The sequence below is a fragment of the Triticum urartu genome, chromosome 5 (genome assembly GCF_003073215.2).
Source record: "Triticum urartu cultivar G1812 chromosome 5, Tu2.1, whole genome shotgun sequence".
Classification (NCBI taxonomy): domain Eukaryota; kingdom Viridiplantae; phylum Streptophyta; class Magnoliopsida; order Poales; family Poaceae; genus Triticum; species Triticum urartu.
Window position 1 is genome coordinate 545,109,432 of NC_053026.1, and position 66,997 is coordinate 545,176,428.

At 44.2% G+C, this 66,997-nt stretch overlaps 1 protein-coding gene and 1 non-coding gene across 2 annotated transcripts; one reads left to right on the forward strand and one right to left on the reverse strand.

Moving 5' to 3' along the window:
* Positions 1 to 36,582: 36,582 nt before the first annotated feature.
* Positions 36,583 to 36,654, forward strand: TRNAK-UUU. Its single transcript has one exon. It is a non-coding gene; the product is annotated as a tRNA-Lys (tRNA).
* A 410-nt stretch (positions 36,655 to 37,064) lies between these two features.
* LOC125510548 (protein NAR1-like) lies at positions 37,065 to 41,718 on the reverse strand. The gene is made up of 11 exons (XM_048675765.1): positions 41,470 to 41,718; positions 40,322 to 40,404; positions 40,076 to 40,229; positions 39,726 to 39,912; positions 39,468 to 39,594; positions 38,918 to 39,068; positions 38,792 to 38,841; positions 38,391 to 38,562; positions 38,166 to 38,292; positions 37,973 to 38,064; positions 37,065 to 37,543 (listed from the first exon to the last, which is right to left on the reverse strand). The coding sequence occupies exons 1-11, from the start codon at positions 41,584 to 41,586 to the stop codon at positions 37,391 to 37,393; spliced, it is 1,413 nt and encodes a 470-aa protein (XP_048531722.1). The 5' UTR covers positions 41,587 to 41,718; the 3' UTR covers positions 37,065 to 37,390.
* Between the last annotated feature and the right edge of the window lie 25,279 nt (positions 41,719 to 66,997).

Sequence of the window (66,997 nt, forward strand, 5' to 3'; positions counted from 1 at the left end):
TGGGCTAGGCCCATGTAGAAAACCGAATTGGACCGGGCTGAATCTTGTGCCACGTCAGATTGCCACGCTGGATGCCTACGTGGCCTGGGGAGGTTGCTAGTGACCAAAATGCCACAGTAGACATATTTTGGTCATAAACGTCTACGACCATTTCAGAAGAAAGATCGCTATAGTCAGTTTACGACGGCCAGCTTTTGACCTTATGTTTTTGGTCACAAAAATGTCACAAATGGAAATTTGTGACCATTCAGTGACCAATAGTGGTGGTCACAAGTTGACATATTTCTTGTAGTGATATTGAAATTGCCACGACAAGAAAACTAACGAATGCCAATATGCAATAAAACAGTCACAAACACGATTCCCCAAGTAATACTATCTGATAATAATTCAACAAAATGGTACCAACACGCACCTCCAGCATCAACGATATTACTAGAACAAAAACAAAGGGCTATGCATAACCCTGTGGACGATGTTTTGGGGCGAGGACGCATGGGGTGATCTCCAGCACGACCCTATGGACGTGCAGCCTGATGTTGTAGTCATGGTCTAGGAGCTCGAACACACACACGTCCCACTTCTCCATGTTGTTCTCCATGGCGAACGCGCCCCACCCAATGTTGAACGCCGAGCGAGGACACTCGTTGCCGATGTACTCGTACAACACCTTCCACGGCTTTGCCTATGGGTCCCACAGCGTCATCTTCCTGCTGTCCTTCGGGATGAAATTTTCCACGAACATGTCTGGGATGATCTGCGGTATCCCAAGTCGATCAGTAAGCGAGCAATGCAGTTTAAGAATATGTGTATGCACAGAAGAATTTGATCAATTACCATGAAGTACGAGGCATAGACATGGGTTTGCTTCATTTCCTTGATCGCGAAGGGCCTCTTGGATTGGAACCTCCACGCCCTGTTCATGGCATCTTCCTTGTCCCTTTTGGTTACTCGACGTATCTATGGCTTTAATTACGGCCTTCTCTGAACCTTGATGACAACTAAGTATAAAATAAGATGCAAATTATGAGGATAGTCCCGTTCAAATTTTGTTCTATTCACTAATCAGTGGTATAGTGTGATACAAGCACGCCCTTACAGGAGGGAAGAAAGAATATTTACCTGTGCCATGTTGGGTCTCACCATTGCTCCTGTTGAACATCAGGAATTGACTCTGCAGCGCATGCTTGTTACCAAAAGATTTGTGCAACGTGGTTAAGTCCATGCAGATGGATTCTGGTGGAAATTGTTAGAAGTAATCTTGAGTTTGTAAACATGAGTCATGGATGTGCACGTGTGGAGCAAGTAGTAAAAGTCCGGCTAGGAGTTTACTTGGCTGCCTAGGCGTGTTGTGTCTGTGTTAGTTTGACCAGGTAGTAGTGCTAGGTTGTTTAGGATTTGTAGAGTCCGGTTACAACTCTTGAGTCATTGTACGAATAGGTTTAGGTTAGCTGGGTCGGCTGCGTTGGTGTGTATATATACACAGGAGGCTACGTGGGTTTTGTAACATCGCAGAGAAGAAAAGGAGAAAATAAAAAGAGAAAAAAAAGAGGCACGACACGTGCCTTTGGCAAAAGTTTTATCGTGTGCGTGTTCATCGTGATTTGATGTGATCGATCCTGTGGGCGAATTCCAACAATTGGTATCTAGAGCAAGGTCGATTTGAAGGTGTGCTTGCCCCGGGGTCGCGACCCGACTAGCGCCTCGGGGCGGGCGATATGGTCGCTGGGTGGTGCAGCGACGAGGAAGAGCAGGCCATGAAGTCGCAGGATGATGCGGCGAAGAGAGGTTCAAGCGATCGTCGTTCGTCGGAGCGGCACGGAGCGAGGCGATGGGCTGTCGTCGGCAAGGCGGCGGATGGAGATCGTTGACGGGAGCGGTGGTGCGGTGATGCGGTGCCGAAAAGTAGTCAAGATCGTCATCCGGGAGTTAGAGTCAAGAGTCGTTCGGGTTTGCACGATCGGTCGTGTCAGTCGTCGTCGTCATGTCCAAGTGCTCGTCTCTGTGAGGAGGTGTTGAAGATGAAGCGCATCCAGGTCGTCTATGTGTCTCGACGAGAGGATTAAGTTCAAGTATGCGGGGGCGGTAAACCAGTGAAGGTGAGTCTCTTCAATGAGGCCATGTCTCTACATGAGGCTGGAGTACATGGTGTAGTGCACAGGGTGGTGTGATCCACAAAGATCCGGCATGTATCTCGCTAGGATGGATGGTGCAGTCCACCGGGTGGTGTGTTCCACAGGTTACTAGCGAGCCTGGGTAGTCCAAGGCATATTTGACGTGGTCTGTAAATTCGCCAAGTCAAGATTGGGAAGAGATTGTTGCGAGTAATCAAGACCGGCAATTTGACTTGTCGTGATGCGAGCAGATGAGTCGACAAGGGCAGATCTACAACGATCTAAGTTCAGAACAAGTACGAGGAGATGATAAGTCAACATTAGGAGGAGATTGTTAGAAGTAATCTTGAGTTTGTAAACATGAGTCATGGATGTGCACGTGTGGAGCAAGTAGTAAAGGTCCGGAAAGGTCCGGCTAGGAGTTTACTTGGCTGCCTAGGCGTGTTGTGTCCGTGTTAGTTTGACCAGGTAGTACTGCTAGGTCGTTTAGGATTTGTAGAGTCCGGTTACAACTCTTGAGTCATTGTACGAATAGGTTTAGGTTAGCTGGGTCGGCTGCGTTGGTGTGTATATATACACAGGAGGCTACGTGGGTTTTGTAACATCGCAGAGAAGAAAAGGAGAAAATAAAAAGAGAAAAAAGAGAGGCACGACACGTGCCTTTGGCAAAAGTTTTATCGTGTGCGTGTTCATCGTGATTTGATGTGATCGATCCTGTGGGCGAATTCCAACAGAAATATACCTGTAGGAACTACATATATGCGTGCAAGTTAGCTCGATGACAAGAGCATACATAGGAATCATTTTACAGTGTAAAATACATTACTATCTTTTTTATTAAAAAGGAGGAGGAGTCCCGGCCTCTGCATCTGGACGATGCATACGGTCATTTTATTAATTATTCTCACAAGACCTTACAAAATCATACAACAGTAAGACTAAAATCACCGTCTAAGTAACAACTGTCGCTACTCCTATCCAATTGATGAAGGGGCACTGATAGTCTGGGCCTAATACCAAATAGACATCGCAGCCAAACCTAAACATCTAAAACCTGAGGTCCCAATCAGGACGCCTGCCAGGTATGGGGCACCTACCAGTCCGGCGCACTCCTTAACTAGGACGCCTGCCGGGTATGAGGCCGCCGCAGCCACCTGCCACCAATCCATCTTCAGTGTTGTACTGCTGCACCACCTTGCCCAGCCTCTCTGCCATCGACGCCACCACGACGCCTGATAACGTCACCCTCCTGCGCGAGTCCTTCGCCACACATCGGGCACCGAGCTTCCACTGCGCCACGCCGCCGAAAAACGCCACCATTAATGTGCAGGATGAAACACCGCTCCACCAATTATTCCGTCCACTGGTCCATCGAGCCCGTGTACACCTCCAGGAATAACGCCACAACAGGGAAACGACACAATAATGCCGCCGTCATCCGATCTACTGATCTAGGGTTTCCCCGGAGGTAGCAGAGAGTGGCCTGAAACTTCTCACCAGCGATGCCTTCAACAAGGGAACGACACCGAATAGTGTCGCCATCACCGGCCTCGGCAGCAGCTGCGAGCAGGTCTTCACCCAGATCTGTTCCAATGGCTTCCATCAAGCGTCTTGTGCACGGATCGTTCACCATCGCGGCCGCTGCCGCTGCCTGACCGGCCATGGCACCACCATGATACCTACAACCGGTGCCACCACCAGCCCGCGTGCTGAGCCGCAGCACCGCGCCATACCAGATCCGGCGAACGGCACACCGCCCGAGCCCGAATCTCGCCCCCACCATCCGCGCCAGCCGCGGCCTGCGAGGACCCAGATCGGGCCCGCACGGGCGGCCAAGACCGCGACCGCATGCCCACGACGGAGCTTCCATCATGGCGACACCGCGCTGCGCGCCAGCGACCACCGCTGCCACGACCGAGGACACCGCTGTGAAGACGAGCTCTGAACAGTCACCAGCCACCTGAAATCTCCCCATCAAAACAGCAGCCGACGAGGAGCACGAGGGGAGGCTCCGGTTCTTCCTCCAGTCGATGTGCAAGCATGTACATGTTAGCTTGATAATAAGACCATATAAATTCCGGTAAAAAAGAGCATATACATTCTGGTAAAAAAAGAGCATATAAATCATTTTACAACATCAAGCCATCAGAATAGTTAGTTTGAAATCGATGGATCGAAGGGTTGATCTTAATTAATTACCTTTCTGTTGACGCCAGATTTTGGCATGGTCAAAAACACAATTAAAATGGCCTCAAATAAAAAGTGTTCAAAATGAGCATGTTCTGTATCTTCAAAAGGAGAAACTTTGATCTTTAGGCCATAGCCATCTGATCTCATCTCTAAGGCCAAAGTTGTGTTCAAAGTACTGAGATTTTGTGTTCAGAACACTATTCGGCTGATTATACACCCAAGACGGCCTCATATGGAAAAATTATCTACACGAATTGTCTTCGTCTCGTCGAAACGATTGATTTTTATATAAACATTGTCCCAATCCGAGTTCGTATGCAAAAGTTAGAGGCAATACTTCACAGGCTGACCCTAAGTGAAAAAGTGACGCGAGGGATCAGACTCACCTAGCAAGTGTCTGATGGGTCGCGTGAGTTATTTGGCCTTTGTCAGATGAATGAAAACCTTGCCGGGATGAAAACCTTGCCAGGGTAAAAACCTTGCCGGTGTGAGAGCTTGCTGGGGTAGAGAGCTTGCCGGGGTCAACCCGACCGAAAGTTGGAGATGGGCTCGAAAGGTTATTCAGATGATCTCGGATAGAAAAGTGTTCTACACGGAAGTTGTGCGTATCGCCGAAACGGTCAACTTTGATTTTTGAGTCATCATCATCTAAGATAGTATACAGCCTGTAGAGTTGCTGAAAGACTCAGACAGCCAAGAAAACTGCATGACCAAATCCGACTGGAAGTTAAAGATGACCTCGTAAAGTATTGAAGATGAACTTATTTGGAAAAATGATCAATAGGAGAGTTGTTCGTCTCGTCGAGGCGCATAAATTTGGTATTTTGATATTCTCAATCAGAGGTCATATGCAAATTACACGACCTGTACAAGGAGTAAGACAGAAGTTTGGGCCAGATTCGGGTTGAATCCGAGTTGGATTGGAATTAGAACTGGAGGACGTGAATTGATGTAATTTTCTTGTATGGAAAGCCTAGATGAATCATTTTCTTGTATGGGAAGTCTAGCCGCCTCTTATATATGTTGGGGGTGACGGCCGATTGAAACAACACACAATCGAACAAATCAATATACTATTTTTTCAGTCTACGTTGTATCTCCCCACCGTTTTTCTCTCTCGTTCTTTGTTGTTCTTCGTGTTTGAAAGCTGCGAATACCGAGGCTCTAGGGGCGAGCGAATCGACCTAGGGCTGCCCATAGCTGCTGCAATCCCTGACGGGGTCCCTCCCGGGTGCGCGGGGTTTCGGGTTTGAAAAAGCGCCCGCCGACTGTCTTGCGTATCGCGCTGTTGGTCGGGTCTCCTTCGACGTGAGCTGCGGTGCATCACCCCCGGCGTCGACGGTACACGTGACATGTTCGTGTGTCAACACACTTTTTGGTGACTCCTCTGGGGATGAGGATCAATCATCATCATCCACCATGTCCGATCTTCCCAAGCCATCGGAGGTAGACGCCGATAACATCATTAAGCCCAGTCTTGATGAGATATCGGCCTATCATCGCCAAGTCTATGAGGAGTACAAGAAGGCGCGCGAGGAGAAGGACCTGCAGGAGTTCCTTGCAAAATTCAAGAAGGATCGCCAAGGCAACATCAATCCGATTGAAGAAATCAAGTTCCCTCCTCTCCAAGCCGAGCAGGTTAAACCCTCTGTAAGTACTGCCTTTTCTCCTGATCGAGCAGTGGGTTGAGATTGAGGGTCGTATTGTTGATGGTAACAATCTAGTCTATCAAAATTTCATAGAAAATACTAATGCTCAGAAGAATATATCTCAATCATCTAGTGGTAATGATGGTATAGCTGCTAGTGTGCAAAACCCTAATCTGACTTTACCTATTTCATCGGCGCCTCCCGTGCCGATGACTTATTATCCTACTCAAACAAATCAGATTGTGGCTGCACCCATTAGTCCTATCATGAGTATGCCAGATTTGGTGGCAACGTCGAACCAAACCCTACCTACAGCTACAACCACTCGGCCATTACCGAACTATGGTTCGGCATACATGCCATAGTTCCAACCTACAGCTAGTAGTCCTACTCCTCCTATGCCGCTGCCACAAATTTCATCATCCACTGTGGATGATGGTTTAGCTAATCTTAGAGAGGAGATGGCTAAGATGCTCCGAGAGAATTTTGGAGTTGAGTTACGTCGGAATCGGATTTACCAAAAGTCGTACCCCGAGTACTTTGATGCCATCCAATGCCCTCCAGGATATAAAATTCCAGATTTTGTTAAGTTTAATGTAGAAGGCACAAAAACCACATGGGAGCATGTTAGTCAATATTTAGCACAATTAGGTGAGGCAGGCTCATTAAATGAATTAAAAGTGCGTTTATTTCCTTTATCATTAACTGGTACCACATTTTCATGGTTTTCTTCTTTACCACATGGTTCCATTCGAGTTTGGTCGCAGCTAGAGCAAAAATTTCATGATCACTTTTATAGCGGCGACAATGAACTCAAGTTGTCACATCTAACATCGGTTAAACAGAAGCATGATGAATCGGTCTCCGATTATGTCAAGAGATTCAGAGAAACAAAAAACCGGTGTTTTAGTTTGGTGATAACCGAGAGGGACTTGGCGAACCTAGTGCTGAGTGGTTTGAGAACTCCCATTAGAGAAAAGCTAGAAGGCTATGAGTTCTTAAATATCAACCAAGTCTTACAAATGGCTTTGGCTCAGGAAAGCCGAAGCAAAGATCTCAAAGAAGTACATAGATACAAAGCTAATCGTCCTAAGATGAATATGGGTGAATATGATAGTGATCACTCGGGCGATGAGGGTGATGTTTTTGCTACTGAATTTGTTTGGCCATCCAAGGCCAAACCCTTTACTTGCAATGATCTGAAACCGATTCATAAGAATCGTGATGAAGAGATGAAGTTTACTTTTAACATTGCTAAGTGTGATAGAATATTTGATGTTTTGCTGCAGGCTAAGATTATTAGAATATCTCATACTTTACCGCCGTTTGAAGAGCCGAAACGGCGCGCTTATTGCAAGTATCATAATTCTTTTTCTCATGATACTAATGATTGCAATGTTTTTCGACGACTGATACAATCGGCCATTAATGACGGACGATTGAACTTTTCTGAGATGCAAGTTGACAAACAGCCTTTTCCAATGAATACCATGGATTTGGAGGGGAAGAAGCTACCCATTCGAACGGAGGTAGCCAAATCTGCTAATAAAGCTAATGTCATTGTTGGTGAGCCAAGGAAAGACAAGGAGGGCAGCAAGGTCTTGGGGAGACATGTTGTGCTTGATAAGCAGCCCGATGGCAAGGAAGTGATCAAAATCACCATCAAGAATCCTACACTCGGGGGGCAACCGCAAGTGCAAGAAAATACTCGAGTTAAATTTGTCAAACCCAAGAGTCCAGAAGTTGGCAAGTGGAAGAGGAATGAAGCTAAAGTGCAGCGCAAAAAAATCAAGCCAACCTTTGATATGTTGTTGTCCAAGTATGCCAATCATGCAGCCAGTTCTAGCTCTAACCGGTCATCAAATTTGAAGCGCTCGAGGTCACCTCCTCGGGAAGAATTTCAGCATCATGCAAGGCCATATGGGTCGTGGGCGCCGGGACCATGGATACCGCCACCCTCCTATGTGCCATACTACATGGGAGACTTCAATGGAGGACGGTGGCAGCCCCCAATGGCCCCTTATGCTTTTCATCTGGGTTGGGCAGAACCAAGGAGGCCCGTTCATGAGAGACTTTCTTATTCCACACAAGGCCATTTGAACAATGGTTTCAATCGGCCAGTGCAAGATAATCAAAAAAGGGTCGGCAAGCAAGAATGGCGTGTTAAGTTGCCAAGTGTTGCAGCAGTTGAGTCGGGAAAAGGCAAGGAGAAAATGGATGCCGACTCACTCATCTTGGGCACCGAAACATTCACCATAGAGCAGCCGATTATGCATAGCAATCCGACTGAGCCGATACTTGCTATCGCGCCAAAGCACTCGGCTAATGACCATGAAGCAAGCATTAGCCAAGTAAAGACGAGAGATCCTAAATACACTCAGCCAAAGTGGTGTCCTCCAGGGCTAACAAAGACGCAAAATAGGAAACTCCAGAGGTTAAGGAGTCAAGAGATGACAGAACAAGAGGCCGAGAAGCAAAGGGATAAGTTGTTCAATGACATTCGGCCCATGGTGCCTACAAAACAAGTGTGGAGGCCTAAAAAAATATAAGATGCAGTGGCTTCTACACCTATCACAGCAGCACCCACACCACCAAAAGAGGACGATGTAATCATTGCATCGTCTGCGTTACCTATTGCTTCCTCCTCGCTCGAACAAATTTTAGAATTGGTGGATACACTAGGGAAGAGGAGGATATGCTAGATTATGAGTCTACACCGGTTCTTGAATATATGGATATTAATATGGTGTATTACTTACCCGTTGAGTTTTGTGCTGTAGATGAGGAAGGGGAGGTGGTTCAGCTGGATTTTGGCCCTAAAACGCAATATTCGAGAAGCCAAAAGACCCAGTAACGCATCTGAAACCGTTATATCTCAGAGGTCATATCAATGGGTCACCGCTCACTCGGATGCTTGTTGATGGTGGTGCTGTGGTGAATCTTATGTCGTATTCGGTCTTCAAGAAATTGGGGCTGCATGATGAAGAGTTGATAAAGACCAATATGGTGCTCAATGGATTTGAAGGCAAAGAGAAAACGGAAGCCAAAGGTGTGATGTATGTGGAGCTTACAGTCGGAAGTAAAACTTTGGCTACCGCATTCTTTGTCGCTGAGGTGCAAGGTAACTACAACGTCATACTAGGCCGTGATTGGGTTCATGCAAACCAGTGCGTGCCATCCACTATGCACCAATTTTTGATTCAGTGGGTTGATGATGAAGTGGAAGTCATTCATGCGGATAACTCAGCCTGTGTTGCTTTGGCCGAGGCATCGGTGGATTGGCAACACCCAAATGCTACTTGCTTGACGGGACGTGACTTGTCAGAGTTCGATTTTCTCAGCGCGACCAAGAATGGTTTCATGCCCGTCTCTTTAAATCTGACTGAATGCAATCGGCTCCAAGGTATGATATGTTTAAATGGATCCTAACTCAGAGTGGTTACAAAAGCGACTTGTAGAATATCGGTCCAATGAGAATGATATGTATGAGTCCATAGAAGAGTTAGATGATATGGATAAATTAGGACAAGGTTTTACATCTGCCGATCCATTAGAAGAGATAGATATAGGAGATGGTTCAATTTCTAAGCCAACGTTTGTAAACAAAAATTTGAAAGTCGATTGTAAAGCTAAGTTAATCGAGCTATTGAAAGAATATGTTTGTTGCTTTGCATGGGATTATCATGAGATGCCAGGTTTAAGCCGAGAGCTAGTGGAGCATCGGTTACCTATAAAGGCTGGTTTTAGACCATATAAACAATCGGCTAGAAAGTTTAATCCAAAAACATATGACTGGATCAAGGAAGAGATCGGTCGTTTGCTTAAAGCTAATTTTATTAGACCATGCAGGTATGTCGAGTGGATTTCTAACATTGTCCCAGTGGAGAAGGAAGGATCAGGCAAGTTGAGGGTGTGCATTGACTTCAGAGATTTGAATAGGGCCACACCCAAAGATGAGTATCCCATGCCAATAGCCGATATGCTTATTAATGATGCTTCTGGACATAAGGTTATTAGCTTTCTAGATGGTAATGCTGGATACAATCAAATTTTTATGGCCGAAGAGGACATGTCCAAGATAGCTTTTCATTGCCCTTGTTTTTTCTTGGTTTATTCGAGTGGACAGTGATGACATTCGGATTAAAAAATGTTGGCGCCACATATCAAAGGGCTATGAATTTGATTTTTCGTGATTTACTCGGTGTCATACTTGAAGTTTATATTGATGATATTGTTGTCAAATCGGATGCTTTTGAGTCTCACTTGGCCGATTTGCGTTTAGCTTTCGAAAGAATGAAAAAGTATGGACTGAAGATGAACCCTTTGAAATGTGCATTCGGCGTGTAAGCTGGCAAGTTTTGGGGTTTCATTATCCATGAAGATGGCATAGTGATTGATCCCAAAAAGATGGAGGCCATACAGAAAGTGGAGGCTCCAACATGCAAGAGAGATATGCAAAAGTTCCTTGGCAAGCTTAATTACTTGAGGAGGTTCATAGCTAATCTGTCAGGAAAGGTTGATGCGTTTACTCCTATCCTTCGGTTGAAGAATGATGCTGATTTCACTTGAGGGGCAAAACAGCAAGAAGCATTTGATATGATCAAGAATTATTTGTGCACTCCTCCGGTGATGAAAGCACCCAAGCATAGGGAACCCTTCAGGCTTTACATTGCAGCAGAGGAAGGAGTTATTTGTGTTGTTCTGACTCAATAAACCGAAGGAAAAGAGTATGCCATCACTTATTTGAGCCGCCGCTTATTGGACGCCGAGACAATGTATACATTTATTGAAAAATTATGTCTATGTTTATATTATGCTTGCACAAAATTGAGACATTATTTAGTGCCGAGTGCTTGCATAGTAGCTTGTCAGACCGATGTCATTAAATACATGTTGCATAGACCAATTCTTAGTGGTAGAATTGGCAAGTGGGCCTATGCTTTGATTGAATATGATTTGGCTTATGAATCTCTAAAATCCATGAAAGGACAAATCGTTGCTAATTTTATTGTTGAACATCGGATTGATGACAAGCATGATGTTGATATAAACCTTGTCTCACTAGTACCGTGGAGATTATATTTTGATGGTTCAGTTTGTAGCAATGTCCAAGGTGTTGGTATTGTTTACATATCTCCTCATGGTGCTGTTTTTGAAGCCTCATGCCTCTTAGAATATTTTTGTACAAACAATCAAGCCAAATATGAAGCATTGTTATTCGGCCTAGAGATGTTGCTTGCTATAGGTGTTACACATATTGAGGCTTATGGTGATTCATTATTAGTAGTGCAACAAATATCCAAAGTCTTTCAATGTTTTGACAAATCACTTAATGTTTATCTTGATAAATGTCTAGATATAATTTCTACTTTGGATTATTTTAGCATTCTCATATATCTAGACATGACAATTGGAAAGCAAATGAGTTGGCACAACAAGCATCCGGCTATCATGTTGATCATGGCATGTTTCATATTTCTGAAAAGCCGATGTCTAGTCTTGCCAACATAGGGGAAGGCCGAACCGGAGCCCACTATTTTAGCCACTAATGAAATATTCAATGCAGGAGAAAATCAAGACTGGAGGAAGTAGTTGATGATGTTCTTTTAAAGTGCTTGGACGAGGACCAAGCGAGAATTGCTATGGGAGAGGTCTGTGAAGGTATTTGTGGCACTCATGAGTCGGCCCCCAAGCTGAAATGGTTACTATGACGTGCTGGGTTTTATTGGCCGACTATGATTAATGATTGCTTCAGATATTATAAAGGGTGTGAAGCTTGTCAAAAATTTGGCGATATTCAGTTGGCTCCTACTGCTATGTTACATCCCATTATCATGCCGTGGCCTTTCAGAGGATGGGGTTTAGACTTTATTGGACAAATTCATCCGTCTTCCTCAAAGGGGCATCGGTTCGTATTGGTAGCAACCGATTATTTCACTAAATGGTCTGAAGCAGTACCTCTCAAGAACATGACACATACAGAGGTAATTAAATTCATAACCGAGCACATTATTCATAGATTCGGCATTCCTCAAATGTTGACTATAGATCAAGGCTCATCTTTCATGTCACACCAAGTCAGAGAATTTGCCGAATCTTATAACATAAAGTTTCTCAATTCCTCTCCATATTATGCCCAAGCCAATGGACAAGCTGAGTCTAGCAATAAAATTTTAATCAAACTCATCAAGAAGAAGATTGATACGTCTCCAATGTATCTATAATTTTTGATTGCTCCATGCTATATTATCTACTGTTTTGGACATTATTGGGCTTTATTATCCACTTTTATATTATTTTTGGGACTAACCTATTAACCGGAGGCCCAACCCAGAATTGCTGTTTTTTGCCTATTTCAGGGTTTCGAAGAAAAGGAATATCAAACGGAGTCCAAACGGAATGAAACCTTCGGGAACGTGATTTTCTCACCGAACACGATCCAGGAGACTTGGACCCTACGTCAAGAAACAAAGCAGGAGGCCACAAGGGGGGGGCGCCCTCCACCCTCGTGGGCCCCCTGTTGCTCCACCAACGTACTCCTTCCTCCTATATATACCTACGTACCCCCAAACAATCAGATACGGAGCCAAAACCCTAATTCCACCGCTGCAACTTTCTGTATCCACGAGATCCCATCTTGGGGCCTGTTCCGGAGCTCCGCTGGAGGGGGTATCCATCACGGAGGGCTTCTACATCAACACCATAGACCCTACGATGAAGTGTGAGTAGTTCACCTCAGACCTACGGGTCCATAGTTATTAGCTAGATGGCTTCTTTTCTCTTTTTGGATCTCAATACAATGTTCTCCCCCTCTCTTGTGGAGATCTATTCGATGTAATCTTCTTTTTGCGGTGTGTTTGTTGAGACCGATGAATTGTGGGTTTATGATCAAGTCTACCTATGAACAATATTTGAATCTTCTCTGAATTCTTTTATGTATGATTGGTTATCTTTGCAAGTTTCTTCGAATTATCAGTTTGGTTTGGCCTACTAGATTGATCTTTCTTGCAATGGGAGAAGTGCTTAGCTTTGGGTTCAATCTTGCGGTGTCCTTTCCCAGTGACAGTAGGGCCAGTAAGGCATGTATTGTATTGTTTCCATCGAGGATAACAAGATGGGGTTTTCATCATATTGCATGAGTTTATCCCTCTACATCATGTCATCTTGCTTAAGGCGTTACTCTGTTTTCATGAACTTAATACTCTAGATGCATGCTGGATAGCGGTCGATGAGTGGAGTAATAGTAGTAGATGCAGGCAGGAGTCGGTCTACTTGTCTCGGACGTGATGCCTATATACATGATCATACCTAGATATTCTCATAGCTATGCTCAATTATGTCAATTGCTCAGTAGTAATTCATTCACCCACCGTAAATTACCTATGCTCTTGAGAGAAGCCACTAGTGAAACCTATGGCCCCCGGGTCTATCTCCATCATATTAATCTTCCTATACTTAGTTATTTCCTTTGCTTTTTACTTTGCTTTTATTTTACTTTGCATCTTTATCATAAAAATACCAAAAATATCATCTTATCATATCTATCAGATCTCACTCTCGTAAGTGACCGTGAAGGGATTGACAACCCCTTATCACGTTAGTTGCTAGGAGCTATTTGCTTTGTGCAGGTACGAGGGACTCATGCATAGCCTCCTACTAGATTGATACCTTGGTTCTCAAAAACTGAGGGAAATGCTTATGCTACTTTGCTGCATCATCCCTTCCTCTTCGGGGAAAACCAACGTAGTGCTCAAGAGGTAGCAAGAAGGATTTCTGGCGCCGTTGCCGGGGACTCTACGCAAAAGTCAATATACCAAGTACCCATCACAACCCTTATCTCCTGCATTACATTATTTGCCATTTGCCTCTCGTTTTCCTCTCCCCCACTTCACCCTTGCCGTTTTAATCGCCCTCTCTTTTCTGTTCGCTCTTTTTCCGTTTGCTTTAATGTCTTACTTGGCTCGTTTGCTTGTTTGGTTGGAATAGTTATATATTTATTGCTAAACAGAGAACCTAAGATCTATGGATCCTCATCCGCTTGCTAATATTTTTAAGAGATCCAATTATGATGAACCAATTGCTAGTGAGTTTTGTGCACTAGATTATCTTTATGAGGTTTTGCTTGAAATTCGTGAATCTGAAAAGTGTGATGAATTACCTTATGAAGCGATTCACGATAGATCTTTGAATAAAAAGCATGATTGCAATTATTTTATTATAAATTCTATTTATGTAAATTGTGCTAATAATATGCAAAACCCTAAGTTGGGGATGCTAGTTTTGCTATGCCCTCTACTTGTTGCAATGATCATGATTGGGGTGATTCTTCTTTTGATCTTGAAAATTTATTTACTCCCCATGATGATTATGAGATTGATAATAGTGTTTGCAATAATACTGAAAGTGGGTTTGGAAGAGTGTCAACTTTAGATCCCACATATTTGGATAATGTTCAATCTTATGAAGTTTTTGATAAAAGTGGGTTTGAAGAGGTCATGACTTTAGTTAATGTTAATCCCACTATGTTGGAAGAGTGTCAACTTTGCATGCATGTGGATCGTGTTGAAAATATTTTATGTGATAGCTATTTTATGGAATTTTCTTATGATCCTACATATAATTATTTCGAGAGAGGAAAATATGGTGGTAGAAATTTTCATGCTACTAAATTACCTCTCGTTATGTTGAGATTGCTATTGTTTCTTTCCGCTTCCTTGCATATGCTAGTTTTTGCTTGCCTTGATAATTTGTTTGCCTATAAGATGCCTATGCATAGGAAGTATGTTAGACTTAGATGTGTTTGTCACGTGTTTTATGATGCTCTCTTTGTGTGCTTCAATTCTTGTCTTTAATGTGAGCATCATTGAAATAGTATGCCTAGCTATAAGGCTTTAAAGAAAAGCGCTTGTTGGGAGACAACCCAATATTTTTCCTTGCTGTTATTCAATAAATAATTTATCTAGACTCTGTTTAGGTTGTGTTTTTTGTGTTTAATTAGTGTTTGTGCCAAGTAGAACCATTGGGAAGACTTGGGGAAAGTCTTTTTAACCTTGCTGTAAAAAACAGAAACTTTAGCGCTCACGAGAACTGCTGCCATTTTTATTTCGAAAGTGATATTTCGTTAATTATTTTTGCAGATGATTAATAGATAAATTACTCACGTCCAGAAATTTATTTTAGAATTTTTGGGGTTCCAGATCTTGCGCTAGCTACAGATTACTACAGACTGTTCTGTTTTTGACAGATTCTGTTTTTCGTGTGTTGTTTGCTTATTTTGATGAATCTATGGCTAGTAAAATAGTTTATAAACCATAGAGAAGTTGGAATACAGTAGGTTTAACACCAATATAAATAAAGAATGATTTCATTACAGTACCTTGAGGTGATCTTTTGTTTTATTTCGCTAACGGAGCTCACGAGATTTTCTACTTTATGTTTTGTGTTGTGAAGTTTTCAAGTTTTGGGTAAAGATTTGATGGATTATGGAACAAGGAGTGTCAAGAGCCTAATATTGGGGATGCCCATGGCACCCCCAAGATAATCTAAGGACACCTAAAAGCCAAAGCTTGGGGATGCCCCGGAAGGCATCCCCTCTTTTCGTCTACTTCTATCGGTAACTTTACTTGGAGCTATATTTTTATTCACCACATGATGTGTGTTTTGCTTGGAGCATCTTGTATGATTTGATTCTTTTATTTTTAGTTTACCACAATCATCCTTGCTGTACACACCTTTTGATAGAGCCATACATGATTTGGAATTTGTTAGAATACTCTATGTGCTTCACTTATATCTTTTTGAATTATATAGTTTTGCTCTAGTACTTCACTTATATCTTTTAGAGCACGGTGGTGGATTTGTTTTATAGAAACTATTGATATCTCATGCTTCACTTAGATTATTTTGAGAGTCTTAAATAGCATGGTAATTTGCTTAAATAATCCTAATATGCTAGGTATTCAAGATGAATAATTTTTTTTCTTATGAGTGTTTTGAATACTAAGAGAAGTTTGATGCTTGATGATTGTTTTGAGATATGGAGGTAATAATATCAAAGTCGTGCTAGTTGAGTAGTTGTGAATTTGAGAAATGCGTGTGTTGAAGTTTGCAAGTCCCGTAGCATGCACGTATGGTAAACGTTATGTAACAAATTTGAAACAGGAGGTGTTATTTGATTGTCCTCCTTATGAGTGGCGGTCGGGGACGAGCGATGGTCTTTTCCTACAAATCTATCCCCCTAGGAGCATGGGCGTAGTGCTTGGTTTTTGATGACTTGTAGATTTTTGCAATAAGTATGTGAGTTCTTTATGACTAATGTTGAGTCCATGGATTATACGCGCTCTCACCCTTCCATCATTGCTAGCCTCTTCGGTACTGTGCATTGCCCTTTCTCACATTGAGAGTTGGTGCGAACTTCGCCGGTGCATCCAAACCCCGTGATATGATACACTCTTTCACACATAAACCTCCTTATATCTTCCTCAAAACAGCCACCATTCCTACCTATTATGGCATTTCCATAGCCATTCCGAGATATATTGCCATGCAACTTTCCACCATTCCGTTTATCATGACACATTCATCATTGTCATATTGCTTAGCATGATCATGTAGTTGACATAGTATTTGTGGCAAAGCCACCATTCATAATTCTTTCATACATGTCACTCTTGGTTCATTACATATCCCGGTACACCGTCGGAGGCATTCATATAGAGTCATATCTTGTTCTAAGTATCGAGTTGTAATTCTTGAGTTGTAAATAAATAGAAGTGTGATGACCATCATTCATAGAGCATTGTCCTAAAAAAAGAGAAAGGCCAAATAAAAAAAGGAAGGCCAAATATATATATATATATATATAAGGGACAATGCAACTATCCTTTGCCACACTTGTGCTTCAAAGTAGCACCATGATCTTCATGATAGAGAGTATCTTGTTTTGTCACTTTCATATACTAGTGGGAATTTTTCATTATAGAACTTGGCTTGTATATTCCAACAATGAGCCTCCTCAAGTGCCCTAGGTCTTCGTGAGCAAGCAAGTTGGATGCACACCCACTTAGTTTTTTTTTGTTGAGCTTTCATACATTTATAGCTCTAGTGCATCCGTTGCATGGCAATCCCTACTCCTTGCATTAACATCAATCGATGGGCATCTCCATAGCCCATTGATTAGCCTCATTGATGTGAGACTTTCTCCTTTTTTGTCTTCTCCACATAACCCCCTCATTATATTCTATTCCACCCATAGTGCTATATCCATGGCTCGCGCTCATATATTGCGTGAAAGTTTATAGGTTTGAGATTACTTAAGTATGAAAAAATTGTTTGGCTTGTCATCGGGGTTGTGCATGATGAGAGCATTCTTGTGTGACGAAAATGGAGCATGACTAAACTATATGATTTTGTAGGGATGAACTTTCTTTGGCCATGTTATTTTGACAAGACATAATTGCTTAGTTAGTATGCTTGAAGTATTATTATTTTTATGTCAATATGAACTTTTATCTTGAATCTTTCGGATCTGAATATTCATACCACAATTAAGAATTACATTAAAATTATGCCAAGTAGCACTCCGCATCAAAAATTCTATTTTTATCATTTACCTACTCGAGGACGAGCAAGAATTAAGCTTGGGGATGCTTGATACGTCTCCAACGTATCTATAATTTTTGATTGCTCCATGCTATATTATCTACTGTTTTGGACATTATTGGGCTTTATTATCCACTTTTATATTATTTTTGGGACTAACCTATTAACCAGAGGCCTAGCCTAGAATTGTTGTTTTTGCCTATTTTAGGGTTTCGAAGAAAAGGAATATCAAACGGAGTCCAAACGGAATGAAACCTTCGGGAACGTGATTTTCTCACCGAACATGATCCAGGAGACTTGGACCCTACGTCAAGAAACAAAGCAGGAGGCCACGAGGTAGGGGGCGCGCCTACCCCCCCAGGCGCGCCCTCCACCCTCGTGGGCCCCCTGTTGCTCCACCGACGTACTACCTCCTCCTATATATACCTACGTACCCCCAAACAATCAGATACAGAGCCAAAACCCTAATTCCACCATCGCAACTTTCTATATCCACGAGATCCCATCTTGGGGCCTGTTCCGGAGCTCCGCCGGAGGGGGTATCCATCACGGAGGGCTTCTACATCAACACCATAGCCCCTCCGATGAAGTGTGAGTAGTTCACCAGACCTACGGGTCCATAGTTATTAGCTAGATGGCTTCTTTTCTCTTTTTGGATCTCAATACAATGCTCTCCCCCTCTCTTGTGGAGATCTATTCGAAGTAATCTTCTTTTTGCGGTGTGTTCGTTGAGATCGATGAATTGTGGGTTTATGATCAAGTCTATCTATGAACAATATTTGAATCTTCTCTGAATTCTTTTATGTATGATTGGTTATCTTTGCAAGTCTCTTTGAATTATCAGTTTGGTTTGGCCTACTAGATTGATCTTTCTTGCAATGGGAGAAGTGCTTAGCTTTGGGTTCAATCTTGCGGTGTCCTTTCCCAGTGACAGTAGGGGCAGCAAGGCACGTATTGTATTGTTGCCATCGAGGATAACAAGATGGGGTTTTCATCATATTGCATGAGTTTATCCCTCTACATCATGTCATCTTGCTTAAGGTGTTACTCTGTTTTCATGAACTTAATACTCTATATGCATGCTGGATAGCGGTCGATGAGTGGAGTAATAGTAGTAGATGCAGGCAGGAGTCGGTCTACTTGTCTCAGACGTGATGCATATATACATGATCATACCTAGATATTCTCATAACTATGCTCAATTCTGTCAATTGCTCAACAGTAATTCGTTCACCCACCGTAAATTACCTATGCTCTTGAGAGAAGCCACTAGTGAAACCTATGGCCCCCGGGTCTATCTTCATCATATTGATCTTCCAATACTTAGTTATTTCCTTTGCTTTTTACTTTTCTTTTATTTTACTTTGCATATTTATCATAAAAATACCAAAAATATCATCTTATCATATTTATCAGATCTCTAAGTGACCGTGAAGGGATTGACAACCCCTTATCGCGTTGGTTGCGAGGACCTATTTGCTTTGTGCAGGTATGAGGGACTCGCATGTAGCCTCCTACTGGATTGATACATTGGTTCTCAAAAACTGAGGGAAATACTTACACTACTTTGCTGCATCATCCCTTCCTCTTCGGGGAAAACCAACGCAGTGCTCAAGAGGTAGCAAAGATTGAGGATAATACAAGGAGATGGCATGAGTTGTTGTCTGAAGCTTTGTGGGCACATAGGATCTCAAGGCATGGTGCTACGAAAGTGACTCCATATGAGCTAGTATACGGTCAAGAGGTTGTTTTACCGGTGGAAGTAAATTTGAATGCTTTGAGAATATCCAAACAAAATGATTTATCGACAGTAGACTTTTATAACTTGATGATGGACAATATTGATGAGGTTGCCGATAAATGTTTGGCTGCTTCGAAGGCCATAGAAAGGGACAAGTTGAGGGTAGAAAGAGCTTACAATAAGAAAGTTAAGTTGAAGAATTTTCAAGTTGGCGATCTTGTCTGGAAAGTAATTCTGCCGATTGGTTCAAGGGACAGAAAATTCGGGAAGTGGTCTCCAAGTTGGGACGGCCCTTTTAGGATTACAAGAATAGTTCCCGGAAACTCTTATTTGGTGGAATCTGTACAAGGAGCACTGTTACCTCAAGCTCTCAATGGAAGTACTTGGAGAAGTATCACCCTAGTGTGTGGCAAGAAGCCTAAGTAGACGATGGCCGATATATGATTATCGCCCTTAGCACAAACATGGACGATACCTGATTATCGTCCTGAGGAAAATAAATGGCCGATGGAATGTTGACATCGTCCTTAGAACAAGCTATGTGCAAGTTATTTTTCGGCACACAAACTTTGCCGAAAAACAGGGGGGCATGTGTTGACTCCAGATTTTGGCATGGTCAAAAACACAATTAAAATGGACTCAAATAAAAAGTGTTCAAAATGAGCATGTTCTGTATCTTCAAAAGGAGAAACTTTGATATTTAGGCCATAGCCATCTGATCTCATCTCTAAGGACGAACTTGTGCTCAAAGTACTGAGATTTTGTATTGAGAACACTATTCGGCTGATTACGCACCCAAGATGGCCTCATATGGAAAAATGATCTACACGAATTGTCTTCGTCTCATCAAAACGATCAATTTTGATATAAACATTGTCCCAATCTGAGTTCGTATGCAAAAGTTAGAGGCAACACTTCGCAGGCTGACCCTGAGTGAAAAAGTGACGCGGGGGATCAGACACTCACCTAGGAAGTGTCTGATGGGTCGCGTGAGTTATTTGGCCTTTGCCGGCTGAATGAAAACCTTGCCGGGGTAAAGGCTTGCCATGGTAGAAACCTTGCTGGGGTGAAAACCTTGCCGGTGTGAAAGCTTGCCAGTGTGAAAGCTTGCCGGGGTAGAGAGCTTGCCGGGGTCAATCCGACCGAAAGTTGGAGATGGGCTCGAAAGGTTATTCAGATGATCTCGGATAGAAAAGTGTTCTACACGGAAGTTGTGTGTATCGCCGAAACGGTCAACTTTACTTTTGGATTCATCATCATCTGAGATAGTATACAGCCTGTAGAGTTGCTGAAAGACTCGAACAGCCAAGAAAACTGCATGACCAAATCCGACTGAAAGTTAAAGATGACCTCGTAAAGTGTTGAAGATGACTTTATTTGGAAAAATGATAAACAGGAGAGTTGTTCGTCTCGTCGAGGCGCATAAACTTGGTATTTTGATCTTCTCAATCGGAGATCATATGTAAATTCCACGGCCTGTACAAGGAGCAAGATAGAAGTTTGGGCCAGATTCGGGCTGAATCCGAGTTGGATTGGAATTAGAACTGGAGGACGTGAATTGATGTACTCCCTCCGTTCCTTGATATAAGGTGTATAGATTTTTGAGAAAAAGTCCGAAATATAAGGTGTATTGGGTTACACCGCTCGTTTGGATAATTTTTGAAGGAATTTGATTACATTTCCTTATATCAGGCAAGCTCCTCTATTTTCTCATGTCAATTAGTCAGGTATAATCTCGCCCAAAACTTGTGAAATTTTCCCTCCACGTGTGTTCTTTAATTTTCGTGCCAAAAACTATACACCCTATATTTAGGAACGGAGGGAGTAATTTTCTTGTATGGAAAGCCTAGATGAATCCTTTGCTTGTACGGGAAGTCCAGCCGCCTCGTATATATGTTGAGGCTGACGGTCGATTGAAACAACACACAATCAAACAAATCAATATACTACTTTTTCAGTCTATGTTTTATTTCCCCACCATTTTTCTCTCTCGTTCTTCTTTGTTATTCGTGTTTGAGAGCTGCAAATACCGAGGCTCTAGGGGCGAGCGAATCGACCTAGGGCGGCCCATAGCCGCCGCAATCCCTGACGGGGTCCTTCCCGGGTGCGCGGGGTTTCAGGTCTGAAAAAGCGCCCGCCGACTGTCTTGTGTATCGCGCTGTCGGTCGGGTCTCCTTCGACGTGAGCTGCGGTGCATCACGCCCGGCATCGAGGGTACACATAACGTGTTCGTGTGTCAACATTTTCAAAGTGTCACTTGGTGGTCCTCCCTCTGAAGCTGAGTGTTGATAACCCACAAGTATAGAGGATTGCGACAGTCTTCGAGGGTAGTATTTCATCCAAATTTATTGATTCGACACAAGAAGAGCCAAAGAATATTTATGAGCCTTCGCAGTTGTTTGTCAATTAAACCACACCTGGAAATTTTACTTCTGCAGCAAAGTATTTAGTAGCATAGTAACAATAGTGACAGGAACAGTAACAGTAGCAGTTTGTAGTGATTGTAATAGTAGTAGTAACGAAAATAACTTAGCAAAGACCAATATGAGAAAAACGTAGGCATTGGATCAGCGATGGATAATTGTGCTGGATGGTATTCATCATATAACAATCACAACCTAGAGCAATACACAATAGCTCCAATTCATCAATGTAATGTAGGCATGTATTCCATATATAGTCATACATGCTTATAATAAGAACTTGCATGACATCTTTTGTCCTACCCTCATGTGGCAGCAGGGCCCATAAGGAAATCTAAGGGATATTAAGGCCCCATTTTAATAGAGAACCGGAACAAAGCATTAATACATAGTGAATACATGAACTCCTCATACTACGGTAATCATTGGAAAGAATCCCAGTGTTTTTCATGACACGTAATAGGTGCATACAACTTGCAAGAGCGGATCATAACACTTAATAGGATCATACAACTTGCAAGATAGGATCAAGAACTCAAATATATTCATGAAAACATAGAGGGTTCAGATCTGAAATCATGGCACTCGGGCCCTAGTGACAAGCATTAAGCATAGTGAAGTCATAGCAACATCAGTCTCAGAACATAATGGGTACTAGGGATCGAGCCCTAACAAATTGACTCAATTACATGACAAACCTCATCCAACTTCGTCACCTTCCAGCAAGCATGCGAAGGAATTACTAACTCCCAATGGTGAGCATCATAGAATTGTTGATGGAGAAGGGTTGGTGATGACGACAATGATGATTTCCACCCTCTGGAGCCCCAAGCTGACTCCAGATCAGCCCTCCTGATGAAGAACATGAGGTAGTAGCGGCTCCATATCATAAAACATGATGATTCCTTCTCTCGGATTTCTTTGCAAGGCAGTATATATGGAGTTAGACTTAGGGTTACCGGAGGCTCCAGGGGCCCACAAGCTCGCCAGGAGCGCCCCCTGAGCTTGTGGCTCCTGGGTGGTCCCCTCCGATAGTTCTCTTCGCCAATATTTTTATATATATCCTAGAAATATTCTCTGTAAACTGTTAGCTCAATCCAAGAACTTTTATTTGTGCACAAAAATAACACCATGGCAATTCCGCTGAAAACAACGTCAGTCCGGGTTAGTTCCATTCAAATCATGCAAATAAGAGTCCAAAACAAGAACAAAAGTGTTTGGAAAAGTACATACATTTGGCATGTATCAACTCCCCAAGCTTAACTCATTGCTTGTCCTTAAGCAATTCAGTTGACAAACTGAAAATGATAAAAAAAACTTTTACAAACTCTTTTTGTTCTTGTTGTGTATATATGCTTAACTAATGTTCAAGTTTCCAACAAAGATTATTAACTAACCTTGTGTACGATAAGACTTAGGTCTCACATTTACTCATACCAATAACATAACCAACTAGCGAGCAATAATAGGTATCTCGAACGTCAACAATTTGTCAAAACAATCATGATATAATTGTTGGGGAACGTAGCAATAATTCAAAATTTTCCTACGTGTCACCAAGATCAATCTATGGAGTCATCTAGCAACGAGGGAGGAGTGGATCTACATACCCTTGTAGATCGCGCGCGGAAGCGTTCAAGAGAACGGGGTTGATGGAGTCGTACTCGTCGTGATCCAAATCACCGATGATCCTAGCGCCGAACGGACGGCACCTCCGCGTTCAACACACGTACGGAGCAGCGACATCTCCTCCTTCTTGATCCAGCAAGGGGGGAGGAGAGGTTGATGGAGATCCAGCAGCACGACGGCGTGGTGGTGGAAGTAGCAGGATTCCAACAGGGCTTCGCCAAGCGCTGCGGGAGGAGGGAGGTGTGTCATGGGAGGGAGAGGGAGGCGCCATGGCTTAGGTGTGGTTGCCCTCCCTTCCCCCCACTATATATAGGGCCAAGGGAGAGGGGGGAGGTGCAGCCTTGGCCCTTCCTCCAAGGAAGGGTGCGGCCAGGGAGGAGTCCCTCCTCCCCAAGGCACCTAGGAGGTGCCTTCCCCCTTTAGGACTCTTCCTTCTTCTTATCTCTTGGCGCATGGGTCTCTTGGGGCTGGTGACCTTGGCCCATATAGGCAAGGCGCACCCCCTACAGCCCATGTGGCCCCCCGGGGCAGGTGGCCCCACCCGGTGGACCCCCGGGACCCTTCCGGTGGTCCCGGTACAATACCGGTGACCCCGAAACTTGTCCCGATGGCCGAAATAGCACTTCCTATATATAATTCTTTACCTCCGGACCATTCCGGAACTCCTCGTGACGTCCGGGATCTCATCCGGGACTCCGAACAACTTTCGGGTTACCGCATACTAATATCTCTATAACCCTAGCGTCACCGAACCTTAAGTGTGTAGACCCTACGGGTTCGGGAGACATGCAGACATGACCGAGATGACTCTCCGGTCAATAACCAACAGCGGGATCTGGATACCCTTGTTGGCTCCCACATGTTCCACGATGATCTCATCGGATGAACCACGATGTCGAGGATTCGATCAATCCCGTATACAATTCCCTTTGTCTAGCGGTACGATACTTGCCCGAGATTCGATCGTCGGTATCCCGATACCTTGTTCAATCTCGTTACCGGCAAGTCTCTTTACTCGTTCCGTAACACATCATCTTGTGATCAACTCCTTGGTCACATTGTGCACATTATGATGATGTCCTACCGAGTGGGCCCAGAGATACCTCTCCGTTTACACGGAGTGACAAATCCCAGTCTCGATTCGTGCCAACCCAACAGACACTTTCGGAGATACCTGTAGTGTACCTTTATAGCCACCCAGTTACGTTGTGACGTTTGGCACACCCAAAGCACTCCTACAGTATCCGGGAGTTGCACAATCTCATGGTCTAAGGAAATGATACTTGACATTAGAAAAGCTTTACCATACGAACTACATGATCTGGTGCTAGGCTTAGGATTGGGTCTTGTCCATCACATCATTCTTCTAATGATGTGATCCCGTTATCAATGACATTCAATGTCCATGGTCAGGAAACCGTAACCATCTATTGATCAACGAGCTATTCAACTAGAGGCTTACTAGGGACATGGTGTTGTCTATGTATCCACACATGTATCTGAGTTTCCTATCAATACAATTCTAGCATGGATAATAAACGATTATCATGAACAAGGAAATATAATAATAACCAATTTATTATTGCCTCTAGGGCATACTTCCAACAATAATATGATAACATGGTGTCTTGCTAGCCCTTTCTAAGACCGCAAAACATAAATGCAGAGCACCTATGAAATTCAAGCAATGACTAAACATTGTAATTCATGGTAGAAGAGATCCAATCATATCACACCCAACATTGACTATACTCAATGCATAAGAATGACAATAGTGCTCTCCAATTGGTGCTTGAATGAGAAGGTGATGACTCAACAATAAAAGTAAATAACATACAAGTAAATAGATAGGCCCTTCGCAGAGGGAAGCAGAGATTTGCTGAGGTGCCAGAGCTCGAAGCTTAAAACAGAGATGAATATAATTTTGATAGGTGTACTTTTCCTGTCAATGTTACAACCAAGGATTTTCAATATCTTCCATGCTAAACACATTATAGACGGTTCCCAAGCGGAAAGGTAAAGTTTACTCCCCATCAACCAACAAACACATGCCATGGCTAGCCAAATTCACATGTGCCCTCCATACCAACAACTTCCGGGGGAGTTTGTTTCACTATATTTTTTCATTTTGAATATAGGACTGGGCAACCCAATTACCAGCCTCTCTTGTGTAATGACAAGTGAGTAAACACCCATCGTGAGAATAACCCGCTTAGCATGGAAGATACTGGCCGCCCCTTGTCGCCCCATGAGCAATACAGGCACACAAAATAGATGATTATTTGAATGTTTAGAGGTGGCATGTGGAAATTTACTTGAAACGGTAGAGTAATACCGCATATAGGTAGATATAGTGGACTCATCTGGGACAACTTTGGGTTTAAGGATTTGGATGCACAAGTAGTGTTCCGCTTAGTACAGGGAAAGTCTAGCAAATAGATTGAGAAGCGACCAACTAGAAAGCGAAAACGGTCATAATCATGCATTGAGGTAATTAACATTGCATACGAGCATGAGTAGGATATAAACACCATGAACATAAATATCGTGAAGGTTTTGTTGGTTTTGAATCAACCACATGTGTGAACATGTGCCAAGTCAGGCCACTCGAATCATTCAGAGAAGGATACCATACTATCATACTACATCATTGAAGGAAATATGCCCTAGAGGCAATAATAAAGTTATTATTTATTTCCTTATAATCATGATAAATGTTTATTATTCATGCTAGAATTGTATTAACCGGAAACATAATACATGTGTGAATACATAGACAAACAAAGTGTCACTGGTATGCCTCTACTTGACTAGCTCGTTAATCAAAGATGGTTATGTTTCCTAACCATGAACAATGAGTTGTTATTTGATTAACGAGGTCACATCATTAGTTGAATGATCTGATTGACATGACCCATTCCATTAGCTTAGCACCCGATCGTTTAGTATGTTGCTATTGCTTTCTTCATGACTTATACATGTTCCTATGACTATGAGATTATGCAACTCCCGTTTGCCGGAGGAACACTTTGGGTGCTACCAAACGTCACAACGTAACTGGGTGATTATAAAGGAGCATTACAGGTGTCTCCAAAGGTAGATGTTGGGTTGGCGTATTTCGAGATTAGGATTTGTCACTCCGATTGTCGGAGAGGTATCTCTGGGCCCTCTCGGTAATGCACATCACATAAGCCTTGCAAGCATTGCAACTAATATGTTAGTTGTGAGATGATGTATTACGGAACGAGTAAAGAGACTTGCCGGTAACGAGATTGAACTAGGTATGGATACCGACGATCGAATCTCGGGCAAGTAACATACCGATGACAAAGGGAACAACGTATGTTGTTATGCGGTCTGACCGATAAAGATCTTCGTAGAATATGTAGGAGCCAATATGGGCATCCAGGTCCGCTATTGGTTATTGACCGGAGACGTGTCTCGGTCATGTCTACATTGTTCTCGAACCCGTAGGGTCCGCACGCTTAAGGTTACGATGACAGTTATATTATGAGTTTATGCATTTTGATGTACCGAAGGTTGTTCGGAGTCCCGGATGTGATCACGGACATGACGAGGAGTCTCGAAATGGTCGAGACGTAAAGATTGATATATTGGAAGCCTATGTTTGATCGGAAGTGTTCCGGGTGAAATCGGGATTTTACCGGGTTACCGGGAGGTTACCGGAACCCCCCGGGAGCCATATGGGCCTTCATGGGCCTTAGTGGAAAGGAGAAAGGGGCAGCCCAAGGTGGCTGCGCCACTTCCCCCTCCCCTAGTCCTATTAGGACTAGGAGAAGGTGGCCGGCCCCCCTCTCTCTCTTTCCCCCTTTGGGGAATCCTAGTTGGAATAGGATTGGGGGGGAGTCCTACTCCCGGAAGGAGTAGGACTCCTCCTGCGCCTCTCCTCTGGCCGGCGCCCCCCTTCCCCCCTTGGCTCCTTTATATACTGAGGTAGAGGCACCCTAGAACACACAAGTTGATCCACGTGATCTATTCCTTAGCCGTGTGCGGTGCCCCCTGCCACCATATTCCTCGATAATACTGTAGCGGAGTTTAGGCGAAGCCCTGCTGCTGTAGTACATCAAGATCGTCACCACGCCGTCGTGCTGACGGAACTCTTCCCCGACACTTTGCTGGATCGGAGTCCGGGGATGTCATCGAGCTGAACGTGTGCTCGAACTCGGAGGTGCCGTAGTTTCGGTGCTTGATCGGTTGGATCGTGAAGACGTACGACTACTTCCTCTACGTCGTGTCATCGCTTCCGCAGTCGGTCTGCGTTGGGTACGTAGACAACACTCTCCCCTCTCGTTGCTATGCATCACATGATCTTGCGTGTGCGTAGGAAATTTTTTGAAATTACTACGAAACCCAACAGTGGCATCCGAGCCTAGGTTATTTATGTTGATGTTATATGCACGAGTAGAACACAAGTGAGTTGTGGGCGATATAAGTCATACTGCCTACCAGCATGTCATACTTTGGTTCGGCGGTATTGTTGGACGAGACGACCCGGACCAACATTACGCGTACGCTTACGCGAGACCGGTTCCCCGACGTGCTTTGCACAGGTGGCTTGCGGGCGACTGTCTCTCCAACTTTAGTTGAACCAAGTATGGCTACGCCCGGTCCTTGCGAAGGTTAAAACGGAGTCTATTTGACAAACTATCGTTGTGGTTTTGATGCGTAGGTGAGATTGGTTCTTACTTAAGCCCGTAGCAGCCACGTAAAACTTGCAACAACAAAGTAGAGGACGTCTAACTTGTTTTTGCAGGGCATGTTGTGATGTGATATGGTCAAGGCATGATGCTGAATTTTATTGTATGAGATGATCATGTTTTGTAACCGAGTTATCGGCAACTGGCAGGAGCCATATGGTTGTCGCTTTATTGTATGCAATGCAATCGCGATGTAATGCTTTACTTTATTACTAAACGGTAGTGATAGTCGTGGAAGCATAAGATTGGCGAGACGACAACGATGCTACGATGGAGATCAAGGTGTCGCGCCGGTGACGATGGTGATCATGACGGTGCTTCGGAGATGGAGATCACAAGCACAAGATGATGATGGCCATATCATATCACTTATATTGATTGCATGTGATGTTTATCTTTTATGCATCTTATCTTGCTTTGATTGACGGTAGCATTATAAGATGATCTCTCACTAAATTATCAAGAAGTGTTCTCCCTGAGTATGCACCGTTGCGAAAGTTCTTCGTGCTGAGACACCACGTGATGATCGGGTGTGATAGGCTCTACGTTCAAATACAACGGGTGCAAAACAGTTGCACACGCGGAATACTCAGGTTATACTTGACGAGCCAAGCATATACAGATATGGCCTCGGAACACGGAGACCGAAAGGTCGAGCGTGAATCATATAGTAGATATGATCAACATAGTGATGTTCACCATGAAACTACTCCATCTCACGTGATGATCGGACATGGTTTAGTTGATTTGGATCACGTGATCACTTAGAGGATTAGAGGGATGTCTATCTAAGTGGGAGTTCTTAAGTAATATGATTAATTGAACTTAAATTTATCATGAACTTAGTACCTGATAGTATCTTGCTTGTTTATGTTGATTGTAGATAGATGGCTCGTGCTGTTGTTCCGTTGAATTTTAATGCGTTCCTTGAGAAAGCAAAGTTGAAAGATGATGGTAGCAATTACACGGACTGGGTCCGTAACTTGAGGATTATCCTCATTGCTGCACAGAAGAATTACGTCCTGGAAGCACCGCTGGGTGCCAGGCCTGCTGCTGGAGCAACACCAGATGTTATGAACGTCTGGCAGAGCAAAGCTGATGACTACTCGATAGTTCAGTGTGCCATGCTTTACGGCTTAGAATCGGGACTTCAACGACGTTTTGAACGTCATGGAGCATATGAGATGTTCCAGGAGTTGAAGTTGATATTTCAAGCAAATGCCCGGATTGAGAGATATGAAGTCTCCAATAAGTTCTATAGCTGCAAGATGGAGGAGAACAGTTCTGTCAGTGAGCATATACTCAAAATGTCTGGGTATAATAATCACTTGATTCAATTGGGAGTTAATCTTCCAGATGATTGCGTCATTGACAGAATTCTCCAATCACTGCCACCAAGCTACAAGAGCTTCGTGATGAACTATAATATGCAAGGGATGAACAAGACTATTCCCGAGCTCTTCGCAATGCTGAAAGCTGCGGAGGTAGAAATCAAAAGGAGCATCAAGTGTTGATGGTAACAAGACCACTAGTTTCAAGAAAAAGGGCAAAGGGAAGAAGAAGGGGAACTTCAAGAAGAAAAGCAAGCAAGTTGCTGCTCAAGAGAAGAAACCCAAGTCTGGACCTAAGCCTGAAACTGAGTGCTTCTACTGCAAGCAGACTGGTCACTGGAAGCGGAACTGCCCCAAGTATTTGGCGGATAAGAAGGATGGCAAGGTGAACAAAGGTATATGTGATATACATGTTATTGATGTGTACCTTACTAATGCTCGCAGTAGCACCTGGGTATTTGATACTGGTTCTGTTGCTAATATTTGCAACTCGAAACAGGGGCTACGGATTAAGCGAAGATTGGCTAAGGACGAGGTGACGATGCGCGTGGGAAACGGTTCCAAAGTCGATGTGATCGCGGTCGGCACGCTACCTCTACATCTACCTTCGGGATTAATATTAGACCTAAATAATTGTTATTTGGTGCCAGCGTTGAGCATGAACATTATATCTGGATCTTGTTTATGCGAGACGGTTATTCATTTAAATAGAGAATAATGGTTGTTCTATTTATATGAGTAATATCTTTTATGGTCATGCACCCTTAAAGAGTGGTCTATTTATTGAATCTCGATAGTAGTGATAACACATATTCATAATGTTGAAGCCAAAAGATGCAGAGTTGATAATAATAGTGCAACTTATTTGTGGCACTGCCGTTTAGGTCATATCGGTGTAAAGCGCATGAAGAAACTCCATACTGATGGACTTTTGGAACCACTTGATTATGAATCACTTGGTACTTGCGAACCGTGCCTCATGGGCAAGATGACTAAAACCGTTCTCCGGTACTATGGAGAGAGCAACAGATTTGTTGGAAATCATACATACGATGTATGTGGTCCGATGAATATTGAGGCTCGTGGCGGATATCGTTATTTTCTCACCTTCACAGATGATTTAAGCAGATATGGGTATATCTACTTAATGAAACATAAGTCTGAAACATTTGAAAAGTTCAAAGAATTTCAGAGTGAAGTTGAAAATCATCGTAACAAGAAAATAAAGTTTCTACGATCTGATCGTGGAGGAGAATATTTGAGTTACGAGTTTGGTGTACATTTGAAAAACTGTGGAATAGTTTCGCAACTCACGCCACCCGGAACACCACAGCGTAATGGTGTGTCCGAACGTCGTAATCGTACTTTACTAGATATGGTGCGATCTATGATGTCTCTTACTGATTTACCGCTATCGTTTTGGGGTTATGCTTTAGAGACGCCGCATTCACGTTAAATAGGGCACCATCAAAATCCGTTGAGACGACGCCTTATGAACTGTGGTTTGGCAAGAAACCAAAGTTGTCGTTTCTAAAAGTTTGGGGCTGCGATGCTTATGTGAAAAAGCTTCAACCTGATAAGCTCGAACCCAAATCGGAGAAATGTGTCTTCATAGGATATCCAAAGGAAACTATTGGATACACCTTCTATCACAGATCCGAAGGCAAGACTTTTGTTGCTAAATTCGGAAACTTTCTGAGAAGGAGTTTCTCTCGAAAGAAGTGAGTGGGAGGAAAGTAGAACTTGACGAGGTAACTGTACCTGCTCCCTGTTTGGAAAGTAGTACATCACAGAAAACTGTTTCTGCGACACCTACACCAATAAGTGAGGAAGTTAATGATAATGATCATGAAACTTCAGAACAAGATACTACTGAACCTCGTAGATCAACCAGAGTAAGATCCGCACCAGAGTGGTACGGTAATCCAGTTCTGGAAGTCATGCTACTAGATCATGATGAACCTACGAACTATGAAGAAGCGATGGTGAGCCCAGATTCCGCAAAGTGGCTTGAAGCCATGAAATCTGAGATGGGATCCATGTATGAGAACAAAGTATGGACTTTGGTTGACTTGCCCGATGATCGGCAAGCAATTGAGAATAAATGGATCTTTAAGAAGAAGACTGACGCTGATGGTAATGTTACTGTCTACAAAGCTCGACTTGTCGAAAAGGTTTTCGGCAAGTTCAAGGGATTGACTACGATGAGACCTTCTCACCCGTAGCGATGCTTAAGTCCGTCCGAATCATGTTAGCAATTGCCGCATTTTATGATTATGAAATTTGGCAGATGGATGTCAAAACTGCATTCCTGAATGGATTTCTGGAAGAAGAGTTGTATATGATGCAACCTGAAGGTTTTGTCGATCCAAAGGGAGCTAACAAAGTGTGCAAGCTCCAGCGATCCATTTATGGACTGGTGCAAGCCTCTCGGAGTTGGAATAAACGCTTTGATAGTGTGATCAAAGCATTTGGTTTTATACAGACTTTTGGAGAAGCCTGTATTTACAAGAAAGTGAGTGGGAGCTCTGTAGCATTTCTGATATTATATGTGGATGACATATTGCTGATTGGAAATGATATAGAATTTCTGGATAGCATAAAGGGATACTTGAATAAAAGTTTTTCAATGAAAGACCTCGGTGAAGCTGCTTACATATTAGGCATTAAGATCTATAGAGATAGATCAAGACGCTTAATTGGACTTTCACAAAGCACATACCTTGACAAGATTTTGAAGAAATTCAAAATGGATCAAGCAAAGAAAGGATTCTTGCCTGTGTTACAAGGTGTGAAGTTGAGTAAGACTCAATGCCCGACCACTGCAGAAGATAGAGAGAATATGAAAGATGTTCCCTATGCATCAGCCATAGGCTCTATCATGTATGCAATGCTGTGTACCAGACCTGATGTGTGCCTTGCTATAAGTTTAGCAGGGAGGTACCAAAGTAATCCAGGAGTGGATCACTGGACAGCGGTCAAGAACATCCTGAAATACCTGAAAAGGACTAAGGATATGTTTCTCGTATATGGAGGTGACAAAGAGCTCACCGTAAAAGGTTACGTTGATGCAAGCTTTGACACTGATCCGGACGATTCTAAATCGCAAACCGGATACGTGTTTACATTAAACGGTGGAGCTGTCAGTTGGTGCAGTTCTAAACAAAGCGTCGTAGCGGGATCTACATGTGAAGCGGAGTACATAGCTGCTTCGGAAGCAGCGAACGAAGGAGTCTGGATGAAGGAGTTCATATCCGATCTAGGTGTCATACCTAGTGCATCGGGTCCAATGAAAATCTTTTGTGACAATACTGGTGCAATTGCCTTGGCAAAGGAATCCAGATTTCACAAGAGAACCAAGCACATCAAGAGACGCTTCAATTCCATCCGGGATCTAGTCCAGGTGGGAGACATAGAGATTTGCAAGATACATACGGATCTGAATGTTGCAGACCCGTTGACTAAGCCTCTTCCACGAGCAAAACATGATCAGCACCAAGGCTCCATGGGTGTTAGAATCATTACAGTGTAATCTAGATTATTGACTCTAGTGCAAGTGGGAGACTGAAGGAAATATGCCCTAGAGGCAATAATAAAGTTATTATTTATTTCCTTATATCATGATAAATGTTTATTATTCATGCTAGAATTGTATTAACCGGAAACATAATACATGTGTGAATACATAGACAAACAAAGTGTCACTAGTATGCCTCTACTTGACTAGCTCGTTAATCAAAGATGGTTATGTTTCCTAACCATAGACACAAGAGTTGTCATTTGATTAACGGGATCACATCATTAGGAGAATTAGGAGAATGATGTGATTGACTTGACCCATTCCGTTAGCTTAGCACTTGATCGTTTAGTATTCTGCTATTGCTTTCTTCATGACTTATACATGTTCCTATGACTATGAGATTATGCAACTCCCGTTTACCGGAGGAACACTTTGTGTGCTACCAAACGTCACAACGTAACTGGGTGATTATAAAGGAGCTCTACAGGTGTCTCCAAAGGTACATGTTGGGTTGGCGTATTTCGAGATTAGGATTTGTCACTCCGATTGTCGGAGAGGTATCTCTGGGCCCTCTCGGTAATGCACATCACATAAGCCTTGCAAGCATTGCAACTAATATGTTAGTTGTGAGATGATGTATTACGGAACGAGTAAAGAGACTTGCCGGTAACGAGATTGAACTAGGTATTGGATACCGACGATCGAATCTCGGGCAAGTAACATACCGATGACAAAGGGAACAACGTATGTTGTTATGCGGTCTGACCGATAAAGATCTTCGTAGAATATGTAGGAGCCAATATGGGCATCCAGGTCCCGCTATTGGTTATTGACCGGAGACATGTCTCGGTCATGTCTACATTGTTCTCGAACCCGTAGGGTCCGCACGCTTAAGGTTACGATGACAGTTACATTATGAGTTTATGCATTTTGATGTACCGAAGGTTGTTCGGAGTCCCGGATGTGATCACGGACATGACGAGGAGTCTCGAAATGGTCGAGACGTAAAGATTGATATATTGGAAGCCTATGTTTGGACATCGGAAGTGTTCCGGGTGAAATCGGGATTTTACCGGATTACCGGGAGGTTACCGGACCCCCCCCGGGAGCCATATGGGCCTACATGGGCCTTAGTGGAAAGGTGAAAGGGCTGTCCACAAGGGCTGCGCGCCCCCCCCCTTCCCCTAGTCCTATTAGGACTAGGAGAGGTGGCCGGCCACCCCTCTCCCTCTTTCCCACTTGGGGAATCCTAGTTGGAATAGGATTGGAGGGGAGTCCTACTCCCGGCAGGAGTAGGACTCCTCCCCCGCCTCTCCCTCTCGGCCGCCGACCGCCTCTCTCTCTTGGCCGGCGCCCCCTCCCCCCTTGTCTCCTTTATATACTGAGGTAGAGGACACAGAAGACACAAGTTTGATCCACGTGATCTATTCTTAGCCGTGTGCGGTGCCCCCTGCCACCATATACCTCGATAATACTGTAGCGGAGTTTAGGCGAAGCCCTGCTGCTGTAGTTCATCAAGATCGTCACCACGCCGTCGTGCTGACGGATCTCTTCCCCGACACTTTGCTGGATCGGAGTCCGGGGAACGTCATCGAGCTGAACGTGTGGTCGAACTCGGAGGTGCCGTAGATTCGGTGCTTGATCGGTTGGATCGTGAAGACGTACGACTACTTCCTCTACGTCGTGTCATCGCTTCCGCAGTCGGTCTGCGTTGGGTACGTAGACAACACTCTCCCCCTCGTTGCTATGCATCACATGATCTTGCGTGTGCGTAGGAAATTTTTTGAAATTACTACGAAACCCAACAGAACCGACACGTGCCCTGTGGCGAGATAGGTTTATATGAGAAAGGCCTTGGAATCCAACTGTCTCGCCAGATTCTTATCTGCTGGCCATTGCCGAGTCTCCAGATCAGCCCCTTCTTCAAAAGATCTAGGCCATGAGAAAGCGCCGTCCACGTTAGATGAGGCATTACCTGCGAACACAGTGTCCTCTAGCTTCCCATTTGGATAATACCGAGCTTTAAGAAGTTGAGCACATAGGCTATCCGGCTTTGTCAATAGTTTCCATGCCTGGCGCGCGAGTAGTGCTTGATTGAATATCCGAAAGTCCCGAAACCCAGCTCCGCCTTTACATTTTGGCTGCTGGAGTTTTTACCAAGCCTTCCAATGAACCTTTCGTTTTCCTTCCCTCGAACCCCAATAGAAGTTCCGCGTCACGTTTGTTAAATTATCATACACAGAAAAAGGCAGTTTAAAAACACCCATAATATATGTAGGAAGTGCTTGCGCCACTGATTTAATAAGAACTTCCCTGCCTGGCTGAGCAAGATGGCCATCACCCCATTGGACAAGTCTTTTCAAGAGTTGTGCTTGTAAATTTTGAAACTTGCCTTTGGACATACGACAATTGGGTGTTGGAATACCCAAGTATTTCTCTTCGAAACCAGCATTCTGAATATTCAAAGTATCTCTCACCTCCTGAAGATTGGTAGGGCGTGCTTCACCGAACATCTCACTGTAGTCATTGCTGCATCTTAGCTTGTTTTTAATTTCCCTTTTAGTGCTCTTAGGACAAAATCTGCACTGCCAGTATGTGTGGAGTCCAAAGATGCGAAAGTTTCCAGCCTTGTTCTGGACTGGACTCGTATGGATCTTGCATGATCCTTCTTTGTGCTGGTGATCTTCGAGTCCAAGTGATGCAAATTTGGTGATGTGGTGTTCGGTAGCTTTTGAGCTTGGTTCGGAGTTTGGAATTTGGTAGTTTGTAAAAGACTATTTGGTTTCTTTATATGAAATCAAAGAGGGAGGCCTCTCTTTTGCTCAAAAAAAGAAACACCACACAAAAAACGGAGGAAATTGGCTGATCTCACATTTGCTCCAAAAATAGGAAATTTTCATTTACCTAAGCAATTTCTCATCTTGGAAATCAGCTATCTCACAATTCTCGTTGCATGTACATAACACGCTTTGCGAAGGAATAGAAATTAGCACGATGAGGAAGGAATTTGTCTCATTCATGTACAATGTTGGCAGTTTTAATCCGCTTTGCGAAGCCCAATTTGGTTGGTGTCTTCACCTCCAGTAGATAAATGTCAACGACAATCCTACGCAAGTAGAATACAGAATTGATGTGCACACGACGTCATGTGCACGACGTCCACCTGATAAAAGTCTCTGCATCGTCAAATGCTCTAGAAACACAAATAAGAATGGCTAGATGGAAACGTCATCTGCGTGTCGTCTAAAAGTTATCGGCTATATAACAGTGCCCGCTGTTCTTGACACAAAAAATTCCATGATACGACAGCAAGGGTGTTAAAATGATAGTACACACAGGACAATGTGCCAGACAAGGATGAAGTCATTTCTTTACGATAAACAAGGAAGAAGACACTACAAGACAATGCGGCATAAAAAAACACCACACCTGCATTTTACTACAATTTTATTTTTACATTTTGTTTATTGACATCTATTTTTTTTCCAAGGACTGTATTGTCATGATTGAAGGTGAATGGATTGGAAGTTTTTCTCGCAAACAAAAAAAAAGGACCGTCGTGTGATGTCGTCATGTTTTCTTTTTAACACTGCCGTCATGCTTTCTTGAGCTAAGTACACTAGTAAAATTTGAAAAGGAAATAACTTGTCCAATTAATACATAAGAGCCGACCTAGCTCAGTGGTAGAGCGCGTGGCTTTTAACCACGTGGCCGTGGGTTCGATCCCCACGGTCGGCGTTCTTTTTTTTTTGCACTGCTAAACAAAATTGAACTAAAAAGGAAAATAAAGAAAACGCCGCTGATCTGACGGTTGCTCTCCAAAAATAAAAATTTACCGATGCAATTTTATCATGTTGGAAACCAGCTGATCTCACAACCCCGTTGCACGCACATATAAGTGAGACACAATGAGGAGTTCGTCGTCTGTACATGTCTTTTTTCCCCTATAATTCTTAATCCGCTCTGCAAACCAATTTGATGTCTTCATCCCATAAGATAAATGCCAACGACAGGTGTGTCCGAGTTTCATAACGAGCCAATGATTGGGGTCCTCTAGGCAATGCAGAGCTCTCGCTGTCCTTCAGGAAATGAATAATTCCACAATAATAGTAGTTGCAAGGAACAAGACATCGCAGGACGATGCGGCATGAAATCATCAGAGATCAACAGCTGTTTCCTGAGGCGGGAAAAAGATCACCGCCTATTTTGTTCATCTTTACATGTTACTAGTACAATTTACTATCTGTCACTGTTTGTTTATCTCTCTGTGGGGCAATATTACACAAGATCACCAAGAAAAGCAGGTGGAAAACCTACGGCCTAGCAAAACTCATTTCGCCCTCAAGCAAAACACCCTTCACAATGATGCTTGTGTCTTCTAGTGTTGCCGATGTTTCGGCAGCATGCCTCTTGGTTTCTTAGGAGACCATATGATTAATGAATTCTCGACGCGACGAACCGATCTTTGCCAGCATCACCAGTTCTGCAGCTGCGAAGTCACGCTTTTCACCACGGGGTGATACTGTGTGTGCAAGTACCTCTTCGCGTTGTCTGAACCAGGTTGCACGAGCCAATCGTCGTATAACCTTTTCGCAATCGGGTTATCAAAGGGATTGGATACTGATACCTGGTTCACAAGGTTTAAAGTTAGTGGCAGCATATAATGACTGGCAACAAGTAAAAATGTTCTTGTGGCAATGACAGCAAGATTAAGGAGAATATACAATGTCAGCAAACTGGAGCAGGATAATAAGACACAACCAAATGGCTAGTGAGTTCAGAAATTACGCACGGCCTTCCAAAACTACAATGACAAGGTGTAATAGGCACTAAGAGTTCAACATGCTTCTTTTCTCGTTTTCTTAAATGGTAAAAAGTACTGTATCAGTAGCATGCTGGGCCTGAATTGGACAGAACCTGCAACTAAGCTGCAGAAGTATAGCAGAGAAGTTGGACATAAAACTTGAATGGGTCAGTAGGAATATAAAGTTAAAATCGCAAACAGAAGCAAGGCCCTACAACCAAGATGAAATGTAGTGAGCATGCTACAACTTACATCTTGCATGTACACACCCTCTAGTTGTTGGATGAGATCCTTGGGAGATTGGCCTTTAGCAGGTTTTATTTGACCTCCCCCGTTCAGACAACCTGCAGGGCAATAATCAGTGTATTGTAGAGGGTATCTAGATCCTACAGCTCAGAAAAAAGTTACTAAAAGACACCATGCAGCAGTGTCATAAATGAAGTACCTGAAGGGCAAGCCATAACTTCAATAAATTGGTATTCACATTTTCCCATCTTAACCTTCCTAACAATGTTCTGTAGGTTTCTGAACCCGTAACAAAGGGCAAACTTCAAAACAGGTCTTCCCTCCACCTGTTAGCATAAACATGTGTTATATACACAATGATGTGACGGCCACAGCAAGAGTGGCTTTTCGAGGTCAGTTGGGGATGGATGGAGCAATGAATTACCTCCAGTGTAACTTCACGGAAATCTGAATTTCGCAAGATTTTGAAATCAAGTGGGCCTTCTATTTCCCTATTAAAGAGCGCACGTGCTGCATAACGAAAGATGGTTTCCGCATAACCACCCGAGCCACCAGAAACCCCATATAGATGACCACCATCATCAACATTTGTTAATCTGTGTTGCAATGAAAGTACACATGAATTATCAGAAAAGATGAAGCATAAATGTAACCATATAAAATTACTTTTATCTTTCTTTTTCTCGACAGTTGATTAAATCAAAGCTTCGCTAAATTCTAAATAGTAGTACTAGTTGAACAGAACATATAAACATATATTTCTGCATTGGATTTCATTCAAATTTTATCCGGAGGGACGGAACATCAAGCATACAAGGAGCTTACAATCTGTCCAAAGGAGATTCCTCCATTGTCTTGAAATCAACAGATTTGGACTGCACAACCATGAAACTGATATAAGCATGGAGTTTTTCAAAACATACAAGCAACTGCAGGAAATAAATTAGTAACCTGTATCAAGTCCAACACTTCACCAGTTGTCAATACCGAGTCCACCTCTGTAACTTCCTTTTCTTCCACTGAGAAAACAAAGTCGCCCCGGACAGCTTCAAGTTTTTTATCATAACAGGGCATCACAGTAACATGATACACATCATACGGCCTACACAGTACATTCAAGTATGATCACAAACAAAAATATCACAAAATGATAGTTCATAATCAGAGTAGTTTTTATTTGAAATAATCATCCAATTCAGCAAATGGAGATATTACATTGCAAAGACCAGGAAAAACCTCATGTCACAAACAGTTGGTCACAAGAAAACGTCAAAAATCATATGTGTCTCTCAAGATATTTTGGACTGGTCACCAGAAAATTGTATATCCAGATTTTTCATGAAATATACTTGCTTGATCTTATACTTATATACAAGAAAAAAAACTTTGTGAAGTAAAAAAGAAGTCCAATTTCAGACAAAAGGAAGTACTAACTTTTTCATGTCTGATCAAAGATCTGAAAATAACATCCTTAGGTCTAGAACTAGGGCAAATTACTCACTTGAGACCAAGTTTTTCAACCATGTGATGCTTGATAGCTGCACCAATCACTTGTTGGGGACTCTTTACAGATGAGATGTAGGGCAAGATATATGAACCAAGAGTCTTTTCAGCATAGCATATCCAACCTGCAAAGAGGAAGAGATTCACATATAGTGATAGAAGGTATGTAAATAACCAACTAGTAAGGGAATATCAATAGTACATAGGAAACTGCATAGTAGCGAAATTGACACATATTTCGCGTAAATGTTTTTACCTGGACATGCAGATGAAAGCACAGGAAGACTTGTTCCAACTTCTTTGTCGCTAGACAATTGACTCAGCTTATAGCGTGAAATAAATTCATTGCATGCTTCAATTAGGGCCAGATCTCGACTACTACTTGTGTCATACACTGCCTTCACGCCCATCGACTTGAACAGAGCAGTTAGTTTTCTGAAAACCTGAAGATAACAAAAATTGCATTATGTGTTTGTTATCATTATTTACAGAGTACTTATCATTCAGCTAAAGTGGAAAGACACTAATTTAGGGAAAACATTACAAAACACCCTATATGGTGACAATTTTGACTAGGTAGTGGTCAGGTGAAGCACATAGAATTACCTGTGACTGAGAAAGACCAAAGAATGCAGCTAATGATGCTCTTGACTGGGGAGACACAGATACGATGACGGTTTTGCCAGAGTTGATGCGAGTAACGAAGTCATCCAAGCTTTGCTTCTCAAGCATAACTGTCTCTGCTGATGTTATGCAACCACTATGAGATCAAAGGAAGCCGTCAGCATTATTTACATTTGGGCAGGTCACTACTTTTACAGTTGAGGCGAGGGCTACAAAATTGGTAATAACCTGCAAGCTAAACAGTCCTTGAGAGAAATCTTGACCGATTCTTCTGGAGGTTTTGTACTCACCACAACTTGCTTTTTTTTAATCTGTAAAATGGAAATGTCAGGAATATATGAGAATTGCATGGGGAAGGGAAATGGGTTAGGTGAGGTGCAACAAAGATGAATTTACGAAGTTCTGTTTGTGCTAATGTGAAGTCAATTTATTAGTTTAGTTGTGCAGAAATGTATCTACGACTTCGACAGTGGTTTGACCAAGTTGTCAAACTTAGCAGGTAGATCGTCCTGGAAATTGAGATAGAGAAGTAACATTTCCTTAAAGGACAGATTAATAAGTCAACACAAGTGCGGCGGCTGTTACTAAGCTCATGGGAAGTTGTAAAAACAAAGGAAATCGTAAGCACCAGGAGATAATCAAGTGAAGCACCAGGATCAATGTCCAAACACCACACAAATGGTATATTTGCCTAGCTGATGATTTTGAATAAGTGATGCTACTAAAAATTGCAATGCAACATGTTGGGAGAAACCAATGATCTCATTCAGCATCGCCGTACACTTTGCCTTCCGTTCTGTTTGCGCCTAACAGCTGATGCTGAACTTTTAATTTGGTTCAAACGAGCTTGCTATGAAGTAAAAATAAAATACCATGGCTATTTGGTGTGGAAACTCTAGACCTAATTATTCTAGTTTCCATGAAGGATACTACTGATTAGCGAGACATATGTCTGTATTAGGAAGGAGAAAAAAAGTAAAGAATAGGGGCTTCTTTCTATGCGTTGTATAATCCTACTCAATCCCCTTCAGGCTGGAAGGGATTTGAACTGGAATTCCAATTCCCCCAATCGATTCCTAATCCTAAGATAACCAAACAGCATGAGAGAAAGCTCAACCCTTCTCACCGTTCCTCATCCTTTCTACTCTTACTATCAATACTGCGAGGATAAATGGCGCATCACCGCCCGAAAGCAAAAATATATACATAATGCGCGAACTCAGACTGCGGTGCTCTGCAGCTGCAGGGGGGTGGCGCGGGGCAGCAACGAAGAGCAGGGCGGGCAAAAGCTCCCGCCCCAGAACCAAATACTAGGGCAAAGGACACAGAAAAAGAAACAATTTGGGGAGAAGGGGCGGCAGGGCAGGACAGGGTACCGGGAGGCGGCTGGCGGCGGAGTTCTTGTTGAGGGAGACGATGCAGTCCTGCGAGGGGGCGATGAAGTCGTTGAGGTCCGACGCCTGCAGCGCCGGCGAGAACCTGCTGGAAGACATCGCCGGCCGGCGACGGATGCTTGGAGGAGGATCTCTTCTTGGCCTCCTGTTGTGGAATGAGGCCGAGCCGAGCCGAGCGAGCAGTCGTCAATGTCAATCCGTGCTCTTCTTCTTGGTGGCCTCTGCGTGCTGCTTTGATGGACCGGGCCGCCGACTATACCCCCGTGGGCCTGGCCTTCACTGGTGGGCCCTCCTCGTTCCGCCTATTTGTTGTACAGCTTTGTTTCGACAAAATCAAAAGGGGGCATTTTGCAAATGACGAGGCGTATCCTGCAGTGAAATCGGCAGCAAGAGTGGAGCGCGATCTGGGGCGGGGAGAGCTGGGATGGCGCCGGTGGTGCTTGACGGCGGTGAGCTGTTGTGGGGCTGATCCTAGGGCGACATCGGCGGTGCTTGGTGGCGGCGGACGGGGCTGATCTGGGTGTCGTTGGTGCTTGGTGGTGCCGAACAGGGAGACGACGAGCTGACTGGCGGCGGGGGAGAAGGGGGGGAATAGGGGGCGTCCGACGTGGCACTCAGTCGCCGGAGAGGGTGAGGGAGGTGGCGGCAGGGGTCGCGGGAGAGGAGACGAGAGGAGAGATGGGCGGTGCTCGACAGATTTGGGGGACGAAGCTAACCCTAGCACTTACAGGGTCACGTGGGTTGGGCTCAGATTTTTTGTGTGGGTCAAACTCGTGCATGTTGTCCTGCGAACGTCTCTTTGTGGACTACGAGCCCATGAGCCTTTTCTCAAAAAAAAAGAGCAACGAGCCTATGAGCCATGGGTGAGAGATATTCTCAAAAAACAAAAACAAAAAAATGAGCCATGGGCGAGCACAGTTGGGGAGAGCACGAATAACTACGGAAAGATAAACTCTGAACATCAGGTTTTAAAGGATCCCTGCCGAACGCATTGACTATCGTCGGATTAGCCGCACAGATCTTGATGCGTCCTGGTGTACCACGTGAGATAGCCTAGGCGCTCGGTGTTATTCCACCCCGTTGCGAACGATCCTGGCTCTCTTCTCCCCACCAGCCTGACCTTATCCCATCTCCTTCCACACTCACTTCCACCCCCACCGCCCACCTTCCCGTGCGAGATTCTTCTCCGTCGGCGCCGTGTTCACCCACCCGCACTCCACCCTGCAGAGCTACTTGTGCCTCGCGTCTCCAGCATCTCCCTGCCGGTGGTCATGGCTAATCAACGCCCAACCTCTTCTTTGACATACGTGGCTACCCCTTCTTCCCCCGTTTGAGGAGTGCGTCCGCGACGGCCGCTCGTGGAGGGCATGTGGAGCCGAGCTCACGCGCCACGGCTACGGTGGAGGCTACCGGCGAGGTTGGGCTTCGAGGAATAGGGGAGGAGGCAGAGGAAGGCGCTGCGTTATGCTTTGACCAAAGCCCGCAGCCCACGGATTCCAGCGGGAGCACGGGCGTGGGGAGCTCGCGGTGACGGCGGTAGATAGCAGGGTGGTGGTCGATGCCATGGCGGTGTGGACGGAGGGTGTTGGAAATATGTCCTAGAGGCAGTACTAAAGTTGTTATTATTATATTTCCTTGTTCTTGATAAGTGTTTATTCTCCATGGTATAATTGTATTAATCAAAAACTCAAATACATGTGTGGATACATAAACAAGCATTGTGTCCCTAGTGAGCCTCTACTAGACTAGCTCGTTGATTAAAGATGGTTAAGGTTTCCTAACCATATACATGAGTTGTCATTTATTAATGAGAACACATCATTAGGAGAATGAGGTGATGGACATACTCAATCAAAAGCTTAGCATCTGATCGTGTCACTTAGTTTATTTGCTACGGCTTTCTCAATGTCAAGTGTCTATTCCTTAGATCATGAGATCATGCCACTCCCTAATATCGGAAGAATGCTTTATGGGTATCAAACGTCACTTCGTAACTGGATGATCATAAATGTGCTCTTCCGCTGTCTTAGAAGATACTAGTTGGGTTTGCATGGACCAAGACTGAGATTTGTCACTCCATGCGACAGAGATATCTCTAGGCCCTCTTGGTAATACAACATCCTAAGTAGCTTGCAAGAATGTGAAAAATGTGTTTAGTCACGGGGATATTGTATTGCGGAACGAGTAAAGAGGACTTTCCGGTAACGAGATTGAATTAGGTATGGCGATACCGACGATCGAATCTTGGGCAAGTGATATATCGCTAGACAAATGGAATTGTATACGGGGTTATCTGAATCCTTGACTGTTGAAAATATGCCCTAGAGGCAATAATATTGTATTATTATGTTTCCATATTCATAATTAAGTGTTTATATTTCATGCTATAACCGTTATGATCCTGGAATATGCGATTCAGTGAAAAACTCATATGCACGTGTGAAAAACTCATATTCAGTGAAAAACAATAGTCCTAAAACAACACTGAGATTATAACGTTGGAAGAACGATCGTATTGAATCGACCCAAACTTGTTTGTTATGAGTTCAGATAATATCGTCTGTAATCAATTGTAATAACACAGAGTGTTAACATGTGATTTTGCTCCTTAGACCATGAGAGTTCGTAGTCACTTCTTACCGTACGGTGGACTTTGGGGTTGCTCAAACGTCACATGTATGATCATTACAATAGTGATAACCATATTGACTAAAACAAAAAATAAAAACATATTGGGTTGCCTCCCAACAAGCACTTTTCGTTAATGCCTTTTAGCTAGTTAGGATACAATGATCATGTTTTTCATCATTCATTTCCCATTCATGTTCCTTACTTTCTATAGCAAGTTTCCTAGTAGACAAACATAAATAATAGAAAGGACTATATTTAGTGATTTTAACATCCATGAACTCAAATCTCGTGGGGGTGGTTCATCTACTAGAAATCCCTCATATATAATGGTTATTTCGTCTTCTATGGGGTTCCTAGTGGTATGCCTAAATAGATTGTCTATGAATCCAGCATTCACTCCCCTAACAATCCATTCAAATTTATTATTAGTGTGCTCAAAGAAATTTCTAACCAACACTGAGGGTGGAACTCTTTTCGTAGCATTATCACCAAATCCCAAGTAATCATTAGATTTCATTCTTCTCGTGGCATCTTAATGACCCACAAGTATAGGGGATCACAACAGTCTTCGAGGGTAGTATTTCACCCAAATTTATTTATTCGACACAAGGAGAGACAAAGAATATGTATAATCCTTAGCAGTTGAGTTGTCAATTCAACCACACCAGAGAAGTCACTTTGTTGCAGCAATTTATTAGTAGCAAAATAATATGGAAGCAGTAGTAGCAATAGTAACAGTAGCAGTAGCAGTAGCAGTTTTGTAGCAAGTGTAGCCGCAATAGTAATAGTAACTTGAGCAAAGACAATATAGTAAAAGCGTAGGCATGGACTGGCAATGGATATTTGGATGACATTCATTATGTAACAGTCACAACCTAAAGCAATACATAATAGCTCGAATTCATCAATCATATATAGGCATGTATTCCGTATGTAGTCATACGTGCTTGCGGTAAGAACTTGCATGACATCTTTTGTCCTACCCTCCCCATGATAGCGGAGTCCTAATGGAAACTAAGGGTAAATAAGGCGCTGATTTTAATAGAGAATCGGAACAAAGCATTAGCAAATAGTGAATACATGAACTCCTCAAATTACAATGGGGTCTACGGATCAAAATAATAATATGTACATATAATTTGCAGATAGGATCAAGAACTCAAATATATTCATAAAAACATAATAGGTTCAGATCTGAAATCATGGCACTCGGGCCCCAGTAACAACCGTTAAGCATAGCAAAGTCATAGCAAGATCAACCTCAAAACATAGTGGATACTAGGGATCAAGCCATAACAAATTGACTCGATTACATGACGAATCTCATCCATATCCATCTACCTCCAGTATGCCTATGATGGAATTACTCACTCCCAACGGTAAGCATCACAAGGTTGTTGATGACGACGGCGACAAATTCCCCTCTCCGGAGCTCCAAATGGACTCCAGATCAAGCCTCCCGATGAAGAACAGGAGGTGGCGATGGCTCTGTATCGTAAAACACGATGAAACTTTCTCCCTGATTTTGTTATGCTTTGTTAATAAATGAAAATTATTTTACTGGGCGCAAAAGTTTCTATTTTTTAGCAAGATCAAATCAACAATGTTCCAAACTATCCCAAAGGTCTTACTTGGCACAAACACTAAACTAAAACATGAAAACACATCTAACCAAAGGCTAGATGATAAATTTATTCAAAAACAGGAACACAAAATCAATAATAAAAATAAAATTGGGTTGCCTCCCAGCAAGCGCTATTGTTTAACGCCCCTTGTCGGTGTCAAAACCGGCGGATCTCGGGTAGGGGGTCCCAAACTGTGCGTCTAAGGTCGATGGTAATGGAAGACAGGGGACACAATGTTTTACCCAGGTTTGGGCCCTCTTTATGGAGGTAATACCCTACGTCCTGCTTGATTGATCTTGATGAATATGAGTATTACAAGAGTTGATCTACCACGAGATCGTAATGGCTAAACCCTAGAGGTCTAGCTTGTGTAGTTATCATAATGTCTCTCTCCCTCCGGACTAAGTCCTCTGGTATATATAGACACCGGGAGGATCTAGGGTTACACAAGGTCGGTTACAAAGAAAGGAATCTACATATTTAGTCATCAATCTTGCCTTCCACACCAAGGAGAGTCTCATCCGGACATGGGTGTAGTCTTCGGTCTTCGTATCTTCACAGCCCATCAGTCTGACCCATGGCTAACAGGCCGGACGCTCGAGGACCCCTTAGTCCAGGACTCCCTCAGTAGCCCCTAACCTGGCTTCAATGACAAGGTATACGATGCGTAGCCTATCTTCGGCATTGAAAGGTCCTTCTTCCAAACTCCAAAATAGACTTCGGATGTATCGACGTGTCCAGACCATTTTTCGTCTGTCGCTCCATGTTTCGAGATGCGGTTTCCATTGGTACGTCTTGTCAAAGCAGAGATCGTGTCCCCTTATTACGGGATTCTCATCAATACAGGCGTGGGTAACCCAACCGTGCCGTTTACACAGCCTTCAGGAGTAGGCGAATTTTAAGGCGAGTGGGGAGGCGTCCAATATTTACTGCCTTTATAAGGAGATAAGAATCCCTTTTCTTCACCCACGCCTTCTCTCTTCCTTCGCCCTTCCATTCTTGAGCTCCAGCGCCCAAGTTCTCATCTTCTCCGTCTCGAGCAAGCACTCAACCATGTCCGGATCCGGAGGTCAAGGCAAGTGGATGGCCTCCTCCATCCAGGAGGAGGACATCGCCGAGCTTCAGGCGGTCGGGTACCTGGCGAAGGGAATCGCCCACCGCCTTCCGGCCCAGGGACAAATCATTCCCACGCCGAAGCCCAATGAGAGGGTAGTATTCATCCCTCATTTCCTCCGCGGGTTAGGGTTTCCACTCCACCCCTTCATCCACAGTCGGATGTTCTACTACGGGATAGACTACCATGATCTATCCCCGAACTCCCTCCTCAACATCTCAGCGTTCGTCATCGTGTGTGAAGCCTTCCCCCGCATCCAGCCCCACTTCGGGCTGTGGCTCAAGGTCTTTAATGTGAAGCCGAAGGCGGTGGATGGCCAGCACGCGGAGTGCGGAGGCGCCATGGTGAGAAAGTTGGCCAATGTCTCCTGGCCGAAAGGCACTTTCGTGGAGACTGTAAAAGAATGACAGAAACATTGGTTCTATATCACAGAACCCCGCGGCACCACCTGGACCACAACTGCCGAATTCAACTCTAGCGCTCCCATGCGACTCACCTCCTGGGTCGAGAAGGGCCCGAACTGGTGTTCGCCAAACGAGCTGACAACATTGCAAATGCGCATTCAAAGCATGGTGGATAGAGATATCAAACTCTTCGATATAATCCAGGTGATGCTAGTTCGTCGGATTCTTCCATGCCAAAGCCGAAGCCGCCCCCTATGGGAGTTCAATCCGAAGAAGCACCATACCCTGAAGAGGCTCTTCGAAACCACTCACAAAGATGCTTGGAGGTTGCTTTTTAAGGGCAACGAAACACCGCCAGCCACAGATTTGGACCGCGGGCATGACATCAACCACCTCGCCAACGAGGTATATCATTCTTACTGCATCCCTTACTTGCTTGTTTCAAGGATGATGTCTAAGCTTTTATCGTCATTGATTCTTCAGGACTGGATGGAGAGGGCGAAGCGGATCCAACGTCCGGCCCCGCTGCCTGAAGAACCAGTCATCCCATGTTTAGCGAAGATGCTAGTACCGGTGCCCTACAAGGCGCCAGAGAAGAAGGCCACAGGGAAGGCCAAGGGGGTCTGGAGTGGCCGCCGCCGCAAGGGTGCTTCAGACGCAACGTCCGAAGACAAAGACTCCCTCCTCCGCCGTTGAAGACGACGACGATGAGGAGGAGGAGGGAAAAAACCCTTCCCTTGATGAGGGGAAGAAGAAGAGGGCGGCCTCCACCATTCTGGAGGCGGAGGTGCCCAAGAAAGGGAAAGGCCCACTCATGGGCAGCTCCGCATGGGACGTTGAAAGCAGTCCGGTGCAACGCCCCCGCACCAAGCCGCAGACCGCATCGTAAGTGGTAAGACTTACATCCGCCCATAAAGTTTCTCCTTCTCATTGTATTGATATGATTGGTTATGTTATTGTAGTCCGGCCCGCAACAGTTCCCGCCGATCCTCGTCGGGAGGCTCGCTGGATTCCAAGGCGATGGCTAGCGATTCACCGCAAGCCGCTCACTCCCCCCAGGCCAAGGACGATGCGGAGGTGTTGTCCCGAAGGACTGTTCCAGGCGGGGGAGAGGCTCAAGTGGCGCCAGAAGGCGAAACCGCCGTCGCCGGACACCAAGGGGAATCAAACCCCATGGAGACTGGTGGGGAGGGCTGTATTTAGTTCGGGCCTCAACCAGACTCAATTTCTGAGACCGATGCGGCTCCGGAATCTGGCACGCAACCTCCTTCGAAAGAAGGGGGGATGCCTATTCCGTCGGTGACCCCTGTCCAACCAGGGGCACCGGATAATCTGCTGGAGGCGCTGCGAGGCGCTTCCATTGTGGATGCGCACCATGTCCTTATTGTTGGGGAACGTAGTAATTTCAAAAAAAATCCTACGCACACGCAAGATCATGGTGATGCATAGCAACGAGAGGGGAGAGTGTCGTCCACGTACCCTCGTAGACCATTAAGCGGGAGTGTTATAACAACGCGACTGATGTAGTCGTACGTCTTCACGATCGACCAATCCTCAGCACCGAACGTACGGCACCTCCGCGTTCAGCACACGTTCAGCTCGGTGACATCCCGCGAACTCACGATCCAGTAGAGCTCAGGGAAGAGTTTCGTCAGCACGACGGCGTGGTGACGATGTTGATGAAGTTACCGTCGCAGGGCTTCGCCTAAGCACTGCTACGATATAACTGAGGTGGATTATGGTGGAGGGGGGCACCGCACACGGCTAAGAGATCAACAGATAAATTGTTGTGTCTATGGGGTGCCCCCTGCCCCGTATATAAAGGAGCTAGGGGAGGCGGTCGGCCAAGGAGGAGGGCGCGCCAAGGGGGAGTCCTACTCCCAGTCCTACTCCCCATCGGGAGTAGGACTCCCTCTTTTCCTAGTTGGAGTAGGAGAGGAGAAGGAAGTGAGAGAAGAGAGAAGGAAAGGGGGCGCCGCCCCCCCTCCTTGTCCAATTAGAACTAGAGAGGAAGGGGCACACGGCTTCCCTTGACCGCCCCTCCTCTTCTCCCACTAAGGCCCATTAGGCCCAATATACTCCCCGGGGGGTTCCGGTAACCCCCCGGTACTCCGGTAAATGTCCGAAACATCCCGGAACCTTTTCGGTATCCGAACATAGTCATCCAATATATCGATCTTTATGTCTCGACCATTTTGAGACTCCTCATCATGTTCGTGATCATATCTGGGACTCCGAACTACCTTCGGTACATCAAAACACAAAAACTCATAATACCGATCATCACAGAACTTTAAGCGTGCGGACCCTACGGGTTCGAGAACTATGTAGACATCACCGAGACATGTCTCCGGTCAATAACCAATAGCGGAACCTGGATGCTCATATTGGTTCCTACATATTCTACGAAGATCTTTATCAGTCAAACCGCATAAGAACATACGCTATTTTGTCATCGGTATGTTACTTGCCCAAGATTCGATCGTCGGTATCTCAATACATAGCTCAATCTCGTTACCGGCAAGTCTCTTTACTCGTTCTGTAATGCATCATCCCGCAACTAGCTCATTAGTTGCATTGCTTGCAAGGCTTATAGTGATGTGCATTACCGAGAGGGCCCAGAGATACCTCTCCGACAATCGGAGTGACAAATCCTATTCTTGATCTATGCCAACTCAACAAGAACCATCGGAGACACCTGTAGAGCACCTTTATAATCACCCAGTTACGTTGTGACATTTGGTAGCACACAAAGTGTTCCTCCGATACTCGGGAGTTGCATAATCTCATAGTCATAGGAACATGTATAAGTCATGAAGAAAGCAGTAGCAACAAACTAAACGGTCATCGTGCTAAGCTAACGGAATGGGTCAAGTCAATCACATCATTCTCTAATGATGTGATCCCGTTAATCAAATGACAACTCATGTCTATGGCTAGGAAACTTAACCATCTTTGATTCAACGAGCTAGTCAAGTAGAGGCATACTAGTGACACTCTGTTTGTCTATGTATTCACACATGTACTAAGTTTCCGGTTAATACAATTCTAGCATGAATAATAAACATTTATCATGATATAGGGAAATAAGTAATAACTTTATTATTGCCTCTAGGGCATATTTCCTTCAGTATCCCACTTGCACTAGAGTCAATAATCTAGTTCACATCTTTATGTGATTAGTTCACATCTCCATGTGACTAATACCCAAAGGGTTTACTAGATTCAATAATCTAGTTCACTTCGCTATGTGATTAACACCCAAAGAGTGATCATGTTTTGCTTGTGAGAGAAGTTTAGCCTACGGGTCTGCAACATTCAGATCTGTATGTATTTCGCAAATTTCTATGTCTACAATGCTCTGCACGGAGCTACTCTAGCTAATTGCTCCCACTTTCAATATGTATCCAGATCAAGACTTAGAGTCATCTAGATCGACGTAAAAAGCTTGCATCGACGTAACTCTTTACGACAAACTCTTTTTATCACCTCCATAACCAAGAAATATTTCCTTAGTCCTCTAAGGATAATTTTGACCACTGTCCAGTGATCTACTCCTAGATCACTATTGTACTCCCTTGCCAGCAAGATGCTAAGGTATACAATAGGACTGGTAAACAGCATAGCATACTTTATAGAACCTATGACTGAGGCATAGGGAATGACTTGTCATTCTCTTTCTATTTTTTGCTGTGGTCGGGTTTTGAGTCTTTACTCAACTTCACACCTTGCAACACAGGCAAGAACTCCTTCTTTGACTGTTCCATTTTGAACTACTTCAAAATCTTGTCAAGGTATGTACTCATTGAAAAAACTTATCAAGCGTCTTGATCTATCTCTATAGATCTTGATGCTCAATGTGTAAGCAGCTTCATTGAGGTCTTTCTTTGAAAAACTCTTTTCAAACACTTCTTTATGCTTTCCAGAAAATTCTACATTATTTCTGATTAACAATATGTCATTCACATATACTTATCAAAAAGCTGTAGTGCTCCCACTCATTTTCTTGTAAATACAGGCTTCACCGCAAGTCTGTATAAAACTATATGCTTTGATCAACTCATCAAAGCGTATATTCCAACTCCGAGATGCTTGCACCAGTCCATAGATGGATCGCTGGAGCTTGCTCACTTTGTTAGCACCTTTAGGATTTACAAAACCTTCTGGTTGCATCATATACAACTCTTCTTTAAGAAATCCATTAAGGAATACAGTTTTGACATCCATTTGCCATATTTCATAAAATACGGCAACTGCTAACATGATTCGGACAGACTTTTAAGCATCGATATGAGTGAGAAAGTCTCATCATAGTCAACACCTTGAACTTGTCAAAAAAAATTTGCGACAATTCGAGCTTTGTAGATAGTAACACTACTATCAGCGTTCGTCTTCCTCTTGAAGATCCATTTATTCTTAATGACTCACCGATCATCGGGCAAGTCAATCAAAGTCCATAGTTTGTTCTCATACATGGATCCCATCTCAGATTTCATGGCCTCAAGCCATTTCGTGGAATCTGGGCTCATCATCGCTTCCTCATAGTTCGTAGATTCGTCATGGTCTAGTAACATGACTTCTAGAAAGGATTACCGTACCACTCTGGTGCAGACCATACTCTGGTTATCCTACGAGGTTCGGTGGTAACTTGATCTGAAGTTTCATGATTATCATCATTAGCTTCCTTACTAATTGGTGTAGAGATCACTGGAATTGATTTCTATGATGAACTACTTTCCAATTCGGGAGAAGGTACAATTACCTCATCAAGTTCTACATTCCTCCCACTCACTTCTTTCGAGGAGAAACTCCTTCTCTAAAAGGGGTCCACTTTTAGCAACAAAGATCTTGCCTTTGGATCTGTGATAGAAGGTGTACCCAACAGTTTCCTTTGGGTATTCTATGAAGACACATTTCTCCGATTTGGGTTCGAGCTTATCAGGTTGAAATTTTGTCACATAAGCATCGCAGCCCCAAACTTTATGAAACGACGGCTTAGGTTTCTAGCCAAACCACAGTTCATATGGTGTCGTCTCACCGGATTTAGATGGTGCCCTATTTAACGTGAATGCAGCTGTCTCTAATGCATAACCCCAACATGATAGTGATAAATTAGTAAGAGACATCATAGATCGCACCATATCTAATAAAGTACGGTTATGACGTTCAGACACACCATTACGCTATGGTATTCCAGGTGGTGTGAGTTGTGAAACTATTCCGCATTGTTTCAAATGAAGACCAAACTCGTAACTCAAATATTCTCCTCCACGATCAGATCGTAGAAACTTTATTTTCTTGTTACGATGATTTTCCACTTCACTCTAAAATTCTTTGAACTTTTGAAATGTTTCAGACTCATGTTTCATCAAGTAGATATACCCATATATGCTCAAATCATCTGTGAAGGTCAGAAAATAACGATACCCGCCGCGAGCCTCAACACTCATCGGACCGCATACATCAGTATGTATTATTTCCAATAAGTCAGTTGCTCCATTGTTCCTGAGAATGGAGTCTTAGTCATCTTGCCCATGAGGCATGGTTCGCAAGCATCAAGTGATTCATAATCAAGTGATTCCAGAAACCCATCAGCATGGAGTTTCTTCATGCGCTTTACACCTATATGACCTAAACGGCAGTGCCACAAATAAGTTGCACTATCATTATTAACTTTGCATCTTTTGGCTTCAATATTATGAATATGTGTGTCACTATGATCGAGATTCAATAAACCATTTATATTGAGAGTATGACCATAGAAGGTTTTATTCATGTAAATAGAACAACAATTATTCTTTGATTTAAATGAATAACCTTATTGCAATAAACAGGATCAAACCATATTCATGATTAACGCAAACACCAAATAACATTTATTTAGGTTCAACACTAATCCTGAAAGTATAGGGAGTGTGCGATGATGATCATATCAATCTTGGAACCACTTCCAACACACATCGTCACTTCACCCTTAACTATTCTCTGTTCATTCTGCAACTTCCGTTTTGAGTTACTAATCTCAGCAACTGAACTAGTATCAAATAATGAGGGGTTGCTATAAACACTAGTAAAGTACACATCAATAACATGTATATCAAATATACATTTGTTCACTTTTGCCATCCTTATTATCCGCCAAATACTTGGGGCAGTTCTGCTTCCAGTGACTAGTCCCTTGGTAGTAGAAGCACTTAGTCTCAGGTTTAGGTCTAGACTTGGGCTTCTTCACTTGAGCAGCAACTTGCTTGTCGTTCTTCTTGAAGTTCCCCTTCTTCCCTTTGCACTTTTCTTAAAACTAGTGGTCTTGTCAACCATCAACACTTGATGCTTTTCTTGATTTCTACCTTCGTCAATTTCAGCATCACGAAGAGCTTGGGAATCGTTTCTGTTATCCCTTGCATATTATAGTTCATCACGAAGTTCCAGTAACTTGGTGGTAGTGACTAGAGAATTCTGTCAATCACTTTCTTATCTGGAAGATTAACTCCCACTTGATTCAAGTGATTGTAGTACTCAGACATTCTGAGCACATGATCACTAGTTGAGCTATTCTCCTCCATATTGTAGGCAAAGTGCTTGTCAAAGGTCTCATACCTTTCGACATGGGCATGAGTCTGAAATACTAATTTCAACTCTTGGAACATCTGATATGCTCCATGGAGTTCAAAACATCTTTGAAGCCCCAATTCTAAGCCGCAAAGCATGGTGCACTAAACTATCAAGTAGTCATCATATCGAGCTCGCCAAATGTTCATAACGTCTGCATCTGCTCCTGCAATCGGTCTGTCACCTAGCGGTGCATCAAGGACATAATTCTTCTGTGCAGCAATGAGGATAATCCTCAGATCATGGATCCAATCTGCATCATTGCTACTAATATCTTTCAACTTAGTTTTCTCTAGGAACATATCAAAATAAACGGGGAGCTACATCGCGAGCTATTGATCTACAACATAGTTATGCAAATACTATCCGAACTAAGTTCATGATAAATTAAAGTTCAATTAATCATATTACTTAAGAACTCCCACTTTGATAGACATCCCTCTAGTCATCTAAATGATCACGTGATCCAAATCAACTAAACCATGTCCGATCATCACGTGAGATGGAGTAGTTTTCAATGGTGAACATCACTATGTTGATCATATCTAATATATGATTCACGCTTGACGTTTCGGTCTCTAGTGTTCCGAGGCCATATCTGCATATGCTAGGCTCGTCAAGTTTAACCCGAGTATTTTGCGTGTGTAAAACTGTCTTACACCTGTTGTAGATGAACGTTGAGCTTATCACACCCGATCATCACATGGTGTCTTGGCACGACGAACTTTGGCAACGGTGCATACTCAGGGAGAACACTTTTACCTTGAAATTTAGTGAGAGATCATCTTATAATGCTACCGCCGAACTAAGCAAAATAAGATGCATAAAGTATAAACATCACATGCAATCAAAATATGTGACATGATATGGCCATGATCATCTTGCGCCTTTGATCTCCATCTCTAAAGTACCGGCATGATCTATATCGTCACCGGCATGACACCATGATCTCCATCATCTTGATCTCTATCAATGTGTCGTCACATGGTCGTCTCGCCAACTATTGCTTTTGCAACTATTGCTATCGCATAGCGATAAAGTAAAGCAATTACATGGCACTTGCATTTTATGCATTAAAGAGACAACCATAAGGCTTCTGTCAGTTGCCGATAACTTTAATAAAACATGATCATCTCATACAACAATTTATATCTTATCTTGACCATATCACATCACAATATGCTCTGCAAAAATAAGTTAGGCGTCCTCTACTTTGTTGTTGCAAGTTTTACGTGGCTGCTACGGGCTAAGCAAGAACCGTTCTTACCTACGCATCAAAACCACAATGATAGTTCGTCAAGTTAGTGATGTTTTAACCTTCACAAGGACCAAGCATAGCCACACTCGGTTCAACTAAAGTTGGAGAACTTGACACCCGCCAGCCACCTGTGTGCAAAGCATGTCGGTAGAACCAGTCTTGCGTAAGCGTACGCGTAATGTCGGTCCGGGCCGCTTCATCCAACAATACCGCCGAACCAAAGTATGACATGATGGTAAGCAGTATGACTTGTATCGCTCATAACTCACTTGTGTTCTACTCATGCATATAACATCTACGCATAAACCTGGCTCTGATACCAACGTTGGGGAATGTAGTAATTTTAAAAAAAATCCTACGCACAAGCAAGATCATGGTGATGCATAGCAACGAGAGGGGAGAGTGTCGTCCACGTACCCTCGTAGACCGTTAAGCAGAAGCATTATAACAACGCGGTTGATGTAGTCGTACGTCTTCACGATCGACCGATCCTCAGCACCGAATGTACGACACCTCCATGTTCAGCACACGTTCAGCTCGGTGACGTCCCATGGACTCATGATCCAGTAGAGCTCAGGGAAGAGTTTCGTCAGCACAACGGCGTGGTGACAATGTTGATGAAGTTACCGTCGCAGGGCTTCGCCTAAGCACCGCTACGATATAACCGAGGTGGATTATGGTGGAGGGGGGCATCGTACATGGCTAAGAGATCAACAGATCAATTGTTGTGTCTATGGGGTGCCCCCTGCCCCCGTATATAAAGGAGCTACGGGGGAGGCGGACGACCAAGGAGGAGGGCGCGCCAAGGGGGGAGTCCTACTCCCATCGGGAGTAGGACTCCCTCTTTTCCTAGTTGGAGTAGGAGAGGAGAAGGAAGGGAGAGAAGAGAGAAGGAAAGGGGGGCGCCGCCCCCCCTCCTGGTCCAATTTGAACTAGAGGGGGAGGGGCACGGCTGCCCTTGGCCGCCCCTCCTCTTCTCACACTAAGGCCCATTAGGCCCAATATACTCCCCGGGGGGTTCAGGTAACCCCTCGGTATTCCGGTAAATGTCCGAAACATCCCGGAACCTTTCCGGCATCCGAACATAGTCATCCAATATATCGATCTTTATGTCTCGACCATTTCGAGACTCCTCGTCATGTATATGATCATATCCGGGACTCCGAACTACCTTCGGTACATCAAAACACAAAAACTCATAATACCGATCGTCACAGAACTTTAAGCGCGCGGACCCTATGGGTTCGAGAACTATGTAGACATGACCGAGACACGTCTCTGGTCAATAACCAATAGCGGAATCTGGATGCTCATATTGGTTCCTACATATTCTACGAAGATCTTTATCGGTCAACCCACATAACAACATACGTTGTTCCTTTGTCATTGGTATGTTACTTGCCCGAGATTCTATCGTCGGTATCTCAATACCTAGCTCAATCTCGTTACGGGCAAGTCTCTTTACTCGTTTTGTAATGCATCATCCCGCAACTAGCTCATTAGTTGCATTGCTTGCAAGGCTTATAGTGATGTGCATTACTGAGAGGGTCCAGAGATACCTCTCCGACAATCGGAGTGACAAATCCTATTCTTGATCTATGCCAACTCAACAAGAACCATCGGAGACACCTATAGAGCACCTTTATAATCACCCAGTTACATTGTGCCGTTTGGTAGCACACAAGGTGTTCCTCCGGTACTCGGGAGTTGCATAATCTCATAGTCATAGGAACATGTATAAGTCATGAAGAAAGCAGTAGCAACAAACTAAACGATCATCGTGCTAAGCTAACGGAATGGGTCAAGTCAATCACATAATTCTCTAATGATGTGATCCCGTTTATCAAATGACAACTCATGTCCATGGTCAGGAAACTTAACCATCTTTGATTCAATGAGCTAGTCAAGTAGAGGCATACTAGTGACACTCTGTTTGTCTATGTATTCACACATGTACTAAGTTTCCGGTTAATACAATTCTAGCATGAATAATAAACATTTATCATGATATAAGGAAATAAATAATAATTTATTATTGCCTCTAGGGCATATTTCCTTCACTTATGGGCATGGTAATTGAAAGGGTTCAGTCCGCCAAGAGCGGACTAACCGAAGCCTACAGCAGCCTGCTGACAGGTTTTGAGGTAAGCGACGCAGAAAAGAGAAAATCCCAATGTAGATAGTAGCCCCTAAGACACTGTCCGGTGTTCGGAAAGAAAAATCCTGGCAGAGGTTCAATCTCCTATTGCAGGAAACTAACTAAATTTTTCTGAAATGTAAACACAGGCGTCGCTGTTGGCTGCAGCCTCGCATACTACCGAAGTCTCCGGACTGAAGCAGAAACTGGCGGAGGCCGAGGAAGAGCTGGGCCAGGTGAAGAGGCAGCTCCAGGAAAAACATGGTAAGTAATAACCTGTTATGTATTCGAAAAAAGGAAAATGATATGCAATGACCGAAATGCCATGACGTGTACAGAGGCGACGACCGAGGTCGAGGCCCTGAAACAGACCCTGGTTGAAGCCGAAGGGAAGGCTGTCAAGGAGTAGACCGCTCGGAAGAAGCTCAAGGCCTGGGTCAACGAGGTCCAACAGGAGCTCGAGGACGCGGTGAAGAAGTGCGAGGCCTTGGAGCGTGATGCGTCGGTTCAAGAGACCAAACTCGCCAACGCTCGCCAGAGCACGGAGGCAGCTCGAAATGAGGCCCAGGGCGCCCTCCAGAAGATCCAGGAGGCCAGGAAGATTGTGGCGGGGAAGGCATGCAATATGAAAAGTAAGAATGTGAAGATGAAATATTGTTTACTAACCCGGATTCGGAGTTCTCCAGGGGCTTTTACTGATTTGCCGCGCAGTGTGGCTGACACCACAGAATTCTTCCAAGCCGAAGAAGAGAGCTCCGCGGAGAAGCTGTTCTAGTCGCAATATCTTGCGCCAGAACATCCGGTGTCCTTCAGCGATCAGCTAAAACAGCTGGTCGAGCTGCATAGGGCGGCAGAACTGGCCATGAAGGATTTAATAATCCGGTTGTGGCCAGCCGAAGACAGTTACTTCGGCCTCGTGAAGCGACTAGTGGATGCATGTCCTCGGCTGGACGTCGTCAAGCGGTCTATCTGCATCGAGGGCGCACGTCTAACCTTCTCCTATTGCAAGGTCTGGTGGGTGAAGCTTTGATGCTGTCAAACTAGCAACCGGGGGCCGCCGGAGGGCAAGGAGCACCGCACACCCGAGCAATACTTCGGCAATGTCTTGGAGGGGTCCCGCATTGTTGCGGATGATTATGCGAAAGACACTATGTTTGAATGAATGTATTCGAGCTCCCTCTACCTTGTATGATAAAGCAAAGTGATTGTGCAATAGAATGCTTGTTATGTTTTTAAATTTTTACTTCTTGTGCGGCCGTGTTGTATGAAATTTGAGGGTTAACCAGTCGTCGGCTTCTGCCCCCACGTAGGTAGTATGGGGGTGTTCGGGATGGAATCTAAACAATCTTGATCCAATTAGATGGTCCTTGAACGAGTTTTTTAGCGCAACGAACCAGGCAACCAGACTATGTGGTTGTAACGCCCTCACTTAGCCATAGGAATTCGACAATAAAAATATGGGCGCAACCCCTATTATCCGAACTAGAGTGCTATGAGCATCTGATCGGGAAGTACCAATCCTTCGTGTACTGCGGAAGAAATCTCCAACGATTTGTAACCTCCGAACAGCTGACCGGCTCTCGCCGCATCATGACAGTCAGTTTTCGGCTTTCTCTACTGAGGTGCTCCTTTGGATAAACCAAGGCACAATCGCAGTAGTTCTCCCTTCACTACCTTAGTCGGTATGGCGGAACATAAGGTAGCAAGCACAGGAGCTGGGCAACCCAACTATTGACCAAAGACATGATTCGGAGCCAATGCATATAATGCTAAATTCGGGGTGCCAAACTATACTTATAAAAAGTGTTCGGACTTTTGTTGCCATAAGGTGCTATGAAGAACCTGGCAAACATCAAACGTACCAAAGTGTATGGGTGCTACCTGATAGGGTTATCCACAGGGGAGCTGAAAAAGAGGAAGAAAACAGAAAAGGTACAAAGGTAAAAAGCTGGGGTCCTAAAGCTCCAACTGCTGACTGTTCTCATTGTATTTTAATTAGTATGTCAAGGCACATCGATACAGGTAGTGTGATAGGCCATAGGCTATTTGACATGCCGAAACCCAGGGAGAGCTGCATGTGGGTCCTGAAAAATAGGTAGAGTTATCGTTAACGGAATCACCTAAAATGTCCCCATATGTCTGTGTTTCTCGCCGTCTTGGTGTGTTTATCCTTCAAGAGGGCCGATGACCAGTCCACCAGATGGGGCCTGTGGGATTGAGACCTGCAAAGGAAAAATTAAAAGTGAAAGTATGTGTGTATCCGATGTCGGTTGAGCCGTACTATGGACCACAAGCTAGCTATGCCTCCGTCGATGCCCATGGGATTTTAAGTGCGTAGTTATGTACGCGCGACACGAATGCCGCCACCTTATCAGGACTGAGACGGAGGCCGGATTGCTAGTCGAGCTCCTGACGAGCTGAGCTCCCCTGCTGCAGAGTATCTCGGACCCTCTTAACGGTGTCTGTGGGCTCGGCAGCCGAATTAAGGTTCTGCTTGAGAAGGCCGCTCTGTACTTCTGCTGCTAAGGCAGCTGTGTGCTCTTCTGTATGGAGGGAGCGTTCCGTATTTCCGTTGACCGTTATGACGCCGCGCAGACCGGGCATCTTGAGCTTGAGGTAAGCATAGTGTGGTACTGTGTTGAATCGAGCAAACGCAGTCTGTCCGAGCAGTGCGTGATAGCTGCTGCGGAAGGGGGCGATATCAAAGATTAACTCCTCGCTTCAGAAGTTGTCCTGAGATCCAAAGACATCCTCTAGTGTGATTGAGCCCGTATAGCGGGCTTCTACACCTGGTATGACTCCTTTGAAGGTAGTCCTGGTGGGCTTGATCCGTGATGGGTTAATGCCCATTTTTCGCGCTGTATCCTGATAGAGCAGATTGAGGCTGCTGCCTCCGTCCATAAGGACGCGAGTCAGGTGGAACCCATCAATTATTGTGTCTAGGACCAGTGCGGCTGAACCACCATGACGGATACTGGTCGGATGATCCCGGCGATCAAAAGTGCTCGGGCATGACGACCATGGATTAAATTTTGGGGCGACTGGCTCTATCGCGTAGACGTCCTTGAGCGCGCACTTACGCTCCCTCTTGGGGATGTGGGTAGCGTGTATCATGTTCACCGTTTTGACTTGAAGGGGAAACTTACTTTGTCCCCCTGTGTTCGATTGTCAGGGCTCTTCGTCATCGTCCTCGATTTGCGATCCCTTTTCCCTGTTCTCGGCGTTTAATTTGCCCGCCTGTTTAAAAACCCAGCAATCTCTATTTGTATGATTGGGTGGTTTGTCCGGGGTGCCATGAATCTGGCACGGACGATCAAGTATGCGGTCCAAGCTGGATGGGCCCGAATTGTTCTTTTGGAACGGCTTCTTCCACTGACCGGACTTAGAGCCACTGAATCTGGCATTGACCGCCGTATCCTCGGTGTTATCATTGTTGTTTCGACACTTGTATCTGTTGCATCGAGACTTGTCCTTGTTATTTTTAACTTCAGGGGTGCCGGCGTCGCTTGCATTGTTTTTGCTACGGCCAATCAACTATCCTCGACAGCATAAAAGCGGGTCATGAGTGCCGTGAGGACCGCTATGGATTTTGGCTTTTCTTGGCCGAGGTGGCGAGCGAGCCATTCGTCGTGGATGCTGTGTTTCAAGGCTGCTAGGGCTTCGGCATCCATAAAGTCGACGATTTGGTTCTTTTTAGTTAAGAACCTAGTCTGGAATTTCCTGGCGGACTCTCCAGGTTGTTGAACTATGTGGCTTAACTCATCGGCGTCTGGTGGCCGGACATATGTACCTTGGAAGTTGTCGAGGAAGGCTTGTTCCAAGTCCTCCCAGCTGCCGATAGAATTTTCAGGCAGGTTGTTTAACCAGTGCCGAGCTGGCCCCTTGAGTTTTAAAGGGAGGTATTTGATGGCGTGGAGGTCATCGCCGCGGGCCATATGAATATGGAGAATGAAGTCTTCGATCCACACCGCGGGGTCCGTGGTTCCATCGTATGATTCTATATTCACGGGTTTGAACCCTTTTGGGAATTCATGATCCATGACCTCATCAGTGAAGCAATGAGGGTGTGTGGCGCCTCTATATCGGGCCGTATCGCGACGTAGCTCTGATGGAGTCTGTCTGCGTTTTTCAGCCCGCGCATGACTAAGTTTGTCACGTCCGAATAGGTGGCCGCCGTCGCGTGTCGAGGCACGTCCTCGAGATCCGTACATTGATCTGGTATGTCCTGCTTTATTGTTCAGGTTTTGCCGGAGGTCATATGTATGGCCGTGGGCTAATTTACCCCTACCTGTGCAATGAGGCGGTGCGGGCTAGTGTTCAGAGTGAGTTGTCATTTTGTCCCGACCACGTGGTGGTCGGTCAGCCGCATTATACGATGGTGGTATGTATTCTGGCGCCTCCTCGTCAAACTGAGGTAGCAATTTGCGCTTTGGGTAACTTTTGGTTGGGCGCTTGAAGCCGTATTCTTCGGCTGCTAGGACATCGGTCCATTTATCATTGAGCAGATCTTGATCAGCTTGAAGCTGTTGTTTCTTATTTTCCAGGCTCCTTGCAGTGGATATGAGCTGGCGCTTGAAGCGCTCCTGCTCTAGAGGTTCCTCAGGCACGATGGAATCATCGGTGCCGAGGCTCACCTCATCCTCGGAGAGCGGAAGATAACTTCCATCCTCTGAGTCTTCGTGTGTGGCCTGCTTACCAAGGCTAACTTGTCCATCTTCCCGTTCATCTTTTTCATTAGCTGTTTCAACGGGGTCTTCATTGTCTTCGGCACCTTCTAGAGTATTATCTTCTCATGTGCCGGTGTTGCTGTCTTTACCGCGACGTGACTTAGAGCGGCGCCGCTGACGCCGGCGCTTGGATTGTATTTCGGAAGGATTATCCTCAGCTGGATCTTCCTTGTCATCGCTGCTATTCTCCTTTGGTGCATCCACCATGTATACATCATACGACGAAGTGGCCGTCCAGCGTCCGGTGAACGGTGGGTTCTGGGCCTCTTCTTCTCTGGCATCATCGTCCATACCGTTGATGTCCTCGGAGTCGTAATCAAGAGTGTCGGTTAAATCTTCGACCGTGGCTATAAAGTGGGTGGCGGGTGGGGAGCAAAATTCTCCATCGTTAGCCCCTAGTTCGAACCGGATATAGTTCGGCTGTGAGTCTTCCGCCAAGGACAGATTCTTTAACGAGTTTAGCATGTCGCCCAAAGGCGAGTGCTGGAAGATGTCTGCGGTGCTGAATTCGAAGATCGATAAACGATCAAGTTCGGCGTCCGCGAGCTCACGTGATTCAGAACTTACGGCTGGAAATGGATCCAGAGTTCCGGTGGCACAGGTATCGTGTGAGATCAAGTCTATGTGCGGCTCCAACGCCGGGGAATCTGTGGCCTCCATGGCGGGTTAAGCTTCCCGTCCTTGGATGGCGCAGCCTGCTCCGGATCTAAGGCCAGAGCGGTTACGGGAGCTGTCTCCTGGATGCAGTCCGATGACAGATTTAGGTCATGTCCCTCGGGTGGCCAGGAGTGGTGGCCACGGTCTCGAATCCAGCGAGGATCAAGTCCCCACGGATGTCCGCGACGTAGTACAAGCTCCCAAATCTGACTTGATGGCCAGGGGTGTAGCTTTCGATCTGCTCCAGATGGCCAAGCGAGTTCGCCCGCAGAGCGAAACCACCGAACACGAAGATCTGTCCGGGGAGGAGAACTCCCCCTTGGGCAGCATCATTGTAGATGGTTGAAGAAGCCATCAAACCTCTTGATGACGGCACAGTGGAACTCTCAATGAAAGCACCAATGTCGGTGTCAAAACCGGCAGATCTCGGGTAGGGGGTCCCGAACTGTGCGTCTAAGGTCGATGGTAATAGGAGACAGGGGAAACAATGTTTTACCCAGGTTCGGGCCCTCTTTATGGAGGTAATACCCTACGTCTTGCTTGATTGATCTTGATGAATATGAGTATTACAAGAGTTGATCTACCATGAGATCGTAATGGCTAAACCCTAGAGGCCTAGCTTGTGTGGTTATGATAATGTCTCTCTCCCTCCGGACTAAGCCCTCCGGTTTATATAGACACCGGGAGGATCTAGGGTTACACAAGGTCGGTTACAAAGAAAGGAATCTACATATTTAGTCACCAAGCTTGCCTTCCACGCCAAGGAGAGTCCCATCCGAACACGGGTGTAGTCTTCGGTCTTTGTATCTTCACAGCCCATCAGTCCGGCCCATGGCTAACAGGCCGGATGCCCGAGGACCCCTTAGTCCAGGACTCCTTCACCCCTAGCTAGGCATAAAACATAGATCTAGGTATTGTCATCTTTGGTATGCAATCCCTCAATGGCACTTTTGGTCCTCATAGGAGGCTCTTTGATCTTATTGATAATCACACTCCTTGTAAGGAAATCAAGAAATTCATTCGTAACAAAATGTTCCCTCACAATATTAATAAAACTAGGGTGAACACCTATCATCTTGAGATCTTCGTTTCCCCCACTAGATGATCCCCCCTTATTTTTAGGAACATAGACAAACTTGGCTGCCTTGATGGAAGGAAAATTTGGGGTGGTTCTAACGGAGGCAAAAGCAGAACCCAAGTTGGTAATAATATCTTCTAACTTATCAATTCTAGTAGAACCTTGATCTATCTTCGCATTAACGATAGTTTATTTTTCCTTTAGATTCTTCAAAGTAACTCCTACCTTTGATCCATACTGAGTAATTTGATTATGAATATTTATCCAAGTTTTTAATAAGATCTACGATAACAATTTTATGCTCAATTATATCAAGTCTTTGCATCACATGCTCCAAAGTTAAAATAGTTTCATTAACTGAAAGTGCGTTAAGTCGAGTAGAGGGGGGTGAATAGGCGATTTTTATGAATTCTTCACTGAGGAATTCCATAGTGAGGAAATTCCTTAGTGAAGAACTACTTGCAGCGGAATAAGTACTCAGGTGCAAACATAACAGCGTAATTGCACAGTCATCATGATGAAATGAAAACAAGCACAGAGTACAGAAAGCGTAAACACAGGATAAGCAGGCTGAAGAGAAACTGACTGAAGAAATTGAACTGAGGAAATTGAGGAAATCTTCAGTCAAAGTCTTTAAATAGTAACGATCAGGTACAACAACACAGTAATGAGGAAATGTAAGGGTTGAGGAAATAGAACCAGTTAGCTTGGTGAAGACTATGATTTGGTAGACCAGTTCCAACTGTTGTGACAGTTGTACGTCTGTTTGGAGCGGCTAGGTATTTAAACCTGAGGACACACAGTCCCGGACACACAGTCCTCACTGTATTCTCCTTGAACTAAGGTCACACAGACCTCATCCAATCACTCGTGGTAAGTCTTCAGGTGACTTCCAAACCTTCACAGACTCGGTCACTCGGCGATCCACAATTTTCTGTTCGATGCTCTAGACCATGACGCCTAACCATCTGGAGGATGCACAATCCTCAAAGGTAACAAGCGTCGGTTCCACACAGGAACAATCTCTTCAGTGATGCTCAATCACTTTGGGTTTATAGGTGTTTGGTTTGGGGTTTTGGGTTTTTCCTCACTTGATGATTTTCGCTCAAAGTCCTCGGAGGATGGGATGCTTGATACGTCTCCAACGTATCTATAATTTTTGATTGCTCCATGCTATGTTATCTACTGTTTTGGGCAATATTGGGCTTTATTATCCACTTTTATATTATTTTTGGGACTAACCTATTAACCGGAGGCCCAGCCCAGAATTGCTGTTTTTGCCTATTTCGGTGTTTCGAAAAAAAGGAATATCAAACGGAGTCAAAACGGAACGAAATCAACTGGAGAAGTTATTTTTGGAAGGAAAGCTACCGGATGGACTTGGACCCCACATCGTGAGCCAAGGGAGGTGCTCATGAGGGTGCCCCCCCCTAGGGCGCGCCCCCTGCCTCGTGGGGCCCCCGAAGCTCCACCGACGTACTTCCTGCACCCATATATACTCACGTACCCTAAAACTTCCAGAACAGACAATAGATCGGGAGTTCCGCTGCCAGAAGCCTCCGTAACCATCGAAAGCCAATCTAGACCCGTTCCCGCACCCTGCCAGAGGGGGAATCCCTCTTTGGTGGCCATCTTCATCATCCTGGTGCTCTCCATGACGAGGGAGTAGTAATCCCTCGGGGCTAAGGGTATGTACCAGTAGCTATGTGTTTGATATCTCTCTCTCTCTCTCGTGTTCTTGAGGTGATACGATCTTGATGTATCACGAGCTTTGCTATTATATTTGGATCCTATGATGTTTCTTCCCCCCTCTACTCTCTTGTAATGAATTGAGTTTCCCCTTTGAAGTAATCTTATCGGATTGAGTCTTTAAAGATTTGAGAACACTTGATGTATGTCTTGCCGTGCGTATCTGTGGTGACAATGGGATACCACGTGATTCACTTGATGTATGTTTTGGTGATCAACTTGCGGGTTCCGCCCATGACCCTATGCATAGGGGTTGGCACATGTTTTCACCGTGATTCTCTGGTAGAAACTTTGGGGCACTCTTTGAGGTCCTATGTGTTGGTTGAATAGATGAATCTGAGATTGTGTGATGCATATCGTATAATCATACCCACGGATACTTGAGGTGACATTGGAGTATCTAGGTGACATTAGGGTTTTGGTTGATTTGTGTCTTAAGGTGTTATTCTAGTACGAACTCTAGGGCTGTTTGTGACACTTATAGGAATAGCCCAACGGATTGATTGGAAAGAATAACTTTGAGGTGGTTTCGTACCCTACCATAATCTCTTCGTTCGTTCTTCGCTATTAGTGACTTTGGAGTGACTCTTTGTTGCATGTTGAGGGATAGTTATATGATCCAATTATGTTATTATTGTTGAGGAAACTTACACTAGCGAAAGTATCAACCCTAGGCCTTGTTTCAACGCATTGCAATACCGTTTACGCTCACTTTTATCACTTGCTACCTTGCTGTTTTTATAATTTCAGATTACAAATACCTCTATCTACTATCCATATACCACTTGTTTTACCATCTCTTCGCCGAACTAGTGCACCTATACAATTTACCGTTGTATTGGGTGTGTTGGGGACACAAGAGACTCTTTGTTATTTGGTTGCAGGGTTGCTTGAGAGAGACCATCTTCATCCTACGCCTCCTACGGATTGATAAACCTTAGGTCATCCACTTGAGGGAAATTTGCTATTGTCCTACAAACCTCTGCACTTGGAGGCCCAACAACGTCTACAAGAAGAAGGTTGTGTAGTAGACATCAAGCTCTTTTCTAGCGCCGTTGCCGGGGAGGTGAGTGCTTGAAGGTATATCTTTAGATCTTGCAATCGAGTCTTTTAGTTTCTTGTTTTTATCACTAGTTTAGTTTATAAAAGAAAACTATAAAAAATGGAATTAGTTTGTCTCATACGCTTCACCTTTTTAATATCTTTCATGAGTATGATGGAAAGGATAATTGTGCTCAAGTGATAGAAGAAGAATGAATTAGAATGTTTGGCACTAAATATTTGAATGATGATCATGATTGCAATGTTGTTAGTATGAATTCCTTGAATATCTATGATGCTAATGATATGCAAAGCCACAAGCTTGGGGAAGCTATGTTTGATGAAGATGATATTTTTTGTCCCCCAAGTTTTGATGAGCAAATTTATTATGATGAAAGCATGCCTCCTATCTATGATGACTATTGTGATGACACGTATGCTTTAAAGAATAATAATAACATAGAACCTTGTCATCTTGAT

What these genes read in the sequence shown, in the direction of transcription:
- LOC125510548 (XM_048675765.1), bottom strand. Translation starts at nt 41,586, where the DNA reads ATGTCTTCCAGCAGGTTCTCGCCGGCGCTGCAGGCGTCGGACCTCAAC. An exon ending in TTGGTCTTTCTCAGTCACAG is followed by an intron (nt 39,913 to 40,075) that starts GTAATTCTATGT and finishes TGTTATCTTCAG; the next exon opens with GTTTTCAGAAAACTAACTGC. An exon ending in GTTGAAAAACTTGGTCTCAA is followed by an intron (nt 39,069 to 39,467) that starts GTGAGTAATTTG and finishes TGTACTGTGTAG; the next exon opens with GCCGTATGATGTGTATCATG.